Source organism: Dendronephthya gigantea, unplaced genomic scaffold, assembly GCF_004324835.1.
Source record: "Dendronephthya gigantea isolate DGI-Jeju-01 unplaced genomic scaffold, DenGig_1.0 000014F, whole genome shotgun sequence".
In the NCBI taxonomy this organism is placed as follows: Eukaryota; Metazoa; Cnidaria; class Anthozoa; order Malacalcyonacea; family Nephtheidae; genus Dendronephthya; species Dendronephthya gigantea.
This window is the reverse complement of record NW_021163024.1, coordinates 544,754-616,842: the sequence shown is the minus strand read 5'-3', so window position 1 is coordinate 616,842 and position 72,089 is coordinate 544,754. Positions and strand designations below refer to the sequence as shown.

Genomic DNA, 72,089 nt, shown 5'->3' with positions numbered 1-72,089 from the left:
GATAAAACGATAGATAAGATGGAAAGCCGAGGATCTAAACTTATGATATTCCTGGCTTGTTTACATTTCGCTATTAGAAATAGTTTATATTTTAATGTTATTTTAAAAGTATAAATATTAAAGCCCAGCAAAATGCTTTTTAGAGGCCATAAATTGCTAGATCCGAAAATTGTGTTAGGTTTTAGTCAAATGTTGACTGATAATATGTTCAGACTGCATTTAAAGCAATAAGCAATATATAGACTGTTAAGCATATAGCTTGCAAATTCTATCAATAATATTGCAGAACGAATCAAGTTCTTCAATTCTATCAATACGTTGTAAGATATTACAGAATGAATTTCTTTAACCAGACTTGCCAAAGTAAATTCTCTGTACAAGCTAATACCTTGCTATTAAACGACTTTATATGTTATGACTTATGTTAGCTAAATGGTTATATTTATTATGCAGCAGCTAAAACTTCAATTATGGAACAGGTTTAAACAGATATTTCCCCATCAATTGGAGAAGCAGACCGTTAAACGATTTAAGTTTATATCAAGAGCCTTGAAATAGCGTTCTGTGTAATATATAAGCTGTGGTATTGAAAAATATGGGTGTATTAACCGAAGACTAAGTTAATCTTACTCCGCTGTTTCCGTGATCACACATACTAACCTCTGTTGTTGAGAGAATTCGACAATCATATCATTATGAATTTTGTTAATGTTTCTCTTCAAACATTGCACGTGCCCTCAAAGTAAAAGCTTAGTCACACTGAGACGCGCGTCACACCACGGACACATTTCACATGCTCGAGTGGTGGTCACGTGGTGCAAAATCAGAGCTCTGTGTAAATGCGCCTTGCTGCCTTTACAGTTCATTGGTTATGCAAATAGTATTTAAGGCGTGTTACTTGCGAGCCTTTTCTTCTTGCTTAATACAAACCGGAGTATAACCAAAGCGTTAAAGTTTAAGGACAACGCAAATCGGACACGGTATAACGTAGAGGAGACACAACGTAAGTCGTGATGTATTATTGCATGCTTTATTTTATCGAGTTTGTTCTGTACTGTTTATGTAATTTGTTTATAGTTTTGAACCGTATCAACGTAGCTTCGTTCAACGTATCAACGTAATCGAGGCGTGTAAGAAAACCTGTTAAATAAAATATCAAATGTAAACCGGGAGTTTTAACAGTTTTTTCTATGGTCCTACGCGTATCAACATCAATGTCTCTTATCCTGTGACAGCAAGCGTGGTTTACGGACGTCTGCCGTTACATTAGTTCAAAAGTTTTGTTGTTGTACGGATTGGTAATCAGATGGATAACGCCAACGTAAATGCAAGTGACTCGGGCTCTGTACATGAGCAATCTAGCGAAAAAGGTGACGAAAGCAATGAAGGAGTTCGTTGTAGAAGACAAACGGAAAAAGGACATGAATACAACTGTGATCGCTATAAAAGTATGCAAACATCAAGTTTAGCAGCAGTCACTCGAAAGCGAACAGATATTACGCGGTTGATGACAGATGAGAACAATTTGCATCTAGTGAAAACTGCAGTTGAGGATATTGATATATTATTCATGAATTACCAACAAATATATCAGGAATATATTAAGTTATTATCGTCAGAGGAGTTACAAGAGCGTGAAATACAGCGTTATGAGGGTAAGAAAAAGTCGTTCCTTGATTTTCGTCAACAAGTTCAACAGTGGATTGTCCTCTCGGAACAAAGGTTATCTGACGAATTAGATACAAATGCTGAAAGGAAAAGTTCAAGCCGTTCTAAGTCTGTTAAGTCACGTAAGGGCTCTGCCTCGGGTACGTCTATTGCATCATCGATATCATCTCGCACAAGGGAAAGGGTGAAGTTGGCTGAGTTGCAAGCACAAAAATCGTTACTCAAGCGCAAACAAGCTCTGGATATAGCGGTTGAGGATTTAAAGATAGAGACAGAAATAGCGAAAGCTCAGGCAAGAGAAAGAGTATATGGAGAAATTATCGAAAGCCAACAGATTACATCACAAGCCAAGATCGACCCAAGTCAAGGGAACGTAAGAGATATTCCTACACTCTACGTAACAAGGGACGAAATGCGATCAGCTGCATTCAGCTCAAGCACACCGACGCCAAGATCTCCTTATGTCACTCCTATTGTTATTGGTCAACCAAAGGTTACTCTTCCTACGCCAGATTTGTCAGTTTCGTCATTATCTGGTTTTTCAAATCCAGTACCGACATCGTCTCATATGGACCGTTCAAGACCCTCAACAACGAGATCTCATGGCGGACGTATATTTATCTACTCCGTATAAACATAACATATAAACAAAGTTATATTATTTTCCTTGATGTTTGCAAGCAAATTGAAGTTGTCAATAGATAAAACATGACTCAATGCTGCCGGTGTAACGGAAATGGACGGTGTAGAGGATGTTCTTGTACTAAAAACAACCAAGTTTGTACTAACTGCAAACCAGGAAAATACGAACGATGTGAAAATCAAGGTATAGTTTTGCCAATCCAAGATGGATCCCCAACTGCTCAAGTACCTGATCCAAGCTCAATTCAATATCAAGTCAATGCCAGCAAAAAAGCGAATTTATCCTTAAATAATCAAACCCAAACTGGGACAGAAAATGTAATGTTAGAGTTGGAACAACTCCCAGCTTTTGTTCCACTTCAGGCTGCAACTTTCAAGTGGGGAGAAACCGAAGGAGAAGCATTTAGCCTAACTATACAAAAAGGCTATAACCTCATAGTTCATTGGAGACGTAATTTGTTTAAAGTTCCTTCTGGACAAGCAGGTAAATCGTTTGTGCGTGAACTCACTCGAATGTTTCAATCTTATGCTGATGCATCCGCAATTGAGAGTGTGGCTCTACGGGCTGCAATGGTAATGCCAGCGCTTCTACTACAAAAACCACATTCTAAATCTAAGGCAAAAGAGCACAGTGCACATTTAAATCGCAGACTTAAGCAATGGATAGATGGGGATATTAATGGTCTCTTAGATGAGGGCTGTGCTATTCAACAACGACTGGACAGTCAGCATAAAACACGATCTAATGAGCATACTGCCAGAGTCTTTGCGAAGTTAATGATGGAGGGCAAAGTAAGAGCAGCAATTCGGAAGATCTCAGAAGACAACAATGGAGAGATTCTAACTCTGGATAGTCGTGCAACCCCCGAAAACCCTGAGACTGTCAGAGAGTCACTTCTGAAAAAGCATCCTCCTGGTAGTCCCCTCGTACCAACAGCTATAACTAGTGATTCCAACGTAGAACCACATCCAATTATATTCGATGGCATTGACGAAGACCTAATACGGAATACGGCTATCAAAACAGAAGGAAGTGCAGGACCATCTGGTCTTGACGCGGCGGCTTGGCGACGTCTCTGTACATCATTTAAATCATGCTCTACTGCTCTATGTCATGCTTTATCTATGGTTGCAAGAAGAATCTGTACCACCTATGTTGACCCATCAGGTCTAGAAGCACTTGTTGCCTGTCGTCTTATTGCACTTGATAAATGCCCTGGAGTACGCCCAATTGGGATTGGAGAGGTGTCTCGACGTATCATTGGTAAAGCAGTTGCTAGAGTCCTTGGTAAGGAGGTCCAAGAAGCTACAGGTCCATTACAGACATGTGCTGGACACCTGTCAGGCTGTGAAGCAGCAGTACATGCGACTCGCCAAGTCTTTGAGTGCAACGATGCCGAAGGCGTTATATTAGTGGATGCAGCCAACGCCTTTAACTGTTTAAATCGCCAAACTGCGCTAATTAATGTCAAGAATCTTTGCCCTGCATTATCTAAAGTTCTGATCAATACTTATAGACAGCACATTCCACTGTTTATAGATGGAGAATCAATTCTATCAAAAGAAGGCACAACACAAGGAGACCCTTGGCAATGGCAATGTACGCTGTTGCCGTCACACCACTGATCCATCGACTAACGGAGGAGAGGCTGAATCAAGTGTGGTTTGCTGATGATGCCTCTGCTGCTGGGAAACTAATTTCCATTAGAAATTGGTGGGACAACATGACAAAGATCGGCCCAGATTATGGCTATTTTCCAAATGCAACGAAAACATGGCTTATTGTGAAGGAAGAATACATTGAAGAAGCAATGGAGTTATTTAAGGACACTGGAATAAAGATTTCGTGCGATGGAAAGAATAACTTGGGATCAGCAATTGGATCACGTTCCTTTGTTGAAAGTTTTGTTGCTGAAAAAGTAGCTAAATGGAAGAAGGAGCTAGAGCATCTGTCTGATATTGCCACGACAACCACAGGCTGCGTATGCTGCATTCATTCATGGAATCAAGAGCAAATGGGTATACCTAACTAGGACGACCCCGAATATCGACCATTTATTAGTCCCTCTAGAAGAAGTTATAAGATGCAAGTTCCTACCTGCCATTACAGGGGCAAAATATATTCAGCGACGACCTTCGCAATTTAATGGCATTACCAGCACGTCTTGGTGGTCTAGGTGTTATTCTTCCTTCCCAAAAAGGTTCTGTCTACTACGAAGATTCTAAATCATTACAACACCACTTGTTAATGCTATTCTAGAACAGGCGAGACATGTTCTACTGAAATTGCTAAAGCCCAAATTAATGCGAGAAATCACCTACGCAATTCACGAAGACAGCAAGAGAAACTCGATGCAAATGAGATAGTCGGTAAATTATCTCCAGATTTACAGAGATCTTAGAAATAGCATCTGAGAAAGGAGCCTCAACATGGCTTACCACGCTTCCGCTGTCTGAGTATGGTTTCACTCTTCATAAAGGTGCTTTTCGTGATGCTTTATGTCTCAGATACGGTTGGCTTCCTCAACAACTACCTTCTCGTTGCGTCTGTGATCAGAAACTTACCCTAGAACATGCTCTAAGCTGCTCACGGGGTGGATTTCCGTCAATTCGGCACAATGAGTTACGAGACATCACCGCCGAACTCTTGACTGAGGTATGTCATGGAGTTGGCACTGAGCCAAGCCTACAACCTATAACCAATGAAGTGTTTTCGTATAGAACAGCCAATAAAGAGGATGGTGCTCGACTTGATATCGTAGCTGAAAGTTTTTGGGGAGGTGATCGGCAACGTGCATTTTTTGATGTTAGGGTTTTTAATCCCTTGGCACCGAGCTATCGTAATACATCACTCTCCCAATGCTATCGCAGAAATGAGCTTGAGAAAAGAAGAGCATATGATGAACGAATCCGTGAAGTAGAACATGGGTCTTTCTCCCCTCTTGTTTTCTCAACAGCGGGTGGTATGGGCTCCACTGCAAATGTAGTTTATAAGAGAATTGCATCTCTAATCGCTGATAAACATGATAAAGCGTATAGTAAGACAATCAACTGGATGAGATGTAGACTCAGTTTTTCGCTGTTACGATCAGCAATTATGTGCTTGCGTGGGGCTAGATCTTCCTTACATCGACCAATCTCCTCCTTTGGAGGAGAGATCGATCTAGCATTAGTGGAAGGACGGTGTACTTATTGAGAGACTCAAAAAACGTCTAAATGTATGAGCATGAAATATTGTATATAATTCTCTTTACCTTAGATTTATGCGAACATTAATTTTTTTTTTTTCTTTTTAAAAAGACTTAACTAGAAAGTGCATGGGTCATTTAGAACATTTGTATCTATGAAATATATTAATTTTTAGTCTAGGTTTTTAGCATTATTTTGTATAATATGTTTTATTAAATTGTTTAGCAAGTCAATTATTCCAGCGAAAAAAAAAAAAAAAAAAAAAGTCAGTCCAACACGGTCAGTGTCCAACACTTGTAACCGGCGACGAGAGGAGACGTATTCATGAGAATCTTCATCAAGAATTACGCGAGAACTCATTAGAGCAGTTACTAGTGATACAACGCGAACAAAACGAACATATGGTGACAGCGAACGTTCAGTTGGCAGCTGCAATGAGCTTACCAAAGCCTGAAGTGCAGAAATTTAGAGGTGACCCACTGAATTATAAGACGTTTATCAAAGCGTTCGATACCCGCATCGAAACAAAGACACCGAATAGCGCAGATCGATTGTACTATTTAAACCAGCACCTGATCGGGGAACCAAAAGAACTGATAGAGGGATGTCTATATATGGATCCTGAACAAGGTTATTCGGAAGCACGTAAGCTTCTCCAGGACGAATACGGCGATTCGTATAAAATCTCAATCGCATATGTTAACAAGGTACTTAACTGGACAGTTATTAAGTATAACGACCAAGTTGGGTTGAAGCGTTTCTCTCTTTTCTTGAAGAAGATAAAGAATGCCATGAGTGCCATCTCGGACATGTCAGTGCTAAATCATCCAACCAACATGCAGACAGTGGTGAAGAAATTGCCCCAGTTTCTTCAAACAAAATGGAGAGATCGCGCGACCAAGTTGAAAAAATCTCACCAAAAAGTCACTCAATTTGAAGATTTGGTGACCTTTGTCGATGAGTGTGCAGAATCTGCGAATCATCCAGTCTATAATAAAGAAGTTTTGAGTGGAAAACGTCCCGAGATTAAAGATAAAAAGAAACCAAGCGACAGTGGTTCAAGTTTTGCAACCAGAGTTGAAACATCAGAAATTCCAGCAACGCTAACCATCCCTAAAGAAACAAGGAACCCTGAAACAAAAGCGTCTGAGCGATGTCCCTGCTGTAATAAAGATCATCCGCTGGACGACTGTACTGAATTTATGAAAAAATCTATGGAAAATCGAAAGTCATTACTCATGGGGAAAATATTGTGTTTTTCTTGTTATGGATCAAACCACATCGCAAAGGGTTGTACGCAGAAGAAGACGTGCAAGACTTGTAATAAAAAGCACCCCACTACGCTGCACATACCTGATTTCAAGTTCATCGATAACAAGAACAGTTCTGCGGCAAAAAACGATCGTGATAACAAAGAGAAAGAAATCAAGAACGGCTGCATCAGTCAATGCGAGTCTGTTATATACCATGCAATTCTACCTGTGAGAGTGAAACAAAAGGACGGCGAAAAATCAGTGGTTACGTACGCCTTCTACGACAATGGTAGTGGGGGGTCGTTTATGACAGAAAATCTCCAGCAACAGTTGGGAATAGAGGGTGTAAAGACAGCGCTCCAGCTTGGTACGATGCACGGACAGAGCTACATTAAGAGTGACGTTCTTACCGACCTGATTGTCACGGATTTGAATGACGAGAACCCCGTCGAGATTGAAAAGCTTTACACAAGAAAATTTATTCCTGTAGAGCATAATCAAATCCCTACTCCTGAAATCGTTTCTAACTGGATCCACCTCGAGAAGATTGGCAAAGAAATTCCCAAGTACATACCAGATTTGGAGATTGGCCTCTTGATTGGCAATAACTGCATTCCTGCTCATGAACCGTTAAAAGTGATCTCAAGTAATGGTAATGGTCCGTTTGCAGTTCTCCTTCCTCATGGTTGGACGGTTGGTGGTCCTCTTCGTTCGGAACCATCACAATCGGACACCCACAAAGTCAGTGTCAATCGTGTTGTGGTTCGTGAAATTCAGAATGTTAAAGAGATCATCACTCCTAAATTATTGTTGGATGCATTGGCGATTGATTTTAATGAATACAGTGCAGTTTCTACAGACTCGGATGGTAAAGGATATTCTTATGAAGATAAGCTGTTCCTGAAGAAAGTGGAAAATGGAGTTCGTTATAACGAAGGACATTACGAGATTCCTCTACCGTTCAGAACCGAAAACATTGAAATGCCGAACAACAAAATGCAAGCAATTAAGAGGGCAGAATGGCAAAAGAAGAAAATGTTGAAGAACGAAAAGTACCGTGAGGATTACAAAACGTTTATGGAGGATGTCATCGCGAAGGGTTATGCCGAAAGAATACCAGCAGAATCACCCTTACCTGAGAATGGAAAAGTTTGGTATATCCCTCATCATGGCGTATACCATCCCAAAAAACCAGAGAAGATCCGTGTGGTGTTTGATTGCAGTTCTCGTTTTCAAGGTACATCTATTAACGATCAGCTGCTTTCTGGTCCAAACCTTACCAATACATTGGTTGGTGTCCTAACAAGATTTAGACAAGAACCCATCGGATTTATGGGTGACATCGAAGCCATGTTTTATCAAGTTCGTGTTCCCACCACTCAACGTGACTTTCTCCGGTTCTTGTGGTGGCCTAACGCGGATCTGGAGTCTAACATAGAAGAATATCGTATGACGGTGCATTTGTTCGGTGCTGTTTCCTCGCCTAGTTGTTCGAATTTTGCCCTCAAGAAGACTGCGTACGACAACGAAGAGGAGTTTGGTCCCCTGGTTGCAAGAACAATCAAACGAAATTTTTATGTGGACGATTGCCTGAAATCTGCCAAAACCGTTCGTACAGCGATCAAGTTGATTGATGATCTACGTGATTCGTGTGCCAAGGGAGGATTTCGGTTGACAAAATTCACAAGCAACTCGCGTGCTGTTTTACAGTCAATCCCAGTAGAAGATCGCTCGAAGGAATTGAAGAATCTGGACTTACATTATGGCAAACTTCCACTCGAACGCGCGCTAGGAGTGTACTGGTGTATAGAATCTGACACCTTTGAATTTCGTGTGACGTTGAATTCTAAACCACTCACCAGAAGAGGCATTCTGTCAACCGTATCATCAGTATATGATCCTTTAGGTTTTGTTGCACCGTTCATCTTGCCTGCAAAGAAGCTATTACAAGAACTTTGTCAGAATCGACGATTGAGTTGGGATGATGAAATTCCATATGAGTGTCACGTTCAATCGTCAAAATGGCTGAATGAGCTACAAGCCCTTGCGCACCTTAAAATCAACCGAAGCCTTACACCGCGTGACTTTGGTGAAATTGTTTCCAGACAGTTCCACTTGTTCTCTGATGCAAGTCTTTACGGATATGGTTCGATAGCGTATCTCCGGCTTAAAGATCGTAAAGGTCGAATCCACTGCGCCTTTCTGATGGCAAAATCTCGTCTTACTCCAGTGAAATTTGTTACTATACCGCGTTTGGAGCTCGTTGCTGCAGCCTTGTCCGCACGACTTGGACGGCTCCTTAATGACGAAGTAGAAGATAAACCATCAACGATAGTTTATCATACCGATTCCACAACTGTTCTTCGATATATCATGAATGATTATACCAGATTCCACGTATTTGTTGCCAACCGCATACAACTAATTCGAGATTTGACCGATCCTATACAATGGCGATATGTTCAGTCGACCGACAACCCAGCAGACTACGCTTCGCGAGGAATGGATGGAAAGACTTTGCTAAAACAAAGCAAGTGGATTCATGGCCCAGACTTTCTGTGGGAAGAAGAAGAGAAATGGCCAGAGCAACCGTTGTCATTGGGCGAAGCATCGGCGAACGATCCCGAAGTTAAGAAGATTATAAGCAGCTCTGTTTCAATCATTGACAACTCTTACTCGTCGATTAACAAGCTTTTCGAATTCTATTCGAATTGGCTGCGATTGAAGAGAGCTGTGGCGATAATGCTTCGAGTGCGACGGTTACTGATCGAACGAAAATTGCGAAAAAATATCCCAAGCAAATCGCCCCACGGAATAACGAGAAAAAAATTAAGGTGTACAGCAACAACGAGAAGTGAACCCTTGCTACAAGTCCAACCGATAACACTTCAAGAATTGGAAGTAGCTGAAGATGCCATCATACGGTGTGTGCAAGCACAATCGTACGGAGAAGAGATTCGAGCCATAAACGATATAATGACAACAAGCAAAAATGAAAGTAGAATGCAAGTCAAACGAAAGAAAACCGAAATTAAGAGGACGAGTTCCATTTATCAATTAAACCCATTCCTCTACCAAGGAATTCTACGCGTTGGAGGCCGCCTTTCCAAAGCAGAAGTTCCAGAAGCGATGAAACATCCCTATGTCCTGCCACGAAAAAGTCACGTCACGATGCTCATAATCCGCCATATTCATCAAAGTTTGGGTCATGTGGGACGTGCTCATGTTCTAGCTGCTTTGAGAAAAAAGTATTGGGTTGTGAGTGCTAATTCAGCTGTCCGCCACTTGTTGTTCAAATGTGTAACCTGTCGTCGTATTCGAGCCACACCAAACGAGCAAAAAATGGCTGATCTTCCTGCCGAACGTGTAAATCCTGCTCCTCCGTTCACTTACGTTGGCGTAGACTATTTCGGTCCGTTTCAGATTAAAGAACGACGAAAGGTGCTAAAAAGATATGGAGCCCTCTTCACCTGTCTTTTGAGTCGAGCTATTCATATTGAAGTTTCAAACTCTTTGGATACGGACTCGTTCATCCATGCTTTGCGACGATTTGTGGCACAACGAGGGCCAGTACGACAGATAAGATGTGACAACGGCACAAATTTCATCGGAGCAAAGTCAGAACTCGTCAAAGCGTTTGAAGAAATGGATCAAGCACGAATTCAAAATACGATGGTTCAAATGGAAATAGAATGGATCTTCAACCCTCCTGCGTCGAGGGCATATGGGTGGTGTATGGGAAAGGCAGATTCGTAGTGTACGCAAGGTATTAGCTGGCATTCTTCACGAAAACGGAACACAGCTGGATGAAGAAGCTTTCCACACTATGTTATGCGAGGTTGAAGCTATCGTCAATTCTAGACCTCTGACCTTTCCATCCAGCGATCCCAATGACCTTAACCCATTATCCCCTAGCAACATCCTTACCACAAAGACCAAGATTGTTCTACCTCCACCGGGTGTCTTTGCGAATGAAGACCTGTACGCACGTCGTCGATGGCGTCGTGTCCAATACCTTGCAAATCTCTTTTGGACTCGATGGAAAAAAGAGTATATGTTATCGCTTCAAAGAAGGCAAAAATGGGCTACTACTAAACGAAATATTGCTGTAGGGGATGTCGTTCTACTGAAAGATGAAAACCTACCAAGGAACGTCTGGTCTATGGGACGCGTGACGGAAACGAAACCTGATTTAAACGGATATGTGAGAAGTGTTATTCTGAAAACGTCTACCGCAGAGCTTCATCGTCCAATCAGTAAACTGATAGTTTTAATAGAAAACGAAGAAAAGAAAGGACTGGACACGTAAGAAGCTAAGTTAATTAACGTTATAAACAGTTTAAATAAGTTTATTATTATAGCGTGAAACAATGTGTATACCATCGTTTAAGGGGCCGGGAATGTAAATGCGCCTTGCTGCCTTTACAGTTCATTGGTTATGCAAATAGTATTTAAGGCGTGTTACTTGCGAGCCTTTTCTTCATGCTTAATACAAACCGGAGTATAACCAAAGCGTTAAAGTTTAAGGACAACGGCAAATCGGACACGGTATAACGTAGAGGAGACACAACGTAAGTCGTGATGTATTATTGCATGCTTTATTTTATCGAGTCTGTTCTGTACTGTTTATGTAATTTGTTTATAGTTTTGAACCGTATCAACGTAGCTTCGTTCAACGTATCAACGTAATCGAGGCGTGTAAGAAAACCTGTTAAATAAAATATCAAATGTAAACCGGGAGTTTTAACAGTTTTTTCTATGGTCCTACGCGTATCAACATCAATGTCTCTTATCCTGTGACAGCAAGCGTAGTTTACGGACGTCTGCCGTTACATTTTGTGTCGTCAAAGGAATCGCGGGCTCGAGGAAGGAGATTGAGAATCGTAGAGAAAATATTTAACCTCGTACTCAGGGTTTTCCTCTTGGGAAATATTAGCATAAGAGACAGTTCAACAACTACGTAATCATTTTTACAACTTTTAACCCCGCCCTTATAACAGCCTAGACGTTCTGCATAGGACGTAATAAAGGACGTTTTGCCGTAGTAAACAGAACGTAGAACACTCGAACGTAAAACTCCCATAGGTCTTTAACACTGAGCTATATTAAAATTCCAATACAGCTCAGTGGCATTTTAGTATAGCTAAGGGGTCTTTTTTTAAGAATTTTGCGTAAAGTCAAAATTATATGAGAACGCCGAAGTCAACTTGCAAGCCGAGCTGTTTTACCTCGGCCCACGCTGCGGCAAAGACCCTGGTCAAGGCTGGTCATGTGATTCTTTCGTTAGGTTTATCCCGTGTGGGGGTGGGGTAGAACACAAGTAGCGCAAAAGTCACTTCCGGTTAAAACAGCATGTTTCTGAAGAGTGAAGATCGAGTGCAAAATAGCTGGTTTCGACGCAATATAAGATAAAACGATAGGTAAAATGGATAGAGATGAGATGAATCACATGAGATGCGCATGCGTGCATCGCCAATCAGTTTTTCAAAGCAAGTACGAATGGCAATTTAATTACGTGGCATGTCCATATTTGGGCGCATCACGCTATTTTTTCCGCCATTTTCATGTCGTCTTTGAGGTTCACGTCCTCATGCTAAATCTGCCTATTGTCAATTGTATTCTTGATCGTTTTTAGTTGTGCAGCTGTCAATGTCGAATCCTAGATACGATAATTCGAGGTGTATATTCATATGTATACTAGCTATATTTGGGTAATTTCACCAACGATCTACAGGAATCTAAAAACATGATCTTATGTTCTACATGTCCAACCTGATCTTATGTTTTACAATGTTCTATGAATTGAGTTGTGTATGATTTAACTCGAAATTAAGTGGAAAACCCCTTTAAAATTCACCTACATCTAGTGAAGTGCCACAAAATCGTAATTGATTTACCCTCGCCTATTCTCAACAATATGATATTAAATCAACGAATATCCAACTTGATATCCAACTTGGCTTTCATGAAAGCCTCCTTAGTTCCAAACTCAAACCCTCACTTAACATCCAGGGCAGTTCAATCCCACTTAATCTTCTGTAACGTGTTTTCATAGTTTTTGTATTGTGTTTATGTCCCTTCGTCTGTGCGGTTTTGTCATGTACTATCTTATACCTTCCTATCCGTCATTAATTTACATATGTAAATAGTTTATATATATTCAAATCTCATGTAATTTTACATCACTTGTCTGAAGATGTCTTAGGTTAAAGACGAAACGTTACAAATATATTTACTTTTAAACTTTAAATTGTTTTGATGGCTTTCTTAAATGTTATATGTTGGGCTCTCATATTTATAATAAGAATCCGTTTTTCGCCTGGCAAATCTCTCGCTACGATATTATACGAATATAATGGCTGCCTCGCCACTGAACTCTAATAAAACTGGATTGAAACTCCACAGAAAAGACCATTTAGGGGGCTGTTATATGGAAGCCGGGCTGCCGCGCTTAGTGAGACAGCCGGCTAGCGAGATCTCGCTACGAACACATTTCCTAATAAAAATTTCTGTGTGTTTGTATACACTGGCGGGCAGGCCGTCGCTGGCTCTCAGATCCCGCTCGAAAGAGGCGAGATCTCGCTTAGCGGGATGAAAATATTTTCATATAAACGCTCCAACCTGAAGCGGGCTGGCCCGGTTGCCGAGGTAGAACCAATTTTTGAACACTACATCATTAAAAACGAGCAAACGGTGACAACGTACCATATAATAGATGCTGATACTAATGTGATATGAACTTTAAACGCAAAGCCAATAAAGGCATTTTAAATAATCTCTACCCGGCAAGTGGGATGAAATGTTCTCATATAAACATAGGACAAGTTTATCCTGTTTACCGAGTATGAAGCCAATTTGCTGATTATTGACGCGAAAGCAAAAACACCTTCAAAAAACTGGGGAGAGCATCGATAACTGAGAAATTCCGTAAAAATTCCGTAAAAGAATTTTCTATAACCCCTGGAGGACTTGCGCTCTACCAAAACTTGTCGCCAAAAAGTGCTAGTAGCTCTGTGGTGCATAACCATGGCTGCATGTCTTTGCAATTGAAATGCTTCTACAGTCCCTAAAGTTTAGGTGAGCATATTTTACCGAGATAAGCATCCAATGTTTGCCAAAAATACTAGACTAATATAGAAATTAAATATCACTAAAGAAGCATTGAAGAAGCAAAAGGATTTCTTTCTTTTTCATACAGAAATCCCTGTTATTAAACATAAATCAAACGGATTTTCGTAAGATTAATACATGTTCTAAAACTCATGGGCAGCAACAAAACAATTATGTCAATATATCGAACAAAAAAACGTTAATCTCAATAGCAAGCTTTGATTTAGAAATAGCAAAGTCTTTTCAGCAAGCTTTGATGTAGAAATGGCGAAGTCTTTCCGGAAGCTTTGATGTAGAAATGGCGAAGTCTTTTCAGCAAGCTTTGATGTAGAAATGGCGAAGTCTTTTTAGCCAGCTTTAATGTAGTAAAAATCCTATAACCACATCAATCTTTTTGTAACTCCGTTACTTCTTACTCTTGTCTGTTTTAATTTTTCCAAAACTTTGCCGACATATTGGGCATTGGGTTCTGAAACAGAGGTGCATTTGGTTACATATTATCAAAATTTTACCCTTGTAAACCAACAACGTACAACAATTGGTGGCACTTATACCTCATGCACGGGCTGGTTGTAAACGAAGCCCGTACTACTTAAATGGTGGACGTGTAGGCTCGAAAAAAAAGAGCAAGAGTACATATTTATCAGGGGGAAAAACTAAAGGTTTTTCGACACAAATCAAATACTATTACATACCACTACAAATATTATATATATACATATATATATACATATTATATATATATATATATATAAAATATATATAATATCAGATTTAAACTGTTCATCACATGTATTGCGAAAATGTACCACATTCGTACAACCGGTCCCTTAGAATAAACAATCCATCAAAAATCGCAGATGCAAACATGCCTTTTTGAAATATTACGACTGTGCCTGACGAATGATTATTTGTTTGAAGTTAAAAAAACCAAAAGTAAGAAAATACATACATCCCGCTTCGCACCATTTGAGAAGCACACTCCTTGTGAACCTTGTGCGAACACGGCAATATCTGACACCCAGTGAATGCATCCTAAAAAAAAAATAGGCGAGGTAAGTCATTTAGTTAAGATTCCGTAGCACTTCACTCGACGTAGAATTATTGCTAAGTGTTGAAGGGTCTTGATTTAGGGTGGAAACTTGAAAGTAGATGAAATTTCTCGAAATAAAAAAAACACCAGAAAAAGAAGAGACATTTGCATTTTAGTCGTGATGTTGGTGAAACATGGCGTTGGGGTAGATGGGAAGGAGGGAGCCAAACCTACGCGGCGCCAAGAGGCATTTTGATTCCGAGGATCAGCGGCATTTTTCATGGTCGTTTCGTCAAAGCCTGGTTCTCATATGTCGTAATTCATCGGTGATGTTGTACAATCCATTGCATGCAGTAAAAATTTTGATTAATGACGTAAATTTTTTTTGGTAAAACAGAGCATTTTATGCATCAATAATCACCGACAATAGACATCGCCATTCAGAAAAATTTAAAACAGAAAAGAATTGGAAAAGATGCGAATTGAAAAATCCTGAAGTAACTTAAACTCAATATGCCCTGATATTTGACAGTGTGCCTACTTTAATAACCACTGTATCGCTGATCGGGGTTGCACAAATAAGCTAGCTAATGGTTTGAAATAAAAGTCAAAGGTATTAGTACTATTTTGAATTATGCCACCGACCGTCAAAGATGCCACCAACAGTCTACGGTAATTACCCAGCGTCACTTTCGACGCAATCACTTTTCTCAGAAACCCCAATGTCGCTAAAGTCAAAGACCGTATATATAGATCATAGCTCTCGATCAACCAATCAAAACGCGTATAATATAACACATGCAATTGATAGCGCAGAACGTACTTCAAAACAAATGCAACACTCGTCATGAGCAGAGCCTTCTCGACATCTATGATTTCCACGCAGATTAACATCAAGACACACACCGCAGACATCGCAGTGGAATGAACGATCACCGTGCACTCTGATAAAGAAAAAAGAATTTCTTACAGCACTAAACGCAAACCATAGGCGCACTACCAGGCCTATAGTTCAAGAAGAGGGGGGGGCAGTAAATATTTTTTTCAAATACCAGACTTAAGTTTAAATTTACCCCCCGCCCCCTCCTCCACAATAAACATTGTGTTATCTAGTATAGCACGTACGACGACGCGGTAACGTAGTTAACATGCAACCACGTTTAGGGTCAAGAAAGAAATTCTCACACTTAAAACTTACAATCAAACAGATAGCCATAGCCATTTGGCTCAGAGGAACGTGCTTTCGCTGCCCCTCCCTCCTGCAAACGCTATACGCGTCAAAATTTATGTAGTTCTAAATTTTCATCCTTTGACTTAAGATTTTAATGGAAAAATTCCAGTAATGCATGTTTGCGACTTTAAGCTGTCGAGACCAGACGAATGCTCGGCAATCAGGTCGGCATTTGCTAAATCTGAAGTTAAGGCTTGCGTCTGGCAGAATTAACTATTTTCTACCTCCAAAATTGCTGAAATTTCATTGAAATAAATGTTCAAACTAACGAGATGGCCAAAGCAACGAAATTAGAGATCAATAATGCTTAAACAACTTCTCTGTTAACATACCTACAAATTCCACATTTGTTACAATGAAATGGATGATTCTGTGTTCCAGTCAGATGCTGACAAATGGGGCAGAAATACTCGGCAAACTTCAAGTTACACTGAACGCAATTTGGCGACTCTTTAGGAAAATCTTGTATTTTACCGCAACGACGACATTTCACTTTCTTTATATCACGAGATCTGAGCTTTCTTTCAGCACACTGACTCTGGGAGTTATGACAACGATGACAAGGCCAGAAACGATCACAACATGCAAACTGAACAGTGCAATATCGATCATAATGGTCGCAAGAATAATCTCTATTCTGCATCCATGCTCTGATATCCTCCTCGTTTACACTACGGGTATTTTCCTCCGGGGTACTCTGCACATCTCTTTCTTGGGGAATTACACTCTGGGGAGTTGAATCCTCGGAACCTGTTCCCTGGTTGGATGCATTGCTGGTATCTGTTGTCTGGGTAGATGTAATCCCCTCGTTTGATTGATTGGCGGAGGTTTGTACCTGGGTACCTTCCTCGGATCCACTCACCCCAGCTTCTGGAGCAGGCTGATGAGCGCCAGTTGAGGAGATCGATTCAGTGTCCTCTTGAACAGGATAAGCTGGTGGTGTTGCAGTACGTTGGGGTACATTACGGTACCTTCTTTGCAAAGTAGTATCTTGACTTGAAGTTGATGTTCCATTAGCTTCAGATGGCCACAATACATTCTGGTCAGCGGTAGTACCACTTTCTCCATCCACTGTCAAATTTGGCATTTCACGAGTGATGGATCTGGATTCTGCATTGCCACTGGCACCCTCGCGACGTGTCTGTTCTGAGATTTGGCTAGTAACATCAGGCTGCAGTAAGCTATAGTCACCTTCTTGAATACAGTCCAGCAGGTGTACGAGATCAACACGTCCAATATCATAAAGCCCATTTCTGATGTACTCCGTATTACCAACCCGGATCATCTCTCGATTCTCCAATTCTTGGAAAAACTCAATATCGTTGGGGACATTTCTCAGAACTCTCGCTGGTATTTGACGACCGACATAGCGTCGAAGCTCCTCCCAGTTTAAAGTGGTCATTCGTGTTACGATGCACTGTAGTAAGGTCCGAAGAGGAATTGAACTTACGGTTTGACTGCTACGTGGCTTCTCGTCTTTCTTAGAATTCTGCTCGTGATTTGCAGCTGCGGAAGCTCCTTCGCCGTTAGTTGCTGAATTCTGACCATCTTCTAAAACCTCAACAGATCTACAGAGTCTAAGAACCAAAGTATTCAGCTCTTTTAATAATCGACGCTTTTGGAAAACTACCTCGTTCACTTCCTTAAAGAACTCCTCCTGACTTACAATATGAGTGGTGATAGCATTGGCTTTTTTATCTTCCGTTTCTCCCAAGGGGACACGAGTGTTTACTATATTCTCCACATCTTTGTGTAGCTTTATAAGTTGTCCAACAAGAGTTTTAAGTTTGTCAAAATCTTTGACACGGATATTGCTTTTCTCATCGGTCATAGATACATAAGTGATGCCGCGACATTTCTCAAACACTATCCACTCGTCATTGCTTGTTGAATTCAGATGGATCTCTCAATATCGAGTTAAATTTGAGGCAGTCACAGGGGTCCACGCTTGCTGCTCCTGCTGCCCGGACTGTTTTGGTGGACAAACTGTCCGAAGAAGTAAAACTGTTATACTTGGACACTACAAAAAGACCATGTGACTGACTTTCATACAGATTTGACTGATCACATTTCACTATTAAGATATGATTATAACTTTGTTTGACACATTTCCAATCATTCGGATTTAACGTCTTTATTACTTTTTCCCTAAAGTTCGTGAAAAACTCTTCTCCTTCTCCAGGGAATCTCTCCGGGTTTCTCCGTACAAAAATAGCATCACACTCTTCAGTTATTATCTCAGCTTCGTTTTTAATGGACTCCTGACTTGCTGTTGTATCAGTTGTCCCATTTTCTGCCATTTTACCCAGTCACTATTTGACGACATGCGACTAAAATAAATAAAGAGCAGCATTTGTAATGACGGAGACGATTACAGTAAAACACGTTAATTAACATTAAACATAAACTTAAAGTCTTTGCAAAGGAGTTAATTTAAACAAAGTTTAATCAACGAAGTAAACAAAGTTTAATGTTGATGCTTAAACTGAACAATAGACCAGAGATTCTACAATAACCTCGAGCACCTGTTTAAACAAAGACTGAGATTTACACGTGTTCCCAGTCAGGCTTACACGTGTTCCTAGTTTGCGGGGCAATTTTACGACACGAATAACAGAATATCTCAATTTGTTCCCCGCAAACAAAGTGCAGGTCATAATTGCCACGAATGACGTATGTGCGTGCAAAGTGCACCTGGAGCGCTAGACTTTAGTTTCATTCGAGACGATAGAGTATAACGCGACACTATTATTTTTTCTTAATTATACACATAGACAAGCAACGGTAACCTTTCAACAAAATATTTAACCAGAATGCATTGCGGTCGGAAATCGTTTAAAAAAGCGAACTGACGTTTTTTAAAGGACAGGCATAAAACAGGAAGTTATTTTCTTCGCTGTGTTAAAATATCGCGTCATTAGGAGTTTTTCTTGCCATCTTTTTTCAGGCACTCATTTTTAATGCCCGCAATGCATTCTGGTAAAATGTACATGCCGGCATCTTTTTCGTTACGGTCAATTACCATTCAGGCAAGTGTCAACCTATTTTCGAGGCGCTTATGACGCTAAAGGATGGTTCATAAGACATAATTCGTCGTAAATCACAGGTCGTAATTTCGGTTGTAATTCGGTTTTAATAGTCGGTATTTCGCATAACAACGATGTAGCTATATAGTAAACGCATTCTGGTTTTTAAAGTTTTTTTACTAATTAAAGTTTACTCAGTCTGTAGCTTAAGCTGCAGTTCAACAGATGAAATAACTGTACAATTACGATTTCGACCAATCAACACCTTACCGCCACACTTCAAGCGTTCGCAAAGAGTATATATAAACCAAATAAGCTAATGGAGTAATGCCAAAGTAAACATTTAACAACAATGTTCGCTGCACTAATAAAACTGGTATGCTTATAATATATATATATATATATATATATATATATATATATATATATATATATATATTTATATATATAATATATAGCATTGAGCACTCTGTCCGGACGATTTTGTATGCGTTAGTTTCTGTCATCACGATAGTTTTTATCACAACATTTATATATATAATATTATATATATATTAATAATTAAAATATATATATTAATATATATATATGTAGTGGATCTAGGAAAGGTTGTCCGAAATATATATATACAAATAGTTGTGACATGTGACCACATATTTCCATCACGTGTCATATCTAATTACGCATGCAAACGCTGCAAAATTGCTTCAAGGTTATTGCTTACTTGGGATATTTTTGTTGTAAAATGCCTAAGCCGTATTCAGACGATATAGGATGGGGGATTGTGTGGCAGAAATTATTTTATAACAGGTCTTCAACCAGAGTTGCTGTCGATTTGTTTGTTTCGCCAAGGACAGTAGATCGCGTTTTCAACCTGTTTATTAATACTGGTAACGTTACGTCGCCCCATAAGTTTGGGAGGCCTCTTTGTAGCAACAACAATTTACCAGCACGAGGAACTGGCAATATGTGAAATAATTCTCAGACATCCAGAGCTATACGTTAGGGAAATCGTCGATCAATTAGAAAACGCTGACATTCGGTGATAAACGGGCTCTCACATTGTTTACGCTTTGCCAGCTATGGATTTAACGAAGCGTTCGCAGCGATTGCATGCGTAATTAAGTGCGACACGTGATGGAAATATGTGGTCACAAGTCACAACTATTTATATATATGTATATATTTTCGGACAACCTTTCCTAGATCCACTATATATGTTTATAATATAACATTTATAGTACGCGCGTGCTGATTGGTCGAGAAGCGTGTTTCTATAACTGTATAGAAACACGGGAATTTTTCCGCCGAACTTGACAAGCGAAGCGATGTAATGAGAATTTGTAATTGAATCGAATCATAATATTTGTACAAAATCTTTTTATTGAGTTACATTATAAAAGAAATAGAAAACATTTTTTCCTGTGTTTCTATACAGTTATAGAAACACTTGTGGGAGTTTGGGAGAACTCGAAATAACGTGGAAAAACTCGCCCTACGGGCTCGTTTTCCCACTGATTATTTCCCGTTCTCCCAAACTCCCACGCGTGTTTCTATAACTTTATAGAAACACGGAAAATGTTTTCTATTTCTTAAATATATATATAATATATATATTATATATTATAATATTATTATATATATATATATATATATATATATATATAACCATGCGCAGACGCATGTTCGACGTTTTGCCGTTGTAAACAGAACGTAGATCACGTCTAAAACTTCCATAGGTTTTTAATAATTTATTTCTTTTAACGAAGCATTGTATTGATAGCTGCGGTCGTCGTGTTCCCGTCCTACATGCTTAAGGTCCCGATTGAGTGCAGTGTAAACGGGGCTTGAAATGCGCGTTTCTAGAGGTGAATGAAATCAAAGGTTCAAGATAACAGAAGTTATGTCGATACATGAATATTTATTCTACATGTTTATTTTACTCACATGGACATCATTTACATGTTCACAAGAAAAGTTCACAACGAACAATAGTCGCGTTCGTCAGTCATCATGACATCTGCGCATGCTTTGAAAGTGTTGTGTTTATGTTCTGTCTGCTATGTTATAATTAAAGGCTTGGCCCATGCACACGATGCCGGAAGAATTTGAACACGAGAATATTTAATTTTGGGAGAAAACTAGAATATATTTCCGACCGGCCGTCGACACCTATCCGGTGTTTTCGCTCAAAAAAAACGAATCTGAAAATGCTCTCCCACATGTGGTATGCGTGTGGAAAACATGGAAGTGTACCGCACGATCAAATAGCTTTAGCGTTTGCGAATCGTTTTTGTGTTTACGTGTGGACGCGGATAAGTATTTAAAGAAATGTTTTGGATTTTTCAAGCCTAAGCTAATCATAACACAGAGGCATGCTGGCTGACATCCCAGATCAACAGCTAGGACTTTGGCGCCCACCCAAGATAGGCGCCAACCGCAGACGTCCATAACCACGCAATATCCGTATTCTCCTTGCACACGTATATTGTCTGATATACGTAACGTCCTGTGTGAATGATCCGTATAGTGTGCATGATATATGATATATTATATATATAGGATTCCTATAGGGATGAAACTTTTGGTAAGCAATACTTTTATATCTGCACCAACAATATAGTATTTAGCACTCTCTAGTATTTACTATGTAATAACTGTTTCGAATTAACGCCGCAGTGACGAAAATTTATTCGAGGGCGCGTCAAATGTAATTGAAAACGATTGATAGTGAATAATGCCTCGTCATCTCATTATATATTGTTCAAATTGCATTCACCAAAATGCGACGTTACTACAAACTAGGCCTGAATGACAGACAGGTTGTTTTGAATTGTCGCAAACTTATCACAACACTGGAGAGCTTCATTACTTTCATAGAAATCGAAACGCTTAATATCATCATGCATTATTTATTGGACTGGTATATAGTTACAATTTTATGATGGAGGAACAAATTATGTGATTCATGCAGTGTGGTACTATATATAGAAAAAGACATTACAAAAGATATTTTAAAGATAAAGAAAGGTAACACTAAAGAGAAAAAAAAAACGTAACTAAAATACTGTATGGTAATAAGCACATGCATGCATGGCATTTTGTATGGTGAACAATTATACTTAAATAATTAAAATTTTAAGTTTTGGATGTCGCGTATATACTTTTCAAACCAACCGTAACATATATAATTATTAAACACAACATTGGACTTCTCGCGAAACCAACTTGTCGGAAAGAATTACCTGTTAAAACTATTATTTTCGTCCATCGGCTATTATCGTACTTACTATACACTTTGAAAACCAACTGTTAATCGAGATTGAATCCTGTTGCAACTTTTTACGCGGTCTTGGTGTTTTATAGTTACGAGAATATTTGTTGGTTTGCTTTTAAACGTATTGTCTAAATACATTCCCTTGTCGTCTCGTAACAACCAGGGGCCAGTTGTTCAAAAGGTGTACTTAGTTTAAACGGCGGATAAGCCAAAGTTCAAAAATGCTCTCATACATCTTGTGAATGACTTTATGCATTTAATATGTTCTTCTAATGACAATTAAACTATTTACATCGAAATATTTCAGCTCAGTTGTTCAATGAATAGATAATTTTGTTTTCCATTTTTAACTTATCCACCGTTTAAGCTAAACGCCTTTCAAACAACCGGCCCCAGTGAAGTTATCGACAATGCACAAAGTGTGTATAAATTCGCGAAGGCGTGGAATGTTCTATTTTCTGGGCTTCACCAAATACACCTTCATATTTTGCACATTTGGTTTAGTAATTCTAATCTTACTGGTGCCGAAAGTCAAAACTGGTTCATAAAACATGCTGAGCTCAGCGCCCTTGTTAAGTACTATACCTCAGGAGGTGGTGCACAATATTTTGAGATTATACAGCAAACATACTTTGTGGATGCTTTTCAGGTTTGCAAAACATTTTTAATGCTGAAATTTTAGTGTTGCACGAAGATATAACTGAGGTTTTGAGCATATATTACGCGACATAGAAAAATATCTCCTCTTAATATAGTTTATAAATTCTTTGCATTGGGTTTCTGGTTGCTGTTAAAAACACTATGTTTTCGTAACGGCTGACCAGCCAACGCTTGTCAACTTTGCAGGGAGCGACTTTAGCTATTATTAATTCTCAAATTCATTCGTATTGAACTTAGGCGCCAGGAAAGGCGACGGGCACGAGTGCAGTCTGAACGCAGCCTAATAGGCGTTTTAGGGGCCAGGATATATTTAAGTTAATACGCGTCTGGCATGCATGCACTGAAATTGTCCATTATTTCGCCCAAGGATTCCTTGTTGATTAACTAAGAAAAATAGGTTAAAAGTCAATTCCCAAGTTTCGCCTGTGCTATATAATTTGAAAACTTTTCCTTGTTCACTCCTGTCAAGTACATGCTTCTGATTAAATATCTTTTCATAGTAGCTAATACTTGGGAATAAAAACTGTTTTAATATTGGGGATTACGCTGCATACATGTACGAACAATTTTGGCTTTCTCAATAAATGAGCTTTAGGATCTATTCTATAATTTAAATGCATTAACTTTTTGTTCTGGACACAATTTTTCAAAAACGAAACAAAAATTTCACGAGAGCCGGTGTTTCATTTCATACTTTAAATGCTAGGATGCCTTTAACGAATGTTTGTTCTACCCGTAATATATATATTTTTCAATATATATAACGCGTGTTTTGTTTCAAAGATTCACATTCAAATTTCCTGTCATATTGTTTTTAATTTGTCGCGTGCGACGGTGTTGCTAGAATACGTTTCAACTCGCGACAAACTATTTAATTATTTACGATCTGCAAAATTCGCCGTGAATTCAAATGCCCGGTTGTCACTATACTTCTCATCAAAATATAATTTAAAAAATTTCTGCATTCATTGCAAATATCTTTGCAGTCGATATACCCGACTTGAACATGACAAAATACGGTTAAAATACACGTAAAAATACAGGACTCATTGACATTGTGTTTAATTAAACCATTGTCTGTATGCTACCAGCATGTGGCATTCTTGGAATGCATTGAAAATCTAAAGACAAGCTCAGGCAAGATTGAACAGGTAACGTAACTCAATAACAACGTCTTATTCGCGTTCGCCTATGGCTATATGACCTTCGGATATAGGCCGTAGAATATGAAATATTAAGCATTTTGGAGCACGGTTGAAATGGCATTCACTTGGTCGAAATTTTTGAGGTTAAAAGAAGAGGTATTTTGATGTCACGGTCTTCAATTTAAACTCTTTCGGTTTTTAAGTGTGTTTATATACTAAATATTTATTGCAGTATTGATAATATTTTCTATTGTATTCTTCGAGATAATGTAGCAAATTTTAAAACGCAAGCTTTTAGAGGACTATATATTTTAATCTTAAAATGATTGAGATTGAAATAATTGAGTAAGAATGATGAGATTGAAAATATTGACAATAGATACACAAGGGTTTTATATCAGGTAGACTTTATAAATAACACGATGTGACAAAATAACGAAAAGCAATATAGACGGATATATATGGCGATGCTCTCATGTATTATAGCGTTTTGCAATTATAGTCTCATGTATCATAGCGTGTTGCAATTACTCTTGTGTATTATGGCGTGTTGCAATTACTGTCATATATTATAGCGTGTTGCAGTTAGTCTCATGTATTATAGCGTGTTGCAGTTAGTCTCATGTATTATAGCGTGTTGCAGTTAGTCTCATGTATTATAGCGTGTTGCAGTTAGTCTCATGTATTATAGCGTGTTGCAGTTAGTCTCATGTATTAAAGCGTGTTGCAGTTAGTCTCATGTATTATAGCGTGTTGCAGTTAGTCTCATGTATTATAGCGTGTTGCAGTTAGTCTCATGTATTATGGCGTGTTGCAGTTAGTCTCATGTATTATAGCGTGTTGCAGTTAGTCTCATGTATTATAGCGTGTTGCAGTTAGTCTCATGTATTATAGCGTGTCGCAATCACAATATAGAGCTGTATATTTGTTGAAAATGGAAATCTTAACAATCAAACATTATCTACAACTGAATGTATACTGTTGAATATTCTTCAAGCTTTATATTTTGCTAGTTTGATGTCTTTCTAAATTTCAAAAGAACTACACAGCTAGGATATATATACTCAATTATCACAATACCCAATCCATTAATGGTAATGCACCCATTTTCCTGCTAATATACTCAAATGCACCTGGTGAATTATCAATATACCACTTTCCTGGAATAGTTTCTAAAGGTTACACTTGCAATTTTTGCTGTGATTTTATACATGTGCGATTTTCTTCTTTTGATAGATGTGAATGACTGAATTAGTTACAGACGTTCAAATAAGAGCTCTTATACATCAGAGCATTCATAACTAATTACTTGTTTACGTATCTACCAAAAGAAAAAAATTTTATTCTTTAATATTAAAAGTCTGCCTTTGGCAGTTATATCAGGTTGACAGAGAATGGTTCAGTTTCTCAGGCCAATTATTTGAGAAAATATTAAAAATCAAAAACAATTTATAAAATTACAAATTATCTTCAATGCCATTAATTAAAAACCACTATACTTGAAAATGAAAAACCTATACTTTTATTATTTGGAAATTGTCACTGGTGATAAGTGCATTTTTGAAAATAATCACCAAAATTAGATAAAAGATCAATGAGGCCTTATATAAGGTCTGGGCATATACCAAAAAATCCAAAATATTTTTATATACACATAGAATTAGCCACTTACATAAACCTCAGGTTGCAGAATGAGTACATATGTGTACTCATGCAAGGCAGGTCATAGCTTCTTGTAACAATGTGACCTATATTTAAATAAATTTTAACAATTACTGCACTTTTTTGCAGTTTTGAAATTTCCCTTGTGACAAATTCAGGCAATTCCTATTTTAGTGTTTACTTATACTGTATGTCACAACTTACAATGAAAAAAGAAATAAATTTTGAAAGGTTTTTCTTTGAATTTACAATGCAAAATAGACAAATCTCATATAATTTGTACAGTAAAAAATATGCATTTGCACAAAGCAAAGTTTGAATGATAAAATGAGAAAAATTAAGACCAAATATACTACACCCAACATAAACATATTCCCATAACTTTTAAAACTAAATATGTCTGGAGGTATACACCCACCAGTGGCATCGACAAGGGGGGGGGCTGGGGAGGACTCGTCCCCCTCAGTTATTCTAAAGACCACTTTTGAGATTTTTCTAAATCTAAAGAGAAAAGTGTGGGGGGGGGGGGGTACAAAAATTCTAATTTCCAACAGCTGTGTAACTAACATTACTTTTGATCACATAAAGAATAACATTAGAATAACATATCAGCATAGAAAGAGACATTGGGAATAAGATTGAGTTGGATACTCTTGTTGACACATTCAGATTAGCAAACAACAGAAAGTTGCCCTTGTAAAAACTGTTTGTTTATAACAAAAATCACCAATCTGTGGCTTTCAGATTGTCTTAAACTTGCCTGAAAATGTGGGAAATAGTATTTAAAAATCCCAAAAAATTTCTTGGGGGAATGCCCTCAAACCCCCCTAGAGGTGCCTTTGGTGTTTTTCCATCCCCCCCCCAGTTTGCACAACCTGGCAACGCCACTGACACCCACACCCTTCTTGTTTTAAGAAGTGCCTGAAAAGCAAATCCAAAGACACTTCTAACATTGTTCAAGCCTTTGAAACACTCAATGACTTACAGACAAAAACATTGTTCTTGCAAAAACAATTTAAAAGTAATGTCAATAAACAATAAAAGAAATTTTTTGATTCCTATTTACTATACTGTAATTTACTATGTTTTACTTGTTTTACTGTATTTATTACTAGTACTGTATGTATTAACTTTAAAGCGATGACTGATCATATTTGTCAAAATTTTCTGTGACCTCATGGCATGCGTCTATACTCTTATAGATCACCTCTTTTCCAAAATTGGCAGTTCTAATTGGAAAATGGGTAGTTCTCAAACCTAAAATGGGTAGAACTTTCCAAAAATTGAGTTTTGGATTGAAAATGTTCAATTCCCAAGAAAGTTTCTTACAAGGGAAATAGGAAACATCCATAAAGAGCTGAATGACTTTAGTTACCTTACAAATTAATTCTGATTTCAAAAAATGTACCATTAAAATCTTTGTGTTCTTAGAATGCTGAAATTCCCATTTGCAATATTATTTTACTGTATAAATCATGGACAATGTAGATCATATTTACTGTATTCCAATGTTCGTTATCTCGTTAACAAGTGAAATTGAATTATTGAAACGGAGCAAAAAATTTTATTTCCGTCTGACGACTTATGGAACGACATGTTGGATTGGTGACAGATTATAATTTAATAGCAGCTGTTAAGATCTAGACCACACCAAAAATTTCAATAATTGAGACAGAAATAATAATACCTATATATATAATAATACATGTACTAAATAATAATACCTATGCTCATCATGGTGGGGGTATTGCCTGTTATTAAAATGAAATAGGTAAATATATAGATAGGATTTTATATATATATGTATCATGTATGTATACGTGGAATATGAAAATTTTAAAACTTATTTGATATCTCCTAATAATTGTGGTAACATCCTACATTTTTTTACACATACCATCCTTTCCTGCTTTATAATTCAACAATCGTGATGTATATATAAAACTTAACAAACGAACATAGTCCTCAATGATGATTCATATTATGATTCATATTTCTCTCCGATACAACGCCTTGTGAGTTGTGACCAAATTATGCCCCATAATGGCCGCCGCCGCCGACTAATACATGTGGTCTCGTACCCAGAGTTCTAGCGGTTGCTTATGTTTCATAATTCATGATCAGTTCACTAGAGATCACTGAATAATTATGACTAATTTTGTAAGCAAAGCTGCTCAAATCTTGTTAGATTGCCCCCTGCTGGAATAAATTGGTAATTATTAAAATCAGGTGGCGCTGTTTTATGTGCATCCAACCGAATCTACCATAAAATTACAAAAACTGGTCAACCTGAAAAAGACCAGTGTACATGCTCACTCTGACTTAGCTATATAAAATAATCCCACTCTAATTGCATTCCCATAGCTTTTCTCGTGTCACCAAGTATAGGCAAAGAATACGCATTATCAAAGGTGTAACCAGAGATTGTTTTTGTGACCTCAAATTTTTCCAAAATGCACACGTCATGCAAACACCCCGACTGTAACAATCGCAGTGCAAGCTCTATATATAATATTTCGAAACAATGAGGATTTTGCTTACGTCACGACGCGTTGTAAAGTTCGAAGAAACGAAATGCAGGGATATATTTTACAGGCTTTTATCATGTGTTCTAAACAAATCGATCGTTCAACCCTAGTCATGCAAATAGCTAAAACTATAACGTTAATAAAGAAGCTATACTGCCTACACACACAATAAACTTACATAACAGTCCCGCTTGTCGAGGCGATGCGCAAACCACGATATCCACTATTGGTGCGGGGCGACTACGAAATACTTTACTTTAAAAATACGAGTACCTTATTTTAGTACTTTACGACACGAACTTTAAGTGCGACTGTGCCTTTAAGTTACGAATACACAAACCCAACTGAGTGAAAAGGTGATCATCTACGCAAACAATTCCATGCTTCGAACCGGAACTTGTTACCGCGTCATATAACCGCTAATGTTCCTGTTATTGTTCTTGCTTAATCGAGCTGAAAGCTGTTACACTTGCTGGACTGATGGCCTGTTCATTTTTTATTATTTCTGCCTTTCAGTAGTAATTTGTTGGCTTTTAATTCATGTAAATTTAAAACTTTATTTTCAAATAAATTTTCATCTGTGCAAATACTAAAACATTGGTGAAATGCCACACAATAGACTGACTGAGATGCACATATGTCCATCTTTCATCTTATGGTATAGGTCAGTGATGCAACCAGTAATGATTGACACCTAGTACTAGCCAGAGTGCAGTCCAGTGAAGTGTTTCAAAAGACAAAAAGAAATATCCCAAATTATCGACGGGAAAACGGTTGCGCAAACGTGCAAAACACCGAACTTAATTGTCTGGGGAAAGACAAAACATGAACACGATATTCGCCTAGCAGAAACATTAGATAGAATTACTAAATACTATACCAGCACGAATACTAAATCCAGGTTTAAAAGTTAACAAAGGCAAATACTTTTTGGCGGGCGGAGATGGCCTTCCTGGGCAACAAAAGGAGTCAAACGAGAACCAATAAAGATCAAGGCGATAACGGAAATATCGGCCGAGGTAGGCTTGGAATAGTAGTCCTCGTCTTAAGTCTTCGTGCAGCTGGATATTTGAATTGAGCAGTTCTGTCAAAGTTATACGACTACGAACACGGTAGTAATTTTGTAAACATGAACAGAGCTGAATACGAGATGGCTATTTTAGCCATGTTTTTGGAAGATGCTTTTGAAGTGGAAGATGTTATGCTTCTTTCAGGTTTAAACATCTCAAACAACATTTATCAGTCCATACAAGAACTATTCAAGATTTGAAAACTTCGTTCTGACCACAACGAACTTTGTCAAAATATTCGTCTTAAACCAGGACAACAGGACGAAGACGTTAAACCGTCACCGCTGACCTTAAGCGGAGCATGCGCAGACGTTAAAAAATTGTGAAGTTTGTCTTCGTCTTCGTACTTCGTTGCCTTGCTCAAACTCCTTTTTAAGTCGTCGGGTCACAACGAGTAAGTAATAGATACAGAGCTGGAACTAGTGTACCCACTTTTTAGTGCGCATGCTCGGCAAGTGTCTGATATTGAAAATATAAACAATTCCGCAATCTATCTTAAGTGCGTAAAATGCTATTCAAATGACGATATTGTAAAGCTACGATTAACGAAAATGTTTTAGCAGACGTTTACCAAAATCTAAGCCATTTTGAACATTTCAGGCACTTGCCGAACATGCGCAGTTGGTCACTTTTAGCTCAAGTGCACTAAAAAAAAGCGGGTACAAAAAACCGCCATATCTAATCACTATGCGCCACCCACTTCCAACTCTATATCTTTTACTTACTCTGTGGCCGAGCTTTCGGGTACCTATAGCTAGTTTGCCAACTCGTACTCAAAAGCTCGGCGACTACGACACATGACTACGAGTTTTGATTGATGCCAAAACAACGCGCGCGAACTGACGAGTTATGAACTCGTAAACACAGAATACACATTATAGCAGACTTACACTTTGTACTCTTTTGCTAATGTTTTTGTGTCCGAAATTTTTCAAGAAGCACCCACTTCATTCTACGTCATCCTGGTGTGTGCAGGAATTTTGTACCTCCAGTCAAAAGTTCCTGCACACACCAGGCTTGCGTGAGCAAAATACAAACTGGATACTAAGCGCCATAGTACTTGCGTGATTGCTTTCGTGTGCTCGCGTACATGGCTTACGTTAGTTGGCGTCACACCCAAAAAATTTCCTAAAATGCAAAAAGGGACTTCCGCAGTTCTGCCATTATGTCTATAGTCCTCCTCGAGGTCACAGCCTAAGTTTAATCGGCACCCACCAAGCCTAGCCTAATTGATCGCGTCGCGTAGCGACAGCGATCTATAGTTTCGGCTTGGTTTTTTTTTTTTTTGATCGCGTCGCGTAGCGACAGCGATCTATAGTTTCGGCTTTTTTTTTTTTTTATTTTCCTCTCGGGTCGACCCCCAGCGTCGCTAGCTGCGGGCCATATCACCCTAATCGGGAACCTGCGCACAGGTAAGTTGCTAGTTATACACGTGTTGTATTCACTTTGGGCATATTTCGTTTCACCTTCGAACTTCGAAGCAGTAAAGTAGAATCAATAAAGCGATCAAAATGCTAGCAAGTGTTATCTTTATCTTTACACTCATTACACATACAACTAACTGCACACGCCGAGCAGAGTAAGCCTGCACTAAAGGATTTCAAGCAGTTTCGAAATGGGCTGTTTTGTGTTTCTCCTGCTTTCAACATGCGACTATAGTTCGGTATATTGTTCATTTTTATTATTAAGAACATTTACGACACAAAATTTGCATAGCTGGGATGGCTACGCCGCTGTGAACGACGCGATCATATAACGCCTAGTAGGCGTCTTGTTGTAATTATTTCAGGCATTACATACAATCATTTAGTTAGTTCAGTTAGGGGCTGTTTATAGTCTTTATATATGGGAGCCTTCATCTTAACGACCGACTGGACTTGGAACCGTCATGTTGACAATGAGGTTAAAAAAGCCAATTCTACGTTGTGCGCCCTACATCTACTTAAGAGGGCTGTTCTTCGTCAATCGGACTTCGCAGAAATGTGTTTTTCGTTCGGCATAAAAGCATCTGTTCGATGCGCCTGTTATTGATGCGCCTGTTATTCCGACGCGTCTTGTGTGATTCCGACGCGTCTTGTGTTATTTCGACGCGTCTTGTGATTCCGACGCATCTTGTGTGATTCCGACGCGTCTTCGGTGATTTCGACGCGTCTTGTGTGATTCCGACGCGTCTTGTGTTATTTCGACGCGTCTTGTGATTTCGACGCGTCTTGTGTGATTTCGACGCGTCTTCGGTGATTCCGTCCATGGGAAATTTATAGTACAAATATCATTTGATAATAAAAAATCGAACGCACTTGCCTAATCTTTGATTACTACCAGTTTAACATCTATCGTCGCCCTATACCCGTGTGGATGGTTAGGTGCAGACGTCGGGCACTGAACGTGATTCTGAACGTCATTCACCGAAAGTCTGCACCTTACGCTGGCAGTGAAATTGCTAATGTGAAAGATTCAGCTAGGAGCGCTTTCCTTTATACGGAAAAAACGGCCAGACAACTGGTATTTTAGAGTGGTTCAATAACTCTGCATTCAAGTTTATCGTTATTTACATCTGCCTAGCACGGGAAATATAGTTTTATCGCTATATTCTTAACGAAATACTCTATTTAAATTTAAAATATGACCGGTCTGACCATTTTGGCCGCTTAATGGAAAGCGCACTAGTACGCGCATGCTGCTATGTACAATCTAACTCGTTTCCAGGACACCGTCCTTGCAAGCTGTGGGCGGGACTGAACTCGCGCCGCTCCACAATGTTAACTCCTATATCAAACCGACGCAATTCACTTTAACCATTCATATGCAGTAAAATGAGCTTAAAATGATCGAATCATCAACTTGTAGGTATACGGGACGTGTAATTGTTTAATAAAGGTATTTGGTTGGTTTCGTATCTACTACCTCATAATTAATATTGCAATTAATCTAATTAATTAATATATACATGCAATATTATTGAATGATGTTAATTTACATGCAAGTTAAGGAGGTCTCATACATGTCTATATAATACGTGGTAATGGCGGAAATAGACTTGCTATATGTCATGCTAGGCATGCTAATATAAGTCATGCTATCATAAAAAGGCTGCAACATACAAATTATCTTATCAAACAAATAATACGGTTTTGAAACTGGAATCAGGTATTCGAAAGTAAATTACTCATTTATGCAGTAGTAATGATAAAAAAGTTTTTTGGATAGTAAATTTTAATTTCATTATTGTGATCCCACTTATGATTAAGTATTGTCAGTGTGTCAGTGTATGGCTTAGTTGTTCCATCAAGGCTAATCTGATGATCGAAACCTTGTCCAAAATTTCCTCAGAAAGGGTTTCCTACAACCCGCGATAGACGAAGGAGAGAGGGTGGTGTAGAACGATGAGAATAAGTGCATATAGAACCCTGAACGCCTCGTATGAATTGTGTATGTTATGTTTTAAGCAAATGCCATTCGAAGGCCCTTCCATTATGTTAGAAAATTTCTAGCCTTTAAGTGGCGTCCTGACGACACAAAGAGCTTTTTGCAGAAGCTTCGGCGAAACTGTCTGAATAATTTAATTTATTCCGCACCTTTGAGATGAGTCAGACGTTTTATTTCTTAATTGCTTAATTGCTAAAACTGGATATTTTGCAAGCTTGCAAAGGGAAAGAAACCGGTTTTTTTGCATATCAGACCATTCACCGTTTAATCAACTTGAATATACATCTCCATATCAACTCTAAAACATTTAAAATAATATCATATGTGTACATCAACTTCAAGCTATAGTAACTGACTTCGTATCTGCCCCCCTAATAAGATCTCATTATAACTAAGTGCACGTTTTTATCACATGATAAACACTGGCCCGTTAAGCCTACAAAAACCGGATGCGATTTGACAACGCAATTTTTCTTGCCTCTCAAACGTTTCTTGCTTCTGAAAAGACGAATATTTTCATGATGTCATAATGTTCTTTATATAACACTATTTACGATATAGTAAATCATTTTGAATCGTCTCGTGTCCATATAGCTTTACAACGACTGATTTCCCGAAAATCCACTTCGTACGAATCTGCATGGAATCACCATAATTTACACAACCAGTTCCTATCATCGCTTTCTCCACGTTCTCCAAAACATCTATTTAGACCGCTCCAGCCACCTTGTTGATCTACCCAGCCGAGTTCAGCGACAAATCTTGCCGTCCATATTGTTATATTGTCTATCTGAGCAGCCATATTGTTCTCACGACAGTATTTGCAAACATGAGCGCAGAAAGTAAATATTACAGCAATCCTCCCCCAGTTTATAATGTTGTCGGAAAGGATCTCTGTGACTACCTCAGAATACGAACTGTAAACTGTTTCTTGTGAGAAATTTAACTTTGAACACATTTGCTGCAGAAGATCTGGATACCTTAGTTCAAGATCACGCCAGAGTTGACGCAGTGTTTTAGCTGTCGTGTTTACTGGTGTCGCCTGATTGTCAACGAGATCTTTCAGCAATATTATCGCTTCTTTGTACATAGGCGAGTTCGATGTGTGCTCATATTCAGCCTCTGCCATTTATCTTTAAAAGCTTTGTTTACAATGCAAATTTACAAGTCCGTCACTGACACTGTCACACTGATGTTCACTATATGACTTTGCAATCATTCCCGCGGAAAAAAGTGCCCATCAGGAATGTTTTGTCCCCCCCCCCGGATGTTTCACTGTGATTTAAGAGGTAAAGACAATCGAATCCAAGCACAGGAGTCGATGGGCGTGTTCCTTTACACGGTTTAAGCAGCCAGATCGGTCCTGTTGTATTTCAGTACAGACAGATTACTGGTATTGCCGAGTGTTGCAGAAACTCTGTCCAAGTACATCGTTATTAATTTTACATCTGTCTATAGGACGGATAATGCAGTTTAACCGCTTTATTTCTAACGAAATACTTTATATCAATTCAAAATATGTCCGGTTTGACCATTTTGGCCCGTTTACACTTGTAATTTTCTTCTTGAATAGATGTGAACGAGTGAATCAGTTACTGATGTTCGAATAAGGGTTCTTATACATTAGAGCATACATACAGTGGTGTAACTGTTGTACAAACGCTAATGTTTGAGTTTAACGAAAAGCTTAAAGCGTAAGATAGCGGGCGATTGTACAAGAAAAATACCGCAAAAATTTGTTTCCATATCATCTAGATTTGCTTTTAAGCAAATTTTAAAAAATCTTGCCATCTTGAAATTTGAGTTCGGGGGGATGAATGCCCCTCAAACGCGCACTGGCTAAGCTTTTGGCGGCGCCTTACACTTTTTTGGCTGAGTGAGACTCTGTCCCAGTAGTCCCTCGGTGACATGGTTTTTATGGTTTTCATGGTTTTTTTCACATATGTCAAAAGAAGAAAATCGCACAATAAATCGTAGCAAGTGTAAATTGGCCTTGATACAGGCCACCTAAAGGAATACGTTCATGACGCAAAATGGGGGGGGGGGGTTCAAAATGGTGACAATTTTTGTGCGTTAAACAAAAATAGGTCCGCTATGCGTACATGTATCTGCGCAGTATTTGTTCCACTCTTTTGCTGTAGTAGGTGACACTCAAAGCCATATTGTACATAATCAGAATTAAACTTGATCAAAGTGTATTTGGAAATTATTTTAGTCACAAAGTGGTTATTAAATTGCTTAAATTTTGCATAGTGCAATTAATGGCAGGAAGAGCAACCATATACCGTACTGAAAAACCAAAACACAAGTCCTGTATGGCTGTTTCTACACTATACTCAATTTATTAGCCAGGCATTTCTAAAATCCATGGTCAGCCTTTATACTGGTAGCTTGAACATATAGATAAAATTGGATAGAGGAACGAATTTTTGTTATACTGTGCCAATAAAGTTTGTGTCGTGTAAAAAGGGCTAAAATATAACGTTAGTATAATTGTAAAGGACAATACTATGTGTGCTAGTGTATTAACATTATGGGTGTTCCAATATAACACCTATCATATCAACTAACAGCACAAACAAAATACAAACATTTTTTTTATAACATGAATGCCGGCAAGTATCAAATGGTTTTAATATAGCCAATTATGCCAATATAGTTTTGCTATAGATATAAATTTGCTAACGATTTCTATAATATGAATGACTATCCCGAAAATAAATATTAATGCCAAACATAGTGCATTTAGTAAAGCCAAAAAGAAAATGTTAACAATTTATATAAGTAATAAAGAATATATTTCATAGTTGCGATTCGTCTTAACTTAAGACATCATCAGCTAGCTCTCCCTGTAGGGCTAAAGATTTGACGTCAGCAAAGACGCTATTTACGGTTCCTGCTTTCTTCGTTAGTATATTAATTTTCCAAAGCAATAACAGTGTATATTGTTGAAAAGTAAAGGAAAAGTAAATATATTTTATTTGAAATGGTGAAAATAGTTTTTTGCCGGCATTCTTGTTTTTGGCATCAAACCTTTGGTCGTGGCGACCAAAGGTAGGGTCGCAGCTCCTGGCAAAAATGATTTTCATTGGCTGAACTTTACAATACATTTTTATTTCAACCAATAGCATAGCTTCGTTCTTTAGAAAGCATAGAAAAGCATTATCCAATTAGATGAGAGCTGCCGAGCACTGCGACATTTCCCAGGCTGTAGGGCTCGAATTTTGCATGTAAACAGAGGTGAAAAACAGCCTTAAAGTTAGGGCTAACCCTCCCTGTAGGGCCCATGTAAACAGCCCCTATGACTACCCCCTAGGAGGGGAAAGTGGGAATTTTAGAATTATCACTGATTTCTTAAAAAAATGTACGAATTTAGTACTCTGTAATAGATTTTTGTAGATGCTGATTTGCCAATTCTGTCGTAACTACACTGAGTTAAAGTTGAGTTAACTACACTGAGTTGACTATTTTTTTATACAACTGATATCGAGTTCACTATTATACACAGTTCTCTTGTGAAGCAAATTATTAAAGTATCGATATTGTCGTGCATGGCTTGTGTCAGTTGTGTTCCCAACCGAGCATTCTTTCATACCCCGTATAATTTCTACCTGTTTTCTGCTTTAAAGAGGGGCTAACGCGCTAAGGGGGACAAGGGTTTCAGGGACTCACAATAATTAATTTTGGCCACATTGGATAAGAAGCCAACGAACAAGTTCGAACATAGAAATTAACAAATAGTCTCCATGTATTTTATCCCGGATTGCAGTTCACACTCCGTGGTTGTATTCCTGATCATACAGATCGAGTCTTCTATAGTTGGATAATTTACAGTTGAGATATTATGTTTTCATCTTAGCTCGCCCCACCTTTGACCGAGTCGAAACATAGAAATGCTAGAAGGGAGGATAATTGGTGGAAGTGGGAAGAGGGGTTATCATTAGAGGACTGTCTGGATGTTCTTTAAAATCTATTTTTTGGATGGTCATATTAAATGAATACACAATCGTCCACATAATATCTGAGACAAAAACCAATTCCCTCCCTCTATTTTAATGTTGTTTCTAATATAACCTGTTCAACCTTAAAGTAACGTATTGGGAATCAATGGCTACACATGCCACGTCATTTTAGGGCAAATTTACACTTCCTTAGCTTTAGTACAAGTCTTACAACATTGAAATAGGGGGAAGGGAGGCATACTTTGAAAAGTCTCAATATGTTTTGTGGACGATTGTAGCTGCCACTCAAATTGTCGCGTCTAGACTCTGATAACATCTAGCAATTACTTCGATTCTTAATAACTTTGGCGGAACAATTTAACTAAATATTTGCAATTTCTCTTGAATACTTCATTGCAAACTTTCACGAGAAGAGCTTTAACTAAAAATACTTAGAGTTAACGCTTTATAATAACTGTGGCAGGGAACAGATGATTATTATTCGGTTCGAATTCTCCGCAATGCCTGAGATACTAAATTCTACAAGCTTTTTGTTTTACCAAATGAAAGGGTAATTTATTATGAAGATCGACGCTTAGAAATTTTCCCGACAAAACAGGTGATACAAAGTTATTATTCATAATAATACTGCAGTGAAAAACAAGAAGCTTTGTTATTAAAATTTTGTTTTGATCAGCAATCGCCATAAACTTGGCGTTATAAAGATGGCAGATAATTCGACTTCATTAACATTTAATAGAAACCTTATACACTCCCCGAATTAAAATCATTCTCGTCGGTCAGTTTAAAAGAGTCTTGCCTTGGATCGAAGGAGACGAAATCGGCCGTTATCGTCACTGAGGACGGTTTTGATTTTTTGAGATGGTTTGATACACATTTTAGTTTATAAAAACGTCATGTCAAATGATAACTTTCAGGTCATACGAGAAAAAAAACATTTTAATATTTGTTTTCTGTCTTAATTGTTACGCATCGCATGCAATTATTTTGCATATCAAGAATATTTATCTATACTAGGACGCATATTATCAGAGTAATTCCCGAATTCATTTCCAAGATGTTTAATTGCAAGCCCACGTTTTACGCGACCGATTTCCATCTCTGCAAGAACTCACAGTCATGCGCATTATATAAATCAGTCTTATATAGGGATACTTCAGTTTTATTGTGCAAACTTTCGAGTGTCCTATATAAGTAAAAAGACGCTTTTTGTTTTGATCCCATGCATAAACGTTGATAGTCATATATTGTCATTTTAGATGGGTTTTGCCTCAAATATCTCGTATATTTGCCATTAATTCTGCATAGTTTGTACGAAACCACGCATACCTTATATTAATTAAGCTGCTTCAGAGCATCTAGGTAGGTCGATAAAATGAAAAAAATTGAATACTCGATACTCTGTAAAGACAAGGTAATATTTTACTTCTTAAGAGGAAAGTAACTGGTATAAGGTTGTTGAAATATTGATATGAACAGGATAAAAACATGTCGTGTCGCCCACATTGTTCTCAAGTTGTTATCAACATCGAACAATATTGTTACACCCGGTTTATTTTCAACTATTGTTCGATGTTGTTGACAAGTGTTAAAAATACTGACAGCACAACATTGTTGCATGCATGGCGCAGGCAAGTTTTCAGCTGTGTAGTTTTGAAGTAGTATATGTTATGATCAACAGAATCAATGCTACACTTGATTTATTGGCACGGCACACCGAAAATGGGTACCCGTGCCCATTTCATTGGTACCCATTTTCGCCTAGCCGTGTCAATGATTATAACAGTAGTGTATAAACGAATTTCTACCATCAATTTTCTCGTCTAAGATGAGTTTCCCGTCCTTAATATGAATTCGGCTGAACTACTATTCACATCCACGATCAATTTCGGAAGAGCTTCGTTTCGCATAAACCGTTCGAAAGTTTTTTCTCTCGGAGTTTTACTATGTGGACTCCATGCACTGCAAGCTTTGGAACGAGACCGCCAAACATATCAATTATAGGCATGCTCAATGTCCAAGGATATAGCTGGAATTTACAGGTCAGTGAAACGCAACAAATGACTCTCGAGTAGCGTCATTTTCGCATTAATTTTTCACCTGTTTTCAAACTCTTTGTTACTCTTTGTTACATTTGGATATTGGAGCAATATTTACTTTACAGCCCGGAATTCAACGCGTCAAAGAGCTCCCCCGTGATCGTGTGCGTCATGACTATATAATGACAGACTATAGTATTTAGGTAAAACACATACGTGCACGGCAACTTGAAAACTTCTCCCTATCATTCAACCAAGTGGTTGACGTGAAAGGAACTTCTCACTTAAAAAACGCATCTCAGTTAAAACAGCCGAGATTAAATGAATGTATAGCGCGCAACACTGAAAGACTATAGGCTATATTATACTATTTCGGCCGATGATGAAGAATTGATGCAGAATTGTTATCAAGTTTAAACATATTTCAACACACTGTTGCAGCTTGTTTAAAACAACTTTGTTTGTGCATGGATACAGCACAACATTGCTTAGTCCTGTTTTCATCAAACGGAAATAAGGCCCGTTCCAGACGTCGAACGTTTCATATGCCGAATCGAATGCAAATGAACTTAAACAAAGGCTTTAGTTCATTTGCGTTAGGTTCAGCACATGAAAAGTTCGACGTCTGAAACAGGCCTAACTTGTTTGTTTTCAGTATCACCAGTGAATCACTGAATCCTTTATCGTTACGTGTACAGCACATCATCTTATATAGGGAGGTTAAGATACCCCGTTTACGAGTACGGGTAATCGGCAGTAGCGTAGCCAGCCTGTCGATTTGTCCCGCTATGCTAATATTTTAGTGTTCACTGACTGCTAAAACAATAAATTTCTAAAGCCATGAATAATTTTAATAACTCGAAATTTACATAGCGGACAAAATCGTGAGGCAGGCTACGCCACTGGTAATCGGTATACGTACTTGTATACAACGGAAACTAAATTGGTCCGATCAGAAAATAGTAACTTTCCCTTTTGATTGTGTGTCATACTAGATTGTTAACATTTTGACAAGCGTCTGCGGATTATTTATTTGGTAAAATGTGAAAGTTTTTGCAATTTAAACGGCCATAAATAGTAAACATACAATACCCGTACCCGGTTGTGTTTACGCGTAGGCCATGGTTCACCCATGCGAGAAACGGGTAGAAATTACGAGTAAAGACGCTGACATCAGCAGAAGTCAGTAAACAAGATAGCGTTACTCGTACCCGTGCACAGGAAGAACCGGGGTGTCTTAACCTCTCCATTGTCACAGAATACGTGACGCTCCGTGGGGTGGGAAGGTGTTTGAGAGAACTTCTCAGGGAGTGGCTGGGTGTCACGTTTATACTATTAGATCAGTAGTGGAAGGGGATATATGCATGGTTCAGGGTCACGTAAGGGGATATTAGGATATTGGACTTATAGATGTCTACCAAAACATAACTGCCAAAGATTTATAAATGCCTACCAAAACATAACTTGCACAGAGGATTTGAAGCTTGCACAAGGTATCTTGCACAACGAATCGTCTCAATTAATAACTAGTGTTTACTTTAAGCATCAAAATGACCATTTCACAGCTGTCAGATGTGTATGATGAGCTGTCAAAAGATTGCAGAATGCGTATTCTCGGAGGGAAAATTGAACTTTTTTAACCTCGATAGTTTTCTCTTTGATATTGATACAGAAATGCACAATTGTGAACCAGTGTTTAGATTTTCGGGTTGAAACTTCATAAAAACCAATTTCTACGCTGTTAGGTCACAGAGAGGTACAACAAAATGGCTAAAAGAACGTCCCGTATATATCGTAAACGACTCAACTCAGTATTCATTATTGACCTAATATAGCATGCGGCATTTTATACGGCATTTTTTGTGGACATAGGAATAACTAGGATTAAGATTTCACTTGTGATTAGGTTCAATTAGACCAGACTAGACCTGTCAGTGATATATTAGTATATAGCTATTTTATATATGTATATATTTCTTTCTTTAGACAACTGAGCATGCCATTGCCATGAAACTCTTGATAAGTGATATTCATGCTGTTATGTTATTCTCCAGCCGCAGCATTATTATAATTCTTATAAAATTCTGTGTCCAAAATTGCGTTGCAATATAGTTGCAGGAATTTGCCCTGTAGGCTGTACCTGACATTGGATAAACTACAGTCATAATTAAAATTTTCATCACGTTCGTTGACTTCGCTCATCCTAAGCTCACAATATCGAGTTTCCGTTTAGTTTTTATTCTAGGCAACCTTGCATACATTACCGATGCCTATTGGGGTTGAAAGTTTAATTATAAGTGCATGAGGTGTATAGCCAGCTTATGACCGATTATACAGGGTTTACATATTCCAAATTAAACGAAAAAAAGTTCAGTTGTCATTTGAATATGCAAACCAGAAATTAATCTATACTCCCATGCACGGGTTGGTGACATCGCTGGTGACTTCATGATTTCCATTCAACGTTATTCCTATAAGTTACTTCAGTTACTCGTTTACATGAACATTTTTAATGTATTTTGGGATATCATGCGAGTTGCGTAATGTCAATAAGCTGCATGCAAATATTTGGAGTCATATTCCAACATGAGGTGATAATGGAGGATCTTACAAAGAGATTGGTTTTTCTCGGAATCTTTATTATGTTATTCGTTTTTCGTTTATATATATAAAAAGGAAACTTATTGTTCGTCAGAAATGATACTCATATTGTAATCTGTATTAATTTCAATCAATTAGGCAACGAAAATCTCAATGTCATTTAAGTCATTAGAAGCGTATAGAGTATTAGACTAATTCCGGAAAATATTCCGGAAGTTCTTAGCTTTTTCGAAAATTTGAAAAAAAATGCCAAATGTCTTTTTAGGGCAAACTGAGGTGTTTAAGGCCAGCGATATTGGCTTAAATTTCAAACTGCTTAAACATTTCATATACTGTCTGAATACCACGCACATACCATTTAGATTTTGACAAAAATCCGATATGAACTAAAGAATCTTGGACATATAACCCGTTGAGGCATGTAGGAGGATTTTCACATTCTTATAATATCTTCATTTTTATGATAAACTCTGGCGGAGTAAAATCCTACTGCCTCTCCTGAATCGGCGCACGCTTCTCAACAGGATCCACTCAATCATTGAGGAAGAATCAAAATATCAGTTTGGTTTGTGACTCAATGCTCTGATTTTATCGTGGCGAAATAACTAAAAATTATTCCGCGCGGTTTACAAAATTTGGCGGCCATAAAATTTTTTTGTTTTGTGGTTGTGAATTAACTTTGGAATTTTAGCAGAATTGTTCTTAATTAAATTGTAAAACGGTCCATTTCTCATGAGAGAAATCAGAAAAATGTGAAATCTAAATATAGGCAGTCTTTAAATAATTTTGCTTTACACTGATGCATAAAACACTTCGCCTCACAACAACTCGAAAAGAAACTCGTTGTTTTTATTTCACTCAAAGGCCTTACACACTAAAAAACTTCGCCTAGTTTATGACCCTTGAAATCGGATTCAACTGCGAGAAATTTCTCTCCTTTTGGTCAGCCTTGAGTGTAAAACGAAGTAGGAAAAATAGCACAGTTGACAAGTTTTTTAAAATTTTAACAATTCGATGAACTTACCCCCCACTATACAGCTCTAACAATAAATATCCGCTGAAAGTTTTTTATGGAGTGTGTACGTCATTACACCCGCACTGCTGCAAGCTACATACGTCAGACTCGATAATATTGAATTGATATATCTTTTCGATCAAATATGAATACCACAAGAATATACCGCAAACATGCAAGAATAGAGCTATAGCTATAATTGAGCCCACAAGATTGCTCGTATACTAAGAAACGTGACGGGAAATTAGCGAATGAAAAATGCATGCGTGAACGAACGACTATACACGCGTGGAGTTCCTCTTCGTCCACGCGCTTTGCTTCTTAATAGATAATCCAGATATAAATCGTACATTGATATTTGAGAACAATCAGACGAATCAGTATGCTCCACTGTAATATCAGTCTAATGTATATTATCGTCTCTCGGTAATCTAACCGTGGCAAAGCTGATCTAGGATGAATATATGCGGTAAACTGTTCTACCCTTGCTGTCAATATAAAGGCAATTAGAATATTAGAAGTTACAATTCGCAAGCGTTGTTGGATTCAATTAAAACGCAGCAATGTTTGCCTGGATTGTTAGGCACACGAGTATTTACATGTTCGTAGCAGGAGCTATTTTTCTTGAGATAGCGACAGATGCAAGTCCCACAGGATTTCCATACAAAGGTAGGCTATATCTAGATCTTTTGTTTACCTGATATAGTATCATATTTATGTATGTTACCCGCGTGTCTTGTTTTGTGTATTCTTCGCAACGCCAGCGAATAGCTTGCACGTCGAAGGTCATTTAAGACAGGTCAGACGAGCAATTTAAACGTTCATTATATGATTTAGTTGGGATTAAGCTTAGCTGGCAGTAATTGTCTTTTCGAAGACTTCACATATCGACATTTTGAGGTTCAAAAAGACTGTATTTTGTAGCTTCGTAGGTCACAAAGTTAAACAATCGGTCACGGTGGTCTGAGTAAAATGACTGTAGCCATATGATGCTTTTATTGTCATCGCTTCCCAAACAAAAACCCCATGTTGACTTTTGACAAAGTTTAAATGAGATGTAAGCAAATAAACAGTGGGGAGAAAATGGAGCAATGTACAGGGTGCTTATACGTACACGAGAAGACATCTCAAAGTAATTTTATTTTCGCGTTTCATCAATTGCAATTCACAATCAAACATTATGCTGTGTCTGTAATTAATCTTGTCTGCACATTTAGCAGCATCGCTTTAAAATGTCCTCGGCGTGCTAGCTTGTATTGTTCTTGTCTGTATTTGCCTGGACCTGAAAAAGTTGATAATTGTCAACTAGGTTGAAATTAGAAATGCAACTCTTCCATCGGAGACAATCACACACACAGAGTTATACAAACCACGCGCAATTAAGAACACCCGTCTGGCGGTGTGAATACATTGAAACGAATCGTTTCTGACTTTTGTAATTTCTCTATAGTGTGCCCGGGACGACAAAAAGAAGTAGGGACAAGATTGAATAAGAAAAAAGGGAAATATTATTGCCTCGGTTGTGACGAGTTGCGAAATTGCACAAGCGTGTTTGGAAGTGTTCATCTCAAGGGGATAACATTTAATGACAGAAATAAACATTTACGCGACGAATTGCGGTTTCCAGAGCTTCGAGAGATCACTGGGCATCTAATTGTCACATTCGTGAACGGTGATACAAGCTTGAGTGATATTTTCCCAAATTTAGCAGTCATACATGGCAGAGTTGATAGTCTTTTCGAAGGGTACTCCTTAGTCGTTTATCAAAACAAAGGGCTTCGAAACTTAGGATTGAATTCCTTAACTGTCATCAAACAAGGCGGAATAAAGATTGAATTCAATGAGAAATTATGCTATTTGGATCAAATACGATGGCAATCCTTGAGAAATTACGGAGGGGCTAAAAAATACGAGTTGAGTCTAAAGAGAAATTCGAAAGACTGTTTTGCGCAGTGCTCAAGTAATTGTCATACGCCAAGTGGCCATGGATCATCCGGTCACAAGTATTGCTGGGGAAGAGATAAAAAACAGTGTCAGAAATGTGAGTATTTTTGAGAGTTGTGTCATCTTATTTGTGTGAAATATTCTTATTGTCTGGGAGACCTTTTAACTCTTTGTCTTTATCGATTTGTCTGATAATTTTAATAAGCCAACTGTAGGTTGATGGACACTAGGACATGCTCTTACGATGTCCGGCTTATTCTCATTAATTAGTTTTGACATGTGATAAACAGCTTGATAAAACATCCTAACTTGAATATCTTGTCAGCATACAATTCAACAACCTGTTAAGTACATATATTATGCTCACAAGGTAATCACACCATCAAATGATGCTTGGTTTTTGCGATATGAGCAGCCTTTGCAACAGGAACAGCTTGAATGATAGTGCTGATAAACAATATAAACATACTTGAAGTTGAAAATATAAAATATTTGAGATACAGATGAGCTCCATCTGAGCACTAGGAGTTGAAGCACTCCAGGTTTTATTCATCAGTTTATAAATTCAAGCAGGGTTAGAAAATGGCTTAACATATAAAACTGGGGTAATTTACATGCCTTAACCTTTTCAGTCAGTTGAGACATCCATCGTGAAAGCAGATATTAGATTTTCAAGCACTATTAACTTGTTTATGTTGATTGTAAGTGCTTTTATTAACTATTCCCATGTTTTACCTTCCTCTGAAATAAACTTTTGCCCTCCTTCCACGAAAATCACCAAATAACAAAATACCAAGACCTAAGTTTCAAATTGTGCACATTCCAAATTCAGGTTCATTGTAGGCGGAATTGCCTGAATGCATTTGTACTAAGGGTGTTTGTAAAACATAGGAAGTTTAAATATTGGTGTTAGGGAAACTCTTTTCTATTTTTAGATAGTTTTGCTGTAATGCAAAAATGGCCATGACTTAGAATGCTACATTGTAAATTATTGCACAATGACATTATGACAAGTCTTTAAGATTATACCTGAGTGTTCTACATTCTATGCCATGGCCCTTTTTAACATTTACAGTATAAGGTTGAATAAAATGCAAAGCATTAAAAATTTAGAATGCACTCAGCTTGATTTACCCAAGCACACAGCTCAATAATATTATGAACAAGGGTCAAAACTCAAAAGCACGTTTCTGGAATATCTTCAAATACAATATGTTATTTAAAGAATTATTGTCTTGAAAATTAAATAAGCAAAACTCCGAGTTCAAACTCCCTGTGCTAGTCATAGAATAGTGATATAAACTATAAAGACTGGATTCAACTTTCAAACCTTGTGCTTTAGCAAGGAATTTTGGCTGACTTTATTATACTGCATCTTTGCGGACTCAGCCTGACTCTTTTGTTCCGTTTAATTGCGTTCATTTCGTCCTCTTTCAACAGTCGTTTGACATAAAGTTTGAAAATTACCTTCATTGTTTGGTAGCTTGCCCGCCTTTTCCCGTTAATATTTAGTCTGTAGCATGCTCCACGTAAATAAAGATCTAGCAGCAAATATAATGAACGAAAACTTTCAAAAAGCACATTTACACGTCGCCATTTTGGTTGCGTTCAGAATCAATGCTTCAAATGTTCTGATTGGCTGGATATATTCACTGATCTGCATATAGTTCAGATAAGAGCGGGAAAAGTGTAGAAAAAAGAGAAATTGCATGAAAAAAAAGAATACTTAGCCCAGTACCAATAATTGGTTTCTGAAGTGTCCGAATTCAAAACTGGTTCATGAAACATGCTGAGCACAGTGCCCTTGTTAAGTACTACCTCAGGAGGTAGTGCCCGTGCCCATGCTCAAATTCATTTAGAAGCGTGAAGCGTCATATTCAACTTAAGGGCCTGTTACACGGTGCAATATTTCCTGCAACTTGCAATGCAATTCTTCTTTTAAGAGATGTAAATTTGGCGACTACCAAACTTCTGCCTTCATTGGCGTTTCTTACACTTACATTTTGAAGACTCTTTACTAATTTATATGTCTTTAAAGTAGAATTGCATTGCAAGTTGCAAGAAAAATTGCACCGTGTAACATAGCCTTTGCCCTTTAGGCGTGACGGGCACCAGTGCCGGGCACTCAATATGAACGCTGTCTAATAATCCAGTTTTATTAATATAAATGCTAATGGTTTTCGGTGTCCTCTAAATTAAGTTCATTGCAACTAGATATAATTTATAATAATCCATCGCAGGTAGCGCTTATTGCGATTGAATTCGTTAAAAATCATAGGAATCCCAAAGGTGTACGACGCACGCAGGTCAAGACACGTGCGTCGTACAACTTAATTTGAGCCTTTGGGCTTTCTTTGTTAAAAACAAGCGGCTCTTGCAAGATATAGTTCCGAAATGCTTCCGACAGCGTCACAACAACCCACAGTAACACACTCTGCGGTTAAATTCATCGTTTATAAATTAGTTAAATGATGAGGTCATGCATATCTTCATTAGTTCCGCAAAAAGAAAAAAAAAAAGAGAAACTATCCACCAAGAAGGCAAGAGGCTGTTATAACAGTTTGCCAAATACGCCAGTTATTCAGCTTATCTATCAAACATGGTTAAGGCTCGTTTTAGGGCTGCTTTCCACTGTCGCGTTTTTTGCACGTACGTATACACGCACGTAAAAGCTCAAAAAACGTGCGTGTAAAAGCTTTTACGTGCGTGTACGTACGTGCAAAAAACGCGACAGTGGAAAGCAGCCCTTAGACGCGTCAAACTCTTCAATGAGATGTGCCAATGTAAATTTTAGCTTAATTCGCATACGATTTGGCACATGGAAAGTTCAACGTCTGAAACAGGCCTAAGTTCTTCATTTTGAAGGTTTCAAACAAAACACAAGAAATGAAGTAAAATACCATTAAAATAGAACTCAGAACGCGCGCAGTGTATACAGACTACGGTACTTTCAATACGAATAAGGTCCTAGCCGACATTCCCACCGCTGTACGTAACGCTAATTGGCATTGTCAAACAAAAAAGGAGGTGGAAAAGGCTCTTACGTTCGAGAGAGTTTTGGCTTAAAATCCGCGGTTAAACTTCGTCCCATTGTGTTTTTCTTTGTTACATACATAGAATAATTAGCTAGCATTATGTAGTTGTATAAATATCACAAAGCAGGCGAATGATTTCAGCAAAAATTGTCCTTATTTACCTTTATGATGGGTGATCTTAGCTTGCTGTTCAATGTCAAAGTCTATTTTTTTTATCAAATGTCAAAGCATGTTTATAGTTGCATAATTACATTAGATCAATCCTTGCATGCATTCCGCAACCCGATTTCCCATAATATGTTTATCTCCTGGCGCTGTATAATGGCTCAATGTCAAACAATTGCCTCTCTGCAAACCTTATGCTCTGTTTGTTGCTGCCAATTGATTGTCTCTGTCGGTGAAACACGACCTTGTTTAGTCCTGTTTTCATCAACTGGGACTACTTGAAAACAAGGTTTTCAAAAGAAATCATTGTTAAAAAACTAATTTCTTAATAGTCTCCCCCCTCCCTCCGGGCCCTCGTGTGAAATTGGCTCATTGTCAAACTGCTGGTTTGGACCTGTGCGAACTTACCCACATATTTTTGCTCATAGTCTGTATTTCAAAATGTGGATCAAGTGGATGTGAGGATGGTAGTCAAGAGAAATGTTGTGATAAGGAATGTCTTGGTGGGTGTACTCGAGCTTTCTCTGCAGATCATTGTCATGCTTGCCAACATTTACGCTTGGAAAATGGTTCTTGTACCCGGTCTTGTCCACGTGGATTTAAAGAGGTATTCATTGACAAACCAATCTTCTTTATATTACGTTTCACACATGTATAAACACACGAAGATATAACACATGTCAAAATATAAGAAACTGTGTCATTTCCTTCTAGAGTCATATAAACGCATTGCGAATCCTTTACTGGCCGACTTTCCCCTTATACAATCACCAATTTTTTTCGAGCCGACTGAAATAGTTCCTTTCTTGGCAAAACTGGTGTTGATTTTTGCAAGATTGCAGAAAAAGCCAGCATTCCGCCCGCTGATGATTTGCAACAAAACGTATTAAATGTAAAGGTATTAAAATATGCGTAATAAAATATATTAAAAATTTTGTGTTTCTGCAGCTCGAAAATTTTATCTGCAAAAGAAGATGTCCTTTCGCAATTCCTTTCGTGTTGAATGGTAAATGTTATAAGGAATGTCCCGCTGGCTACACGAGGAACCCGAAGAGAGCCACCTGTGAAAAATGTCCTGAAGATAACTGCCCAAGAAGTTAGTATTTCGCTCTTCAATAAGGCATGTAGGGACGTTCTACACGCAGTAGCGTAGCCAGCCTGACGATTTGTCCCGCTATGCTAATATTTTGGTGTTCATTTACTGTGAAAACAATAAATTTCTAAAGACATGAACAATTATTTAACTCGAAATTTACATAGCGGGACAAAATCATCAGGCTGGCCACGCCACTTGCATGTCTACACAGGACGTGAAAATCAGAGATTTGCAGTTGTAAACAGAGTTGCAAACGTCCAAAACTCCCGTATAGGTCTTCAATTATTCCTTTCTTTTCACGGTGTCTTTTTCAAGCACGTAAGAGAAGTTTACTTTCAATATTATTTCGGGGAAGGGGGTGTAAATGCCGCTAGTCACGTGCTAAGCTATGCGCAGTAACGCAGCATGAGCGACACGAAGACTACGGATACGAATTATGACGTTACAAGGTTTCAACAGCACGATAACAGGGAGCTTTAGCAGTGACTACCTGTACGACTTCGTCATTCGCTTCGTCATGCTTCGTCATTCTTGCGTGTTGTTTGCCTACGTTATATCTGACGAAACTCGAAGTCGTCGAGCTACTCGGAAGCCCAACGACGACGAGTTTCGTCAGATAGCGTAAGAAAAAACCGGCGTTTGGCGCCGTTCTTGAGTCTTGTACTCGTAGTAAATAATATAACATAAAGTAACATAAAAACTGCAGAAAGTAACGTTGACACAATAATATCTCTAAATGCAATATGTCTTTGTAGCTTGTCGACCAGAAAAATTCAAGAGGGGAATAAATATATTGTCATTGTCAGACTCTGCCAAACTCAAGGGATGCACGATTTATTCGGGAAACGTGGCGATCGAAATGCAGAACGTTAGAGGTAAATGCAATCATTCAAAATCATGATGAGAATTACGCCTCACTTTTTATCAGTTACGAAGCATACAGAAATATCACTTTGTCTGCATAACTATATATCTGTGTGTATTACGTACGTCACCGTATTTTGCAGCATTTTTCGCAACAAGTCTTTTTCGTTCTTAATTTATCTTATTATATATTTATATTGTGCTATGAGATATTTTAAAATTAGTATAAACTGTAAACAAAATTTTCTCTCGAAGATATGTAACGATAAACGATGGTACGAGGACCCGTTTACATTTTTTGATGTCATTTTCGTTTTTTCGTGGATTGAAACGAGCGGATAGCCATGAATGTTCTGATGTATCATTGCCTTATTTTAACACCCGTACATTCTTTACTCGTTCACATTCTTCAAAAGAAGAAAATGGTACCAAATATCGCAGCAGGAATATACTGTAATCTTCTGACGTTGTGTTAAAATATGTTTATTCTTTGATCATGCAGGCGGTACAAATATTGCTCAAGTTTTAACGGACCATCTTGGTAGTCTGGAAGAAATCAGAGGGCATGTGGTTGTACGACAATCTACTCCGTTGATATCACTGAATTTCTTTAAAAATTTGAGGAAAATTACCCTGCGGGATAATTTCTCAGGTTTCTCATCTAAGGGGTTAGTATTTTTCGCGCCCATTCTTTGCATCATATATGACACATATTACTTTTTAAAACTACCAATGCGAGGTCAGTATTAAAAATATTTCCCTGGTCTTTTCAGAACGAACCGACTTACAGCATCTAACCAATCAGCTTCCAGTAATTTTATAATGCTAATATTTAATTTCAAAATTACTTCGAGTTGCATCAGAATGTTTTATTCAAATTCCGATCAGATTGGATTCGTATTGAATATAGTCATTCATTTGTCGGACTCGAACTGTCTAATCCAATCCGATGCACACCTCAAATAACGAGTGTATATTTTATTTGATATTCCAATGAATATAATTCCTGTTGCGACTGGCGAGGGACATTTTGTCGCTGTCGACAGCAACACTGCTGACTATTACTTGTAAAATACGAAAACTTTGCTCACAATACGATGCATTTTGCCTTTAAATTTTCTTCTAGTTATGCATTGGCGATATTCGACAATCCTAACCTGGAGTCACTTTGGGAATTTCATCCAAATTTTAAGATAAATAACAGAAATCCGAAGACGATTAATGGAATGTTTGTGCAGCTAAATCCACGATTATGCCTTAAAAATATTTATCCATTGGTTGAGGACGTTTTAAAATGGAATAAAAGCGATCCGAATGTTGATATATCTGAGACAACAAACGGAAATGCCAGAAATTGTAAGTTTGTTTTCTGCTTTCTAGTTTTCACAATGATATGAAAATATTTCATCAATTCCTTTTTTGTAAAATTTTGGTGGGGGGGGGGGGCGTCTGCCCTGCCCCTCCATCCGCCTTTTCAGTTATTTCCAGCTTCTTCCTTTAACAATATAGATTTCTGTCTTTCCCAGCACAATCCTAAAATGCACTACGATTTTAGGGTGGTTTGGTATAATTCATTCTTGCTTTCTCTGTTTTAGGTGATGTCAACTTCGTTAATTTAACAATAACAGGACGTCAAAAGTGTTTCAAACCCGGGCTTTGTGTGAAAGTTTCTTGGCCAAACAAAGTTGAAGACTATCGAAATCTTATACTCTATTCTGTTTGGTATAGAGAAACGTGAGTTGAGTTTTTAAAGGGGGTTGCAGGGCCGGACCAGGACGATAATTGCGGAGAGGAGGGGAGAGGGTGTTAGTCATATATTCAGTTCTGAGAACACCCCCTAATTATCTTTCTAGTTTCGTTCCTTTGGGGGGGGGGTGACAATGGTTTCCACGCATCAATTCTGCTAGGGTAGGCTACTTTAGTTTAAAATTGCTGAAATTTAGCATGTTTCTTTTTTCTCAGCATTAACTCGTATTCATTTAGATCTTTTGCCAACAAAAATATATTATGTTTTACGAAATACTACCGAAATACTAGAGAGTGCTGAATATAGATCGTGTTGAATATTCTGACTATTTTTATATTTTAAAAACATAGTAATTAAAAATGTAAGCGAAGCGTTCGTTATAACATCACTGAATGCCACCTTTAAAGATATTTCATGTAGAACAAGAGTTATGTAGTATTTGTAATAATATTTTCAGTTAAAATATAAATATATTTTTTTTAATTTCATACGTTTAGAACAAGTACTGATCTCAATGAGTATGATGATATCGACGCCTGCAACTCAGATCACGTGTAAGTTTAGTTGGATCTTGTGGAAACATCGCTACTTTTTCAATTCGTTGCATTTGGGCAAATGTTCGTATATATTAGCGTAATTATATGAAGTTCTGAACTTATCTTAGATATGTACCCTCGTGTTGATGTGTTCTAAGCCGATTATTAATAATATTTCTCAATATTTCGTAGGTGGGAACGTCAAGACGTCTCTTCAAAAAGAAGGTTTGCACCAAATTTCAAGTATTCCTGTATTTATAAGTTGTTTTTTTTTAAACGAAAAGTAAAACCGAAATTTTAAAAAATGTAGAAAAAATTCTGAATATAATTTAAACTACACCAAGGATAGAAACTAGATATCCGATCCATTTTAAAACTAGTAACTCGCATTTTCAACATATATACATTTTTCCTGAAAATTAACGATTTGTAAGCTATGTCAACTATTGTTTTAAAAGATCAGTTCTTCGGTTTATTCATACTAGGTTTATTTCATTCCATTATCAGTCATATTATTCGATTATCAGTCTTATTATTCGATTATCAATTATGATTTTTGGCACTTCACTCGATGCAGGTAAATTCTAGAGGTTTTAAAGGGTCTTAATTTTGAGTGGAATTATACACACTTCAAATTCAAGCCAGGAACAGTTGATGGAAAAATGAGTCAACTATAGGTCCTCCGGCAGGAATCAAACCTACGTTTTTGCGACGCCGGTGCAATGCTCTTGCCACTCATTTAAAACCTATTCGATTATCAGTCTTATTATTCGATTATCAGTCTTATTTATTTTTCAACAAACGACCCCCCCCCCCTCAAAGAGTTTGGATTACCAAAGCTTCTACGAGCGGCGCGTTACGGGTTTATAAAGTGCGTCCGGTATTCTTTCTGTTTCACTTGTCATTTCATTGAAAGCTTAAGATTGCGTCTAATTAAATCCACGTTTCATATATGTCTGGCGCATGCAGAAATGCATATCGTACATGTATATGAGTGGCGCCAAACTTTACGTTTATCACTTATTTTATTTCCAGACCGATCATCTCAGGGACTGTGTATGGACTGAAGGCGCACACGCTGTACGCATTTCGTGTAAAAGCCATTGTGATCGGGGGAACTGGTGTCAAGAGTTACATCACTTATTTCAAAACAAGGCAAACAAGTGGGTACATTAATATAACCTAATATGACCAGAACTAATGTGAGAAAAACAAAGAAAAATTCCGCTCCGCGCACAAAATTCCGCTTAGTGGAAAACAGGCTCAACCCTGTAATCCGCCGCCTGGCACGAGCTTAAAATTGCATATAATTACAGGATAAATCCCTCTTGAAAATTCTCAATTCGATTCAAAGATTTCTACAAACTGAACTGCAAAAACAAATGTCTATAGATATTTCGATTAAAATGGTTATTTAAAGCGAAAGAATTCTGCAACATACATAGATGATTAAAAAATATTTCTTTCTATGCCACTTTGACAAATTTACTCGTCAACATTTTCAAATTATATTTTCGGGAATTGATTTGAGATCGCTTGACCAATCGGTGGCCATAATTTTCTGTGTAAATTAGCATCACCGTTGGCGTTGTGTGTAAATATACTAAAGTAGTTTTATCGTGTTTTAGAACCATCTGTGCCTCGTAGTCACGAGGTTAGTTATTTATCTTCATCCTCGTTGCAAGTGAAGTGGAGGGAGCCTTTCTTTCCTAACGGCGAGATAACGCATTATCTTGTGAAATATAAGGAAAGTTCATCATCATCATATTTGTGGAATTTAAATATTAATGTTGATTGGTGTCAAAATATAGACTCGTCTATCAATTTCTATAAGAAGAAGAAAGTAAAAGATAAATGTGAGTACTTCATTGCACTTGGCTCAATAAAAATCCAGTAATGGACTCCAGTAAATTTATACGGGGCGCATAATACGTCATTCAGAGCTATAAACTATTAACGCACGGATTAATTTTAAATTCAATACACCTTAAGTCCTTTATTATATATATTTTTAAATTAATTATTTTATTTTTTTAAATATTTTTTATATTTTTATATACTTTTAGATTAATTACTCTTCATTTCGCGGGGTGAAATATCTTGTGAGAGTTAAGCCCATGTTACACGGTGCAATTTTTCTTGCAACTTGCAATGCAATTCTACTTTTGAGAGTTCTAAATTAGTGAAGAGGCTTCAAAATGTTAGTGTAAGAAACGCCATGGAGTGTAATAAAGACAAAATTTAGGTAGTTGCCAAATTTACATTGCATTGCAAGTTGCAAGAAAAATTTACCGTGTAACAGGGCCTTTAGGGTAGACTTATCGGTAAACAATACCTTTATTATGTTTTAGTGACGTCAGGAAACCAAACTTGCCCCGTCAATTTAACCTGCAACTGTGATAACGAGAAAGATGAAAAACAAAGTCTTGATCTAAAGGAAGCGTTGTTTGCGAAAGAATTTCAGGATAAAATTTTGCAAGAAGTCTTTAAAAAAAATGATACAAACAACAATAAAATCACTACAACTCCTCGGCCTTGTGGTAATTACAGTAAGGTATGCATTACAAACGTGATCAAAATAAAGACTAAAACTATTTAAAAAAAATACTTCTATCAATATTATCGCCTAATATTTTCCACGTCAAAATAACCCAAGAACTATACTCTTTTTAGTGTTGCAGTATTAGAGTTTACAATGTATTTATGTGAGCAATCACGTGCAACTGCATGACGTCGTTGATGGTGTTAACGTGACGTCATAACGCATGTTAATGAACTGTTCAAAGCCTCGTTTTGATCCAACCTATTTGAAAACCATCTGCAGATTACTTAAAAAAATGCATAAAACCTCGCGAGAGCCATATTTCTTAATCTGAATATTATCAATATTTTTAGAATTCTTCATGTTCAACCCAGCGACCAAATACACAAGAATTATCAACATCAATTTCCACGACACCTACGTCGGTGTTATCCACAACCACTGCCCCTCTTGTTATACTGAATACCACCCAACAGACTATTATTTTAGAGGGATTGAAATATTTCACCGAATACAGTGTTGAGGTAAGTTAAGAATGAATTCAGTACCAAAAAAAATGATCTCCAATTTAATATTTTTTTGTTGTAGTGCTTTGCGAAAGAAAGTCTTTGAATTAGACTCACTATTCTTGCTTTTCTTCCAGCTATAAAATAGGATCCCGCTGTTATTTAAATAAAACTAGATTTAAAACGAGTTTTAGAATCAATATAAAGGATCTGCTAAAAAACCTATTGTTTTTATATGGGCTGGTTTCCAGTCCATATAAAAGAGGAAAATTATCCTCCGGATCAGACAGTATCGTTTAATTCTTTTGTGCTTAAGGCAATTAGCTTTGTGGAGAACACATGGATAACATAAACTTTTCTGTTCGATACGGCAAATGAGTAATGAGTAATAATTAACCATTGAAACCAGCCTTATATGGGCTACGGCAAATGAGTAATGCATCGTGAAACTTCATTCATATATTTCTAATGTTCAGGTATGTGCGTGCAATTCTGGAGCTGGTTGTGGAGAAAACAGAGGATATGTCACGCAATGTTCAACTGTCCTTGGAAGAACTGGAAAGAGCGGTAAATCTTCCTTACGAAGACTCTTATAAATAATAGGATCTTAAAAGGTCTTTTCACACGATCCAATTTTGTCGGATCCAATTCACTTTGGATGCATGGATGTTTTATATTAGGCTGTTGACTTAATTGCAATGTATATAGGGGCAGGAATTAAGGCAGGACTTAAGCTACTGCACTACTGCTTTATCAATAAAAACCGACATTCCCTATGCTAGAATATAACGAATAATTTTGAGTCCCAGGAATATATCCTAGACAGCGTTGGTTGTTCTCCACTTAGCGTTATCATTATCGTGTGTTTTACGTTTAAATTGACACCGGTCGTGCTGTGGACCTTGGAGTCTCTCTAACATACATAGAACCCTAACATTACTTTATCTTTCCGAAAGAATCGAATCCAGTCGGTGCTTTAAAAGATAGTATCTATCTTCGCTACCAGACAACTGTCCTGCTCTAGATTCCCTAAATTGTATGGTTTCTAGTTTTACCGTAGGAATAAGGCAGAAAATTAGAACAAGCTTAGAACATGCATGCATAAAAACCTCTTACAAGGGAAATATATTTGGATAATAATCCTATTAACACGAAATTGAACCTTATTCGAAATCGCCCCTGAACGATTGACTTTGACAATCAACTACCATCACGCACTGCGCTTGCAAGCTAAATAGGAGAGGTATAATATGTAAATCTCCTTTTTTCATGACATTAGACACGGCGGATGATGTTGGTGATACTCTAACGTTTGACGCATATAACGATTCTAAACAGGTGAAGTTATAGAACGTTACGATGTAACAAAAACAAACGAGTTTCGAGTATTATTATTGCATGCAGTGTCGTTCAAAACTTCAAATCCTGGTGCTTAACTTGTCTTTTGCTTTTCAACAGTTTACGTTAACATGGAAGGCTCCTGATAGACCGAACGGGAAGGTCTTAAGATACGATGTCTGGATTCAGTATAAACCAATCAAGGGAAATGAAACGGTATGCCAATAAAAACTTTTCAATCAATTCATATTTTATCATTATTTATGACCGTGTGATGTATTTGAATAACACGATTAATTTGTAGTTTCTGATGAAAATGCTTTCCGTTCGTATCTAGGTTGATGATCAACAGTGTGTGATCGATGCCGAGTATATTAAAAAAGGAGCTTCATTTGGCGATTACACAGCAAAAGTAAGGGCTATAACACCTGTTGGAAATGGTTCGTGGAGTAACCAGGTCAACTTTAGAATTGATGAAAAAATCACACCACCGGGTAAGTGGGTAACTGAACTCTGATACTGCTCTGATCCCGTCTCAATCTTTATCTTAATAATACTAACATAATACTGATTTTTACTGCACCATTTTAACTTCATCCGTTAAAAACCTAAAAATTGTGCACAATGTGAATGGGGCTCAAAGCCTCAAATCTGGATGCTCTTTTGCTTTGGTAAAAAAAAACGGAATGGAAGGCCATATTAAATCTACTTTGATCTCTCTATGTTGCCCGGGAATAAATGGTTGAACGTATAACAACTTCGTCGCTTTTAGAAAAGAAAGAAACATTCCCGAGACCCGAGATAAATTTATTATCAATAACGTATAGTTCCTTCATTTTCAAATCAACATTTTCAGAAGTACTGTTCACCCACAAAACTGGCCTTTTCCTGACTACGTTAACTATTCCAAAACTTAAACCAGTTCTAAGAACAGATAAGAACAGATACTCCATAAAATGCAAGTAATAAACCTGTCATTTGTTTTGAATAAAAAAATGATTGTTTGTGTCAAACTTTATCGTCGTTTCAGGAATTGAAGCTCAAAAAGAAGACGCCAACTTTGTGACTGTTGTTGGTGTCAGCGTTGGCGCCATTCTGTTTGCTCTTGTAGTTTTTGTTGTTCTTACGTTTTCGTTAGTAAAAAGGTATGTTGACCGTTGAGCTTGTTCGTCAGGGTTGGATTTACTAGGAGTTGCCGGGGGGGGATGCGTACTGCATCTTCGGCCTGCTGCAGAGGTGGTGCAGAGGAGTTCACGTTTGGGTAAATTTAGGAAATATTATGTACGAAAATCGGTAATGAATAAGTATTTTAGTGTAGTTAAAACTTTCGAGTGTTCTGCGGCTCTGACACTCTGCTAATCGTCTCATTTTTATAATTCTATGAACAAACAAACATTCTAATATCCCTGACAACTTCGGGTTGTATCACAACCGATGTTTGGCAACTGGTCTGCAACTCCTCCCCCCTCCCCCTACGAATTATTATTGAAAGTATTTTCGCATACTTGGCGTTCACAATAAACACGATGCTGTGAATAAACTGGCCTTTTTTGAACCTTTACTGTAAATGTACCAAAAAAATTTTGCGCATAACATCAATTTTGCGCATTACATCAATTTCCGGCCTCATGAATCTTTGATGTACTTTTAATGTTTAAGGTACCTTGAAGTGGGTATATTATGATAATGAAACATCCAATTAATTTGGCACTTAACATCAAGTACAGAGTCATACTCTACGATGTTCATATTTCATATTGCGCTCATGCCTGCCATTCATTTTCATGATTTTTAAAGAAACCGTAAATTTCGAACACACGGGTCACCCCTGCTGTTTTCATTAGTACACCAAAACATCGCAATGTTAGGATTTTCCAAGACAATACTTGTTTCTTTGGTAAAGTACACTGGAAGCAACTGTGGACATATTTGTTTTCATTTTAGGCACAAGAAGAGTAAACATGGAGCCGGAGTTCTTTTTTCTTCAACTAATCCGGAATACTGGAACTGCTCGGACGGTAAGAAAAAAGCATTTGATTTGGCACATGAAAAGTGCGACGTCTTAAACGAACGTAATTTCCCGATCAAAATACTACCGTTTGTTTGAAAAGCCTTTTCCCTCCTCAAATATTAGTATATGTTCCGGATGAATGGGAAGTGCCACGCGGTGATGTCACTCTAATACGTGAACTTGGCAATGGTTCATTCGGAATGGTATGGGAAGGGGAAGCTGTTGGAATATTACCTGGCGTTCATTCTTGCAAAGTTGCCGTCAAGGTATGTTTGGAGTCGATTCGTTTAACTTTTCACAAAATGTGTTTAGATGAAAGTTAATTCAATAAAGAAAATATAGGAGAGCACAGACTCTTCCAACACTCTTTCTTTAATCCCAACCACACTGAGTGGTCTATCCCATTTTCCTTTAGTTTAATTCATGAGTTAAGGTATAAAAAGCATCTTTAGAATAACTGTAAAGGCCATGTTACACGGTGCAATTTTTCTTGCAAACGCCATTGTACTTTGAGGGATGTAAATTAGTGAAGAGTCTTCAAAATGTAATTATAAGAGACGCCATGGATTGTAATAAAGACAAAAGTTCGGTAGTTGCCAAATTTACATCTCTCGAAAGAAGAATTGCATTGCCAGTTGCAAGAAAAATTGCACCGTGTGACAAAGCCTTAAGGTGTCATTTGCTGGAGTTCCACTAACAGTGAAATGGTTCCATAGCGAACTATTCGCAAATTTTCTTTAGTTTAATTTAGAACAGTCGAGTTGAGTAACCTACATATTGGATTTGCTCTCGTTTCTTTAGACTGTAAGTGATACCAGTTCCATTCGAGACAAAGTTGAATTTTTGAAAGAAGCTTCGATTATGAAGTAGGTTTGGCTTTGCATTGACCGTTACATTGAAACTATGACTTGCGTACGGTGTAAATTAATGACAAAAATTCCACAAATTTATACTCATCGACGCGAGTACCTTTCATTCCATTGTGATGTTATTGATGTTAACAATTCTTTAACTTATTGAATTTAATTATTTAACAACTTAATTATTATTAATCTTACTTCACTATAGAGCATTTAATTGCAATCATGTATTGCGGTTACTTGGAGTGGTTTCTGCCGGTGATCCAGTCCTAGTGATCATGGAACTGATGGAAAATGGAGACCTGAAAAGTTTTCTGCGGAAACGCAGACCGGTGAGAAAATTATTTTAACTTTTTTAACGCCATTCCTCATTATTTAACAAAATGCGCAGGGGCGTAACAAGAACGGTAATTGGGGGGGGGGGGAGATTTGGTGAATTTTCATACATTCAGTTCTGCCCGACGGATTGCTATTGTAAGCTGTTGTAGCACTCCTCCCCCAATTATCGTTCTAGTTACGCCGCTGTACATGCGATTTGTGGTAGGCAAATACTGTAGCGAATATATTTCACATTTGACGAGCTTTTGTGTTTGCACTTCGTCGGTCAAAAGTGTGACATGTCACGACTATTTTATCACATTCAGGATTCAGAGGAAGATTGCTCTCTTCCGCCGCCGACAAATGTTGAACTGTTTCAAATGGCCGCTGAGATTGCGGATGGAATGGCGTATTTGGCTGATAGAAAGTTTGTTCACAGGTAAAATGCATACATCTGGTTTTGTATACAGTTTTTAACAAGCTACACAATTACATGGTGTACTTTTTATGATTACACTTAAGGTATTGATAAAACGGACGTTTTATCTCTCTGAATGTGCACAATATGAGTACCATATATAGTTCATATACTTGATATAATATTTTCGATATGAGTGAATCTAAATCGCGCACCAAGTGAAGCCACAGCTTGGTGAACATAGACGGCAGCTATGTAAGGTTTAACTGTATATTGAGATCAGAGCATCATCTTGCTAAGGTAGCGAGGAGTGGCTTTGTATATTGAGATCAGTGGCATCATCTTGCTAAGATAGCGCCGAGCGCCGAGTTCGCATTGAATAACAGACATGCGCTAACTAGGGATTACTAGCTAATGCGGATTGTAAATGCTAAAGATGCGATCACATTTTGGCCCTAGTTATAAATATTGCATGCTTATAGTCTCAATTATCTGAAAGCATTCGTCTAAAGCTTCAACATATGCAATAACTAATCGAATATTTTATGTACAGAAGGAGGTGTAAAAAGAATGAATGAAAAATATTTTCTATTCATAAAGTAAAGTTCCTTTCACGATGTGTTTTTTATTCCATGTTCATTTAGAGATCTTGCTGCAAGGAATTGTATGGTATCAGGCAATCAAACCTGCAAAATTGGAGGTGAGCTAGTCTGTTATATCGTTTTCAACGAAATATTTCCTTATACAGACCGACTAGTAAATAATAGATTTATTTTTTTCTTGCGGTCAGAATTCGTATTTTAGCGTTGGATCTGTGCTTTTAAATCTCGCGCGGTCCGTACGGCCTCATACGGACCGCTCGCGTAGCCAATCAGATTGCAGAAAACGCTAAAATATTAATTTGGACCGCAAGAAAAAAGTAAAGTGTATTATTTCCTGCTTTTATTTTCATATTCTTGTGTTTCAAGATTTTGGACTAGCACGAGATGTATACGAAACAGATTACTATCGAAAAGGCACTAAAGGTATGATTTTTTAAAGTAAAAAGCAAATTTCGACCAACAGTTCTTAACAACCACAACAAGTCAGTTATCTGGAATATTGCATTTACACATATCCGCGTGGATTTTTTTATTTTTATTTTTATTTTGATCAATGTAATATAATACTCTTCGTTAATTTCCTAACTGCAGTACATGTAATTCTGGAGTTACATGGACATGGTTAATTGTGATCAAAATTTTCCAGGTTTTTTGCCAGTTCGCTGGATGTCTCCAGAGTCTTTGAGAGATGGAGTATTTTGCAGTGCTTCTGATGTTTGGTAAGCAAAGTTACTAAACCTTTGCGGACAAGCCAATGAACCCATACAGTATCTGCCTGGCTATATATTAAGCCAACGTACGGAAAATATAGCTATGCGAAGTTGTCAATTTTTACATATTCTTCACGCATGCATTTCGTGATTGTCTCAAGTGCAAAAACAGCTTGTTGTTCACCAAACGACTATTTGATCGCATTAAAAAGCTGATGTAAAAAACAGGCAACTAATCAAAACAAGTCATGAATTAATCTTTATTGATCAGGTCATATGGCGTAGTTCTCTGGGAAATGGCGACGTTAGCCGAACAGCCGTATCAAGGAAAATCCAATGAGGAAGTAATGAAGTTTGTTCTGGACGGAAATATTATGGATATTCCTGAATCGTATCCAAGAAAGTTGTAAGTATTATGACTGATTCGATTTGAGCGAATTTATTCAACGACAGAATTTCTGATTGTGTTAAAAAAATAGCTCAGGAGAAACGATTTTTAAGTCGACCGAAGTCACCTCTCGTCGGGTTTCTCTACTTTTATCACTCCATCATTCACTTTCGTCACTTTAACTTTCACAATAACCCTTAACCTTTTTTTTACTTAATGCCTATTGCACTTTTTGCAAATTAGGTGTGCTCTTTCAATTTTCTTTTTGTTGCCTAGATCGTTTTTGTTGGTCTATTATGCAAAAGTCCATTAATCACTTTAAATATAATTTACTTTACCAAATATTTTCTCAGGTTGGAAATAATGTTGCTCTGCTGGCAACAAAAACCTAGAAATAGGCCTACCTTCCTGTCTATTGTCGAAAACCTTGAAGGATATCTCACATTAGACTTCACTGAGAGATCATTTTATCACAACGGTCGACCAAGAAAAGAAACTGACTCGAGCAGTCTCGTCAGCCTCGGCACAGAAAACGATAATTTGTCAGAATTACCAGATTTTCTCACCGACCATGCTCCTAAAAGCCCAATTCCGAGAGAGAGCTTTGTGTAGCATTGGAGTCACTGCGATGAAAATATCAGGCATGTGGTAAACCACCCTGGATTTCCCTTGAGGAGATCAGAAGATAATATCCGACGTGCGATAAGATTAGCGATGATATCCGATAGTAATTTAACCTTATAATCTGCGGATAAACCATACTATATCCAAAATCTATCCGATTGATTGTATTCGCCTTTTCGGAAATATATTACCAAAATAGTCCCCGCGTATCACAATTAAAACCAGGGCCGCACAGAGAATGTTAGGGGCCCGGGGCAAAAGTCTCGCAAGAAAAATGCATCAGAATAAAATGGCGTAGCTAGTTCCTGTAACATAGCTCCACTGTGATGCCGCCCGTTCAATAATGACTTAATGTATCGCCTGAAGCTTGAGTGGTGTTCGTAAGGTATCTTAAAGCTTGGGGGATAATAAAGCAATCGAAAGGGTGGGGTCATACTCCCCGAAATTCTGATACTTGGGGTGCAGCACAAGCGATTTCCTTATGGTTTTGGGTGAAATTTTCACCATATTAAATACAGTATATTGTTTATTCTATTTAGCAATTAGTCGCCGAGGTGGTTACAAGTGACTATTACTTCAGAGACAGTGAATCTTGACCAATCAGAATGCAGGAAAATCAATAGCCATGCATGCACCTCGAAATTAAACTATAAACCCCCCACCTGCCAACGAGAACTATGCATATTTCCAAGAATTGTTTAATGATATCCCTGCGATACCTAATGCATGGCCTGGGTGGCCCCCTATCAGCTTGGTGCCCGGAGAAGATTGCCGTTTTTGTCCTACCCCCTGCCCTCTTCTGTGCGGCCTTGATAATAACTTAATAAATGGTTAAATCCCACGCCTATAGATTTTATAATTATCTGCGTAATTTTTACTTAATTACTTTCGTAATTATATCAATCAAAAAATAGTTAGGTAGTAAATTGGTAGTAAATTCACTAAATTATTGAATATTAGACAAATATGTGGTATCATATAAATATAATGTAGATATTAAATGAAATTGACGAAAGCCAAAAAGTTATGGCTGATAACGGTCAACGGACTTGATTAAAGCAGGGATTATCTGCGTTTCTCTGCAAACATTTAGACCACACTTCTGTGTTCAATGATTTCTCGCATTAACATGCATTGTTCTAAAAAAGTTAACAACAGTTTAACAAAGATATGCATTTGGTTGGTCACACCATTTTGAATTATTTTCGTGTAATTTTTATGGCAGAAATTTGCAGCATTCAGTACACAGTCTTTATTACTGGTACACGTTTAATTAAACATTACAGTCACTTTAATGTACTCAGTTTCATTTCGTAAGATTAGTAAGATAAGACACAAGTAACATTTCTACAGGGATTCTGATGTGCAAATATTTTTTTCTTTTGTGTTTCTACTGTACTCAATTGAGTAAATGTATATTTTGGCATTAAAAAAGTAATCTCGTTTGACGTAAAAGTCCCCGCTTTTTTAAGTCAGTTGTCTGGACTATAGGTATAAATTACACTGTATATAGACCGAACTTAATTAAATGCAGTACTGGATTAGAATTATCTTTGTATTCTATTTTTGTACTTGTACAATAAATTCCGTAAGCACATTTGCTGTTGTCGTGTTCAGCCTTCTCACTTTTAAGGAAATTTCCTTCGAAAAGTTTGACTCTATCGAGGGGAGACAGGAGTATTTGATATGCTCTTTTCAAATGTTCTTTGTCTCAGGTTATTTAAAGCATCCTCCCCCATTGTAAAAGGTTAGCATACTTAAATTGAAAGAGCCCTGGTCGTGTTTGCAATCCGACATGGCTATAGCATTCTGATTGGCTTAGCTTAAAAACGTCATTTTGACGAAGAAAGGGATTATGGAATTTATATATCCAAGTACACTTGCGCTCAATATTTTACCAAAAACAGCCAGTAATACAGCGAAAATATTAAACGTTTGCATATTTTTATTATTATAAAGTTATGGCAGGCAATGTTGTAAAACAATAATTATACTATTCGCTCTCTGACATTGCCGGAAAGTACTAATAAAACCCTATATTTACAATTTAAAATATCTCCTGAAACATATTTTACTTCGCTTTTAAATTTATGTCAGGGTTATAGTTCTATAACTAAGCATAATTCCAAAATTTCAACTAGTTTCATAATGAATATCAAAAGAATAATCGATTTTAATCCTGCAAAATGGATTTCTAACACAGTATACCTCACTGATATACGGCGAGTAAGTTGCTAGCTCAGCTAAACATGCGTAATAGTTAGTGTACGGTGAGGAGTTTTTTATAATTACGGTTATAAGCAAGTGGTTATCATTTTTTAAAGTTCCAACAACAAGTGATTTCAACCGCGCCCATTTTTCATCGGCACCCTGGGACACGTACCTACAGAGTTGGGCTGAATATTAGGGTTGAAAAAGCGTCCGGTTTGTACTGATCATAATTAAATGACATACCTTCCTCATGATGACGTCAAATGCGGAAAACCTGATGTCACACGAAGTTTGATTGGTTCTTAAATTTTGCAAAGCCAATTAACGTTCGTGTAACATCTGGCTTTCCGCATTCAACATCTTTGTGAGAGTCTGAGAGAGGTCTGAAATTACCGGAGTAAAATACATGCAAATCAGTATTAAAGATTTTACATTGTCATTGTGTGAGGCTGTAATACCTGTAAACTAACGGCATTGTCTGAAGGTCAACGAAGGTCATTATCTTAGATGAATGTCGATGACATCCACGAATAACAAAATACGGTACATTAGAGTCGCTTAAAATTCTAATGAGCATCAAGCTAAGCTACAACGCAATCAAAAGATCAAGGAATAAAAACTAATTTAAATTTATCCACATTCCTGTGACGTATTGAAAAAGGAACAAAGCTTTTCATGTAAAATTTAGCATCAAACTTTAGAACCAAGTGCACACGTGTATCAGAATGAATGAATGCATGCCAGCAAATTCATCGCTTGAATGGGTATTGTGTTTAGAACCAGTTAATCCCGCCGTTTCTTTAGCAGGTGGCTTTTGCTGTTTGTTGGCAAAACTATAACCTTTTACTAACAGAAGGTTGTAAATAAAGCAGGAATATACGTGGAAATATTGCTTGAGGGGATTCTGGTTAATGCTGTCATTCTGACAATTTTTTAATAAAACCTTGCTTCGATCTCGCTGTTAGTGTGAATTGGATCTTATACTTCGCTTGTGTGACTCCTTCAGTTCTTTGTTCTGTCTTTTGGATTGTCACAATGTGTTAGGACATATTTATCAGGTACTCAAAGGCTTCGCAATCACGAGATTTTGAATAATTGAAGAATATTTCTTAATTAACAATGCAACTCGATAAGAATTGCCCACATAACACATGTAGAGATTTTCAGTCACAATATATAACTATATAACAGACTAACAGTACAGCTAGGTAGAGTCATCATACTTGAAAATATGTTCATTTAGTGAGCTCAATTTGATATCTTTTAAATCTGATTAAACTCAAGTTTTAGTTGTACAATATACATACAGTATTGGTAACTAATGGATATATTGCCAAATGGTTAGGTTAGGGGCTAACAGTATTTCTCCCTCTCGACACGAGATCATGTCTGACAGACCTGGAGATCCCCGTCGTTAAAACTGAAACTGCTAAGTCAAAGTTATCATTTAGTGGAACAAGTTTATTTAATTCGCTTCCAGACGATTTAAAATGCATTGGCTCGAAGTTTACAACTGTATCTTATAAAAAATCCCCTAAAAATGTCTTTATTCACTTCAGTTATAAAGTTGACCATGTCAATAAATTTTGCTGCATTGCTTGAAAGCATGTTGTGCCACTAATGTAAGCGAAGAATCCAAGCTTCAATTGAATCAGTTATGGCGCAATAAATTATGAAACTTTAATCTTATTGATCTTATTTCATAAGGCACAAGTATCCATCACCCCGTCTCTCTATTACAATGTTTTTACTCAAAATCTTACATTAAATCTTATACACTAAAGATTAAATATGTATTTTTATCACTGAATATTTGCCTTCCAGATGGATTTCTATGAAAAAAAGGAGAGCGCGAGAGATGCTATAGAACATGACAAAGTGGTATGCTTGTCAATATCATACTTAGTCCAAGGTTCATTAGATATTGCAAAAATTTCACTCCCAAAACGAAGGAAATCGCATTTCTGCACCCTAAAACTTCGATGAAAATTTCAACAATGCTCTACCGCCCAAAATTTAACTTTCTTACACTTCTCAAAGTTCAAGCCGCAGTTTTTTTTGCTGTGCAAGTTGGACCTTTAAGGAGAATTTTGCCGCGGGTCCCCAAAATTCTCTGGGCGGCCCTGGATGCCCGTGACTCTGCATGTTAATTGCAGGTCTTACGCGGTCTATCTGTAAAGTGTGTCCATGAAACACTTTTAAACCTTTTGGACATGCAGACTACATGTAACTGAACTGTCCAAGAAGTCCGTAGGCAAAGTCAAACTTTAGTCAAAAATGTCGGGTAAAATACCAAAATCATTTCTATCATAAAATTTGCATGATTATATAATAATAGTTCTTTTCACATCATAGTTTTGCATAATCGTTATATTTTTGCATCGTATAATGAATGGTGCAAGCGTCTTAATTCCTGCAGAGTAATTCATGAATCATCTTTATCCCCTTCCCTGTGCTGTATTATAGTTATATTAGTCATCTACAATCTAAATAGTCCGCTTTATTCCATGACAACACTCACAATGTATACTAGCTAACGCTATTATAAGATCTAACTCCACCAACACCAGTCGTTTTGAAGTGTCTCACTGCTACATTTTCAAAATATAATTTCAGGTACACAAGAAACGCGGGATTCCTACACTAAACATTAAATCATTTTTTTCTGATCAGCCTGGTGTGGATGGTGTGGATGTTGTGGCCCCTTTGTCTAAGGTATAAATACACTAAGTGGAAACATACATTAGGATGTTGTGGCACCTTTGTCTAAGGTATAAACACATTAAGTGGAAACATACATTAGGATGTTGTGGCACCTTTGTCTAAGGTATAAATACACTAAGTGGAAACATACATTAGGATGTTGTGGCACCTTTGTCTAAGGTATAAACACACTAAGTGGAAACATACATTAGGATGTTGTGGCACCTTTGTCTAAGGTATAAATACACTAAGTGGAAACATACATTAGGATGTTGTGGCACCTTTGTCTAAGGTATAAACACATTAAGTGGAAACATACATTAGGATGTTGTGGCACCTTTGTCTAAGGTATAAATACACTAAGTGGAAACATGCATTAGGATGCTGTTGCACCTTTGTCTAAGGTATAAACACACTAAGTGGATACATACATTAGGGTCACTCAGTCTTACAATGTGTCCCCCAATTTAATGCAATCGCCGGGCTGCATGAAATTGAAAAGTTTCCAACCTAACTCCGTCTATCGTATGTTCTTTATCAACAATGGTATTTATAGTGGCTTCAGCGCATCAGTTCTGCTCATAACAAAGTGTAGGCAACTTGATATACATGCAATTGCTGAAATTTCAATAGCATGTTTCGTGCATGATTTATCATTTAGAGCTACATAATAATATAGTCACTGAAATAGTGATATTTTAAGAAATATAGTTATTCAAAAATGCATGTAAACATATTTAACAAAGCATTTGCTTGCAGTACGGTCTCTACCCACCTTTAAGGTTTGGAAGGCTGTTGTTTTCAGAGCAATATGATTATGGCACCACAATCAGGACTGTTATTATACTGAATGAATTAGCGAAACTGCTATAGACGGTTGATTTCTTTGTCTGAAGCGAAAGAAAACAAATGTTATCTATCCAGTATACTCATCTACACTGTAATCTGCAAAGTCTAAACTCTGTGAGTTAAACGTTATGACAAAGAGCAGGAAACAGAATTTTCTGGGTATTCACAAAAATCAGGTGGAAACACAGTCAGACAATCGTTCGTTGTAATAGATCTTTCCTATAATGACGTCTAACGCGGAAAGTATGGTGTTACATGAAATTTGATTGGCTCCACAAAACTACCAATCAAACTTCGTGACATCGTACTTTACGCGTTTTAACGACATTATGAAAAAGGTCTATTCAGGTGCACTAAAAAGAACCACTCTTCTTCGTGCAGTAAAGATTTCCGGCTGATTTATTTTTAATAGGCTGAAGAATTTGCTTTGAAAAAGGTTCGGCGGAAGCTCAAAAACAAAGTAAGAACTCTTTTATTGCAGAACTAAAATACCAGAGCTTTTGTTATGTCGGCGACAGATCTAGACTGTTGTCTGTAACATAAGTATTTCTTGTTCAAACTTCATAAATACTCCCTTCAACTTAATTGAAATAGGAATGACAAAATGGTAATTGTATGCAGCCCTTGACTACATTTTAGGTGGTTAAATTATAGACTTGGTCCCAACATTATGACTTAATCCGCAGAGTACAATCTAAGCCAGACCATTTTACTTTCATACGTAAACATATCGAAAGAAAATTGTAGCGTGACAATAATGCACAAGTTTTAAGTAATTCTTAACCTTTTTTCTAACATTTTATAACTTCTTTAATCACATTTTATTTTTTTTCTTGAAAGATATCGGCGCAAGAGAGTAGAAAGAGAAAAAAACAACATTTAGAAAGTTTAGAAAAAAGGCAAGTTTTTAGCGGAGAATATCAATAATTAGAATAACTGGATTTACTTGTCGGAAATTAAATATTTTCGTTCTTTCCTTCGTCTCAAAGCTTTCCTTCATCTCATCAGCGTTCGCGGGCTCCAGAGCATAAATTTAGCTTGACTTTTATGCAAATTTGCTGGGTATTTTGACATGTTAAATAAACGTATATTTTTCATCATTGATGTTTTCGGAAAATCTTATGAACAATCTTATAATACTTAATAGACAATAATAGACAATCTTATATTATAGACCTTTTCAGCTTGTATGCAAATTAAATTAAACCGTTTCAAATCACATGGTCTGAAATCATCATCATCTAGGCCTATTGCGCCAATGAGGCGTACATGGCCTGATGGTCTGAAATGGTTAAGTTCTTTTGGCTAATCCATGGCCACAACATCTGAAATGGTTAATTTGCATGCCATGCAAGCCGAACTATTATTATAGAGTCATGCAAATTTTCTGATAGAAGTGATTTTGGTATTTAACAGACTGTCTTTGATATTCCTACCGTATATTATAAAGACTAACTGATTAACAAAGCAACAGATATGTTCATTATTTTGCCTTATAAATAGATGAACTATTATTGCATTTTGTGTTGCAGAGTTCGTTTGCTAGATTCAGAAAATTCAAGTTTAAGGACGAAATTAGAAAAGCAAAATCAATCATTGAGGTAAAAATACGTAATCATATATTAGTATCGAATTAAAATTTATTGTCGATTTAAAGTCCAATCTTCATATATTGCATTCAAATGAATTATGATTTTTAGCACTTCACTCGATGCAGGTAAATTCTAGAGGTTCAAAGGGTCTTAATTTCGAGTTGAATTATACACACTTCAAATTCAAGCCAGGAACAGTTGATGGAAAAATGAGCCAACTATCGTAGGTTCGATTCCTTCCGGAGGACCGATAGTTGACTCATTTTCCCATCAAATTAAGACCTTGGAACATCTGTTATTCAAAATGGTTTGTTTGGTTGTATTCAAAAATATTCAAAAGGAAAAAACACAATTCGTTCCATACCACACGCTCGTTGGAAAATAAATTCAAATTAAAAATGAATTGAATAAATTCATCATGCATGGTCAATTTTATCATGAAATATTTTTATTTCGGGCACAGGTCACATGCATGTTGAAGTATATATACATACGTGTTCAAAGTCTATTGTATTTCTACAGTTGAAACCCGGATGAATTGCATGCTGTATTTATGAAGACTCTAAAATAAATATTACAGTTTGACGATCCCTTTTCCAGAAATAGTTATTGTATAGGGTGTATAGGGTGTATAAAAAACGGCAACCTTAATAGTTCCCAGAGGCCTACGGCTACAATCTTTTGTTATTGAAAAAAGCGAATATTTATGAATATTTAGTTGTTGCGGAGTTTTTAAGTAGTGTCGCAGCTCCTCGCAAGAATGATTTTCACTGGCTGCATGAACTTTACAATACATTCCTGTTTCAACCAATAGCATAGCTTCGTTCTTTAGAAGGCATAGAAAAGCATTATCCAATTGGACAAAAGCTTCCGAGAGCTGCGACATGTAACGTGATTGATACACACTTTATGATGAAATAAACAACCCTTGTTTAAAAGTTTCAACTATCTCTGAACCTAATAAATTTTGACATGAAGTTAAATCTTCCATTTCCAGGTCATTAACATTTCAACTGAGTAAGACTGGACCAAGAAGTAAAGATGAAATAGTCAGCTACCAAAATCAGGGAACGCAAACAGGAATTTGCCTAAAATGGTTTGTAACCGATTAGTGTTTTTGAGTAATAAGCATCATATAAACATAATTCAAAAAAGGTTTTACCGTTTCAAAACATATAAACTCTGACGATGGAATATACATCACGGGCTGTACCCACTTTTGAAAGAAAAGACAACTATAACTAAGTCAGTTGTACGTGTATACAGTATTGTGCAAAAGTTTTAGTCACAGCCGGTATTCACCAGCATGGGTTTCCTGGCTTTGTTGCATGGATGAAAATTAATTTTATTCTTGAAACCAATACAAAATGTGAACATTTGAAGACAATTCCAAGAAATTATACTTTGCATATATCCCGCACGGGAAAATTCTGGGTTCTAAAACACAACATTTCCCCAAAGTTGTGATCTTTAGGGCTTGCCCCAAAACTTTGCCAAAATACTGTACAGACAGTGATTGATTAGGTTTTATGACAGGAGTTCCTGGAATTACATTGAAGTAATAATATATATTTTAGTTATCTTCAAAAGGAATCAGTGGATAGCACATTGGAAGATTTCAAAATAGAGACAGGAAAAAATGGACAAATAATTGTTCAATCAGACTTCGTAGAAAATCGTCCAAAAAGGCCTAGCAGTATCCGAAACGAGTATACTGAGTTCAGTAGCATCTTTCATGCTCGCAGTCTGCGAGATAAAGCTTAGACATGATAGATTTGATATCACACTAGTTGGGTTGTAGAAGAGGGCTCTGGGGAGCTGAGCTCCCTTTAATGTAAAATTTAATGTAGATTTGGGAAGGCTGAGCCCTCCTAAAATTTTTGGCAGATAAAATATTAACATTAACTAATAGAAACTTAAAACAAGCATTAACACCAATATTTTTTAAAAAATCAAACTCTAAATAAACTAAAATGAAATCCAAACGTTTCCGAATGGTGTTTTCACCCCACCCCTCCCTCAGTGAGTCCCAGTGTCCAAGTGACCCCATGTTCTCAACAGAATCCTCTCTGAAACCTGGCCATTTTACCCCGCAACACCCGGCAATACCATGCGCAAAAACGCCTGTAACTTTGTTTAAAATATACCGCCACATGCAGTTGTCAAATTTGGCAGATGGATTTTAGTGTAAATTCTCAAGGTATAACACGCGTGCGTGCTTTACTTGTTTTCAGAACAACTTGTCGTTCGTTGACCACATGCACACTAGGAAATTTTATACTCGTGGCAGAAAATATCAAACACGTTTAATATCAGGAAAATGCGTTAAACCCACCGCACACGAGAGCTATCAGCTGAGCTAACGACCTTTCGAGGCAGTTACCTCAGCCAGAAAACTATTCGCACACGTGAGAAATCAGTTGCCTTTCGAGGCGAATTCCTCACAAAAATTATCCGCACACGTGAGTAATTTGCTGAGCTAACAGCCACGCG

General features: G+C 37.4%; 5 protein-coding genes across 7 annotated transcripts; 4 read left to right on the top strand and 1 right to left on the bottom strand.

Moving 5' to 3' along the window:
* Positions 1 to 6,113: 6,113 nt before the first annotated feature.
* On the top strand, positions 6,114 to 10,508 carry LOC114519713. The gene has a single exon (XM_028539884.1). The coding sequence runs from the start codon at positions 6,114 to 6,116 to the stop codon at positions 10,506 to 10,508; it is 4,395 nt and encodes a 1,464-aa protein (XP_028395685.1).
* Positions 10,509 to 13,913: 3,405 nt separating this feature from the next.
* Positions 13,914 to 27,960, bottom strand: LOC114519836. 2 transcript variants are annotated; one of them, XM_028540013.1, is made up of 5 exons: positions 27,794 to 27,960; positions 16,459 to 18,456; positions 15,719 to 15,839; positions 14,815 to 14,897; positions 13,914 to 14,331 (listed from the first exon to the last, which is right to left on the bottom strand). In XM_028540013.1, exons 2-5 carry the CDS (start codon positions 17,955 to 17,957, stop codon positions 14,268 to 14,270), a joined length of 1,767 nt encoding a protein of 588 aa, XP_028395814.1. In that variant the 5' UTR covers positions 17,958 to 18,456; positions 27,794 to 27,960; the 3' UTR covers positions 13,914 to 14,267. The 2 variants fall into 2 exon arrangements, with proteins under 2 accessions (XP_028395814.1, XP_028395815.1); XM_028540014.1 differs by lacking the exon at positions 27,794 to 27,960 and adding an exon at positions 25,907 to 25,982.
* Positions 27,961 to 42,761: 14,801 nt separating this feature from the next.
* Positions 42,762 to 50,545, top strand: LOC114519712 (putative insulin-like peptide receptor). The gene is made up of 7 exons (XM_028539883.1): positions 42,762 to 43,206; positions 43,988 to 44,578; positions 48,110 to 48,288; positions 48,630 to 48,777; positions 49,533 to 49,652; positions 50,144 to 50,309; positions 50,530 to 50,545. Exons 1-7 carry the CDS (start codon positions 43,101 to 43,103, stop codon positions 50,543 to 50,545), a joined length of 1,326 nt encoding a protein of 441 aa, XP_028395684.1. The 5' UTR covers positions 42,762 to 43,100.
* Positions 50,546 to 50,722: 177 nt separating this feature from the next.
* Positions 50,723 to 62,804, top strand: LOC114519777 (insulin-like growth factor 1 receptor). Its single transcript, XM_028539948.1, has 23 exons — positions 50,723 to 50,997; positions 51,237 to 51,375; positions 51,886 to 51,942; positions 52,117 to 52,149; positions 52,960 to 53,087; positions 53,553 to 53,780; positions 54,276 to 54,478; positions 54,820 to 54,990; positions 55,449 to 55,539; positions 56,252 to 56,310; positions 56,431 to 56,526; positions 56,648 to 56,804; positions 57,341 to 57,455; positions 58,255 to 58,328; positions 58,445 to 58,587; positions 59,123 to 59,187; positions 59,390 to 59,513; positions 59,826 to 59,938; positions 60,562 to 60,617; positions 60,886 to 60,942; positions 61,166 to 61,238; positions 61,501 to 61,635; positions 61,971 to 62,804. Exons 1-23 carry the CDS (start codon positions 50,739 to 50,741, stop codon positions 62,227 to 62,229), a joined length of 2,835 nt encoding a protein of 944 aa, XP_028395749.1. The 5' UTR covers positions 50,723 to 50,738; the 3' UTR covers positions 62,230 to 62,804.
* A 2,454-nt stretch (positions 62,805 to 65,258) lies between these two features.
* Positions 65,259 to 71,548, top strand: LOC114519816 (cyclic AMP-responsive element-binding protein 3-like protein 2). Of its 2 annotated transcripts, none has more exons than XM_028539994.1 (8): positions 65,259 to 65,510; positions 66,277 to 66,333; positions 67,126 to 67,167; positions 68,417 to 68,464; positions 68,845 to 68,903; positions 69,537 to 69,605; positions 70,594 to 70,692; positions 71,174 to 71,548. In XM_028539994.1, the coding sequence occupies exons 2-8, from the start codon at positions 66,277 to 66,279 to the stop codon at positions 71,358 to 71,360; spliced, it is 561 nt and encodes a 186-aa protein (XP_028395795.1). In that variant the 5' UTR covers positions 65,259 to 65,510; the 3' UTR covers positions 71,361 to 71,548. The 2 variants fall into 2 exon arrangements, with proteins under 2 accessions (XP_028395795.1, XP_028395794.1); XM_028539993.1 differs by having other exon boundaries at positions 67,069 to 67,167.
* Positions 71,549 to 72,089: the final 541 nt, after the last annotated feature.

Bases quoted from the DNA above. Each gene is read 5' to 3' on its own strand.
- LOC114519777 (XM_028539948.1), top strand. From the start codon at position 50,739: ATGCATTTTGCCTTTAAATTTTCTTCTAGTTATGCATTGGCGATATTC. The intron at 56,311-56,430 runs GTGAAGTTATAG...GCTTTTCAACAG, and splicing joins CATATAACGATTCTAAACAG to TTTACGTTAACATGGAAGGC. The intron at 57,456-58,254 runs GTATGTTGACCG...TTTTCATTTTAG, and splicing joins ACGTTTTCGTTAGTAAAAAG to GCACAAGAAGAGTAAACATG.
- LOC114519712 (XM_028539883.1), top strand. From the start codon at position 43,101: ATGTTTGCCTGGATTGTTAGGCACACGAGTATTTACATGTTCGTAGCA. The intron at 43,207-43,987 runs GTAGGCTATATC...ATTTCTCTATAG, and splicing joins CACAGGATTTCCATACAAAG to TGTGCCCGGGACGACAAAAA. The intron at 49,653-50,143 runs GTAAATGCAATC...TTGATCATGCAG, and splicing joins CGAAATGCAGAACGTTAGAG to GCGGTACAAATATTGCTCAA.
- LOC114519713 (XM_028539884.1), top strand. From the start codon at position 6,114: ATGGATCCTGAACAAGGTTATTCGGAAGCACGTAAGCTTCTCCAGGAC.
- LOC114519816 (XM_028539993.1), top strand. From the start codon at position 66,277: ATGGATTTCTATGAAAAAAAGGAGAGCGCGAGAGATGCTATAGAACAT. The intron at 67,168-68,416 runs GTATAAATACAC...TATTTTTAATAG, and splicing joins TTGTGGCCCCTTTGTCTAAG to GCTGAAGAATTTGCTTTGAA. The intron at 68,465-68,844 runs GTAAGAACTCTT...TTTTCTTGAAAG, and splicing joins GGCGGAAGCTCAAAAACAAA to ATATCGGCGCAAGAGAGTAG.
- LOC114519836 (XM_028540013.1), bottom strand. From the start codon at position 17,957: ATGACCGATGAGAAAAGCAATATCCGTGTCAAAGATTTTGACAAACTT. The intron at 14,898-15,718 runs GTACGTTCTGCG...TTTTTTTTTTAG, and splicing joins AGTGTTGCATTTGTTTTGAA to GATGCATTCACTGGGTGTCA. The intron at 14,332-14,814 runs GTATGTATTTTC...CCTCTGTTTCAG, and splicing joins CAAATGGTGCGAAGCGGGAT to AACCCAATGCCCAATATGTC.